Source organism: Lactuca saligna, chromosome 9, assembly GCF_052625555.1.
Source record: "Lactuca saligna cultivar CGN05327 chromosome 9, ASM5262555v1, whole genome shotgun sequence".
Classification (NCBI taxonomy): domain Eukaryota; kingdom Viridiplantae; phylum Streptophyta; class Magnoliopsida; order Asterales; family Asteraceae; genus Lactuca; species Lactuca saligna.
The window spans coordinates 176141501-176213589 of NC_136425.1; positions in this window are offsets into that span (position 1 = coordinate 176141501).

Consider the following 72089-nt stretch of genomic DNA (forward strand, 5'->3'; position numbering starts at 1 on the left):
ACGATACAGTTCAATAAATGGACGATGTAGTGAACTGAACTGGACTAGACAAACTTTTTGGAGTAATCGATTATGAAGATATGAAAAAGCGTTCATGTCATTTCAGGTAAAACAAAAAAAATTGCAATTTTTATGTCATCAAAATCGGTTTAATAAGTCGTCATCAATGACACTATTTTAATCTCAGTTAAATACACATCAAACAAAACAATTACAAATAAGACAATGTAAAAAAGATAAAAAGAAGAAGATATGCAAGTTGTTTCGGATGGTTCCCTTGACAATTGGAGCCGATGAACTTATAATATTCATCAATCCCTCAATTAGGCGAATTTTATCGTTATCAAGAAATTATTCACAATTATAATTAATGTAAATAAGGAATTACACATCAGTACGGACATTGTTACAAATGGTAGCAACATGAGAAGATTCTTGAGTACCAACTTAAAGATTTTGTGTGGGTCATGGAATCTTGTATGCTCATGTTGTTGTTGAATTATATTTTGTAGAAAAAGGAAATGCAGAATCATATGCTTTTGTTCCTCTACTTCATGTTTTAGCATAGATACATTATTCTCATAAAAGGTACCCACTTTTAGTTTGAAAAAAATATAAAACTCGCATCCAATGATCCAAAAATACAAATTTGACGATGACATTTATAGCCTTCAATTACAAACATATGATGATATTTGATACATTATCACCAATGTAGTTGAAGGTAAAAACTAACCGGCATGAACATGTTGTATTACTAATAAATGATATTGTAACCTTATCAAGGAGAAAATCCATCTTTTCACCCAAAATGAAATTTTTTACAAGTTTTACTCAAGAAACATAGGAATAAGTTTTATCACCCTTGCCAAATACATTTTCACGATTTTGATTTATGATATCAAAATTTGCTTATAGACGAAATTTATGCTCACAAGTTGCAATTTTGATATATGATATAATCATTATAACATCCAAACTTTTTTAAAACAAAAATTTATCATAGTTCTGTTATATATTAATGTGGTAATAAATCACAGTAAAAATACACTTTTACAAAACCTTTTTCAAAATTTATCAAAGTTTCAAAAATCTTGAGTATGACAAAACTAATATCAACAATCATCGTACAAGAGAAAAGATTATACCACCGGAAGACTTCATTAAGTCATATATAATCTTTCTCTAGCATTGCACCTCTAAGCTTTAAATTGTATACATGAGTACAAAGCACATTAGAAAACAATATGTAAGTCAAAAGACTCGTGAGCTAAATGGGTTTTGACCTAGCAAAACAGTTCAACTCATGTTTTCAAGAAACATTTAAAACATATTGCCAAACTCAAGAATCTCGTAAACTTTAAAACATAAACTTTACAGGAATTTCGTTTACAAGGGGTTATACCCTAAAAACATAAATCATACAAATATCCAATGTACATGGCGAATCTATACCTCTAGCTAGTATACTACCAACTCCAGTCTAGCTACATGTGAATAAATTACTTCGTTGCGCCAATGGGGAATCTACATCCTCTTTCCAGTAAATTACCAGCAAAACTCTAGCCAGTGAACAAATCACCTCGTTGATGTAACGAGGAATCCACACCCCTTCACACTACTTTGTGACATGAGGTACCATCCCAATTTTATTGCCTGATCCTTTTAAGAGAACTTGTCCATACCTCTTACACAAAACCAATGAACGTATTCATATCACAATACCTAAACAATGAAAACTCACCATAAGTAATCAAATAAAAGATCACCCAACCCATGAGACTCATTTACCAAACAACTAGCAAATCCTTTTTAAAATCATTTAAATATCTAGCATGTTAACACTTCTAAAACATATTATTACCAATGTCCCAATTTTAAATCGAGAGAACTTTAGTAATAAGATAATCACTCATCAAAGCATTTTCATATAAAAGACTTGCTTGCCATCAAATATTTTCTCATAAAACAATTCACTTTTGTTATGCATCCAGAAAATCCATATGTACTCACCTGGTCCATTAGTGAAAACTAACTTTTGTTTTGGCTTCAAGCTGTAAGCTACTTATCAACTTATCACTTTTAAAAAACCTATTCAGAAAAAATACCGAGTTCCTCATAATTTGTCTCAGTTCACTAGGAACTTAATCATCATATCTACCCCGAGTGATCATCCAACCTAATCACTACTAAACTTTGTAACCATTTGTCGCCAAACTAGTTAAACTCCACAATAAAACCGCTAAATGAATTAAACCGATAAGCCATTAGCTAAATCTCATATTTCTAAAAATTCCATAAGCTGAGGTTTATAACCCTTATTTACAAAGTCGAGAATCCTACTATGGAATTCATTCATTAGCCTTACAACAATGTTTACAATATCCCCATATTGTAAACACTAACAACTAAATCGAGTTCTACCAACCCTTTCAAAATTACACTACTTAACAATAAGATGTAATATAACAAATCAAGATAATACCTTAGTTTGTTCGGTAATTGTACCCTCGTATACTAGCATCGATCTTCCCATCAAAAGCTTAGAGAAATATCCTCTCTAACTCTCTTATGAATATCATGTGAAATGGCTCAGCATCTGACCAATAACGCGCGCGCGCGCACACACACACACACACACACACACACACACATATATATATATATATATATATATATATATATATATATATATATATATATATATATGGTTTTGACGCGATAGAATGTTGTGTCACAACCATGTATGCAACGCATCCATACACGACGATTAGAGTCTAACATGTGCATCAGTTTATTTCCACCTATCGTCCCCTCTTACCACATGTCTCAACCGCCGTTAAACATTGTCTATCTTTCAGACACCTCGACACTACTTTGTGAGAATACCCTTTTTTGCAGCTAAAGATTTGCTTACTTAAGATCTTGTTCTTGCCACCTTGCTTGGCTAAGAGGACCCAAACCAAAATCCATCTAATTGTTCACACCCAAAAACACCAAAGAAAAAAATGAAAAAAAAATCCTAGGAGAGGGGTGGCAAGATCGAAAATTCTACAAACCCTAGAAGCGTTAAGAATATTCATCCATGTTAAAGGGAGAAAGGAGAGAATGAAATTTCTAGCTAGAATGGAGAATCTAGTGTTTGTCCCCTAGTTCCGTACTCAAAGATACTTGAAAAACTTGAATAAACCTCATCAAATATCATCTGCCATATCCCTTAGGGTTCTGGAACATTCTAATTAATTAATCCTTTTAATTAATTAACATTCAACCACTCTAATTAATTAATTCCCAACTAATTTTAAAATTGTTTCTAATTAATTTACCAAAACATGAAAATTTCATAAACTAACTTCTCCTAAATTCTTTTTGTCTTTTATTTGCTTAAATGGATCTTGAGAGCAACCTAAAAGGATCCTAATATTATTGGAAATATTATCAATAGTTAATGACATTAGCCACACTTTCTAACAAACTGTTATAGCAATTTTTGAGATTCATAGATGAACCTCGAAGCATACTATCATTATGGGACATTTAGATTCACCTTAATCTAAGTAGTATATAATTGGTATTCATAAGGAAGAGAAATCACCAAAATAGGACTAGTATTGGTCCTTAAATAGTATCACTACATTCTTTACACGAGAATTATTAAGTAGAATGAAAGTTCCAATAACTATCGATCCACAACATCATTATAGATGTACTAAACCAAAAGCCCGTTGTCTTCTTGCTTCCATCGTCTTTCCTTCATCATATCTTTTCACAACATCACGCTCTTCCCATTTCCATTGGTTCTCAATCCAACTCATTTAGTGAAGTAATCAATTCATTAGACATTTAATACAATGTTTACACTTTCTATCTATTCATGTCATATAACTTAAATATATAGACATATAAGTGTGACCATAATCTTATAGACCTTATAGGCCTTTTGTATCAGAAAAAAATAACATATACATAATCCTTCAGTTTCATATCGATCAATCCTGACGGTTCAGCACAAAAATGATACATTATCAAAAGGGAAAGGGGAGAAGCTCAAATCTTGAAAGTGGTGGCTAAGGTTTCTCCCAAGGGATTCTAGAGGTGATGCAGGCTGATAAAATGGCTAAAAAGTCAAAACCTTATACTTAAATAAGTTAAAAAAACCTACAAATCATGGGCTTGGGCCCTGATCACGGTTTCATGGATACGCTTCGCCATGCCATGGCAACTGTCGTGCTGTGGTGATTGTTTTCACTAAAATCCACATCAACTTCAAACAGTCATAACTTCTTCGATTCAACTCCATCTTTGGAGATCTTTATATCTACAGAAGTGTATTGATGGCCCCACTTATATCTTGTAAATTTTGGCTTAACATATGTCTAACTAAAAACCATAATCCATGAAAGAAGTCTAAAACATCATTTTTCCCATTTTACCGTTTGACTCTAAAACACAAACCAAGGGCTTGGATCACATAACCAATATTATCAACATCCAATATGATCTAAAACCTATTCCTTTGAATCCCAAGGCCTTTACTTGATCAATTTATTGTCCACAATCCAGAAATAAGAAACTTCTCGAAACAGGATGTTACAACTGTCCCCCACTTTGGATTTCATCCTCGGAATCTGTCTTTTTTAGGATCTCTAAAAACAATGACAACATACTCTATAACTTTCCTCTAACCACATCGAAATCAAGGCGCCTTATAAGGAAAACTTGGGAGACCACTCGGAATCCATATATGCCAACAAACAACCTAATAACTTGAAAATACTCAACATCAAAAACTATCTTTTTCTCCCTAACTGAAAGACCGAACTTCCAGTGAAAACTAGGAACTCTCAAAACTGAAAATACAAATAACTCTATCAATAAACTCCCAAAACTGGGACTCATCGGTCTAAACTTCAAAAACAATACCCGAAGACTGATGATCATCCATTCTCCATACCTACACCTAGTCCCTGACTAGGAACACCACCAAATCATGCAGAAAGAATACTCAAAAGATACTAATCGTTAATTTCAATCAATCTTAAATCCAGAGGTTGTGCCCAAAAACCATAAATATACACTTGACTTACTGACAAGTCATCACCAACCTACTGCTTCCACGAGCATAATGATGGTTCATTCAAGAATCTTACATTGCATCCAAATCCCTCATCATCTTAGGTGTGTAGCCACTTGACAAATCATTTGAGACATTATCAACGATCCTCATGACCCAAAGTTTTAGATCCAAAACCCATCTCTGGTAACCAACTTCTAATAATAGCCCAAAAGTAAGTAGAGACCCACAAGTGCAACAATTCAGCAAGAGACTTCTGATGCATAACTAATACCCCAACAAAATTTTACTATCCACATGATCCAAACCAGCTGGTCACTGAGTCTCCTGAATCCCAAAATGCACTAACACCCAACCATGCTAATAAGACTAACAATCCACGACCTAAGAGTCTCAATCAAATTACTATTGGGTCCTACCCATATGAGTCATGCAACCACCAGTACATGATACATAATGACACCATCTAACCACTACGACGATAAGCTCATGGTACCACGCCGATCTTGAAGTCATTCCATCATTGGCCCAAAGACTCGTGACCAGCACCATCGGGTTCTAAAGGTACTCAACCATTAACCTACTAACTTGGTGGAACCCAATCAACATCCCCTCTCAAAACAACACAAGCCATACATTTCTATAACAAATAATTCATTTCACAACACAAACTGCTATCAACGCCAAACTAGAAGAAAACTGTAACATCCATAAAATTTTGAAAATTTTAAAACTTTTCCATAAATCCAAAAACCATTATTTATTATATATTGTTTTCAAAATATATTTCACATCCGAGTTTTTCCAAGAAATCATATGAAATACGAGGAGGTGCACGATCAAGTCTTCGCCTTTCCGCGATCATCTAAAGTACCTAAAACATAACCAAAAACGGTAAGACCAGAGTTTAGTGAGTCTTACCTAAAATACCACCACATAAACATAACTAATAACAACATGCACATATGAGCCATGCATGCAACAACCAAGAATAAGGAGGAAAAAAGGAAAATAATTAAGATCTAGCTGCATATATAGATAAAAATTGTATCTTAAATACTCACAACAGTCCCCAAGAGTGCCAAGCTGGAGGCTAAATGCTTTGCTTGCTAGATCCTTGCTTCCTTCACACAATCTTCTCCTTCTTTGCTCCAAAAGTGCCACACTAACTCATAATATGAGAGGAAATGAAGGTTAGGGCTCAAAATAGATTTCACATTAGAGTTTTTCCAAGAAATCATATGAAATACGAGGAGGTGCACGATCAAGTCTTCGCCTTTGCGTGATCATCTAAAGTACCTAAAACATAACGAAAAATGGTAAGCCCAGAGCTTAGTGAGTCTTCCCTAAAATACCACCACATAAACATAACCAATAACAACATGCACATATGAGCCATGAATGCAACAACCAAGAATAAGGAGGAAAAAGGGAAAATAATAAAGATCTAGCTACATATGTAGATAAAAATTGTATCTTAAATACTCACAACAGTCCCCAAGAGTGCCAAGCTAGAGGCTAAATGCTTTGCTTGCTAGATCCTTGCTTCCTTCACACAATCTTTTCCTTCTTTGCTCCAAAAGTGCCACACTAACTCATAATATGAGAGGAAATGAAGGTTAGGGCTCACAAGGTTGATATTAGGGTTTGGAGGCTGGTAAGAGATCATCCTCAAAGACTTAAGGAGATTATATAGGGTGAAAACCCTAAAATTTAGGGTTTCCCATCCAGCTGCCAACTCGTCGATTTCTTCCTTACTAACTCATCGGGTTGGTCCAAAAAGGTCTGCGACCCAAAGATTTCAACACCTCAAGTTGAGGCCATAAACTCGACGAGTTCCAAGGGGATTTTTCCTTTCAAGAAATAAATCATATACCTGGAAGTCAGGATGTTACAAATCTCACCCACTAGAACTAGGCTTCGTCCCGCATCTCGGCCTCCTGCTCCCACGTCCACTCAGATCTCCTCCGATGTTGCCACTGTACCTTTACCAAAGGTACCTCCTTGTTACGTAGAACCTTTACCCTCCTTTTTAGAATAGCCACCAGCCTCTTGACATAGTTCAGGCGCTCATCAACTTGAATACCATCCAATGATACCACGATATTCTCATCCAAAATTCACTTCCGCAACTGCGATATGTGGAAAGTGCTATGAATCTGACTGAGCTCCTCCGGAAGATCCAATCTGTAATCAACCTTGCCAACCATGACAATAACCCATAATGGTATAATATATCGGGGACCCAACTTTCCCCTCTTATTAAATAGGATCACACCTTTTCAAGGTGAGACCTTCAATAACACCATGTCACCAACCTGAAACTCCAACTCAGATCGGCGTCAGTCGGCATAACTCTTCTCCCGGCTCTGAGCAATCTACAACCGGTGCATGATCCATGACCCTGTGACCAACCTCGCCCCAACAGACTAGGGTACGAAACCTCTACACATACAATAACTCAAAAGGAGGAGCACCAATACTGGAGTGGAAACTGTTGTTATAGGAGAACTCTGCAAGAGGTAAGTAGGAGTCCTAACTCCCACCAAAATCAATGATGCAAGCTCGCAACATACCTTCGAGAGTCTGAATGGTCTACTCGCTCTGGCCGTTGGTCTATGGATGATAAGTTGTGATGAAATGCAGCCTCGTGCCCAGTTCCCATGGAACTTCTGCCAGAAACGGGTGGTGAACCTAACATCACGGTCTGAAAAAATAGAGATTGGAAGCCCATGGCGAGCATCTATCTCGTGAGTATACACATCGACCAACTTCTCGACCGAAGAGCTCTCCCGAATTGCCATAAAATGGGCACTCTTGGTCAATCGATCTACGATGACCCAAATTGCATCAAAACCCCTTGCCGTCTTCAGAAACTTGGTGATAAAATCCATCAAAATCTGATCCCATTTCCACATAACCTCCATAGGCTGCAGCTTACCATGCGGCCTTTGATGCTCGGCCTTGACCATCTTTCAGGCCAGCCACATCTCAACATACCAAGCAGTCTCTCTCTTCATGCACGGTCACCAATAACTCAATCTCAGATCTCGATACATCTTGGTGGCCCCCGGATGGATAGAAAAACAAGACTTATGAGCCTCATCCAATACAATCTGTCTGACCCCACCAGATACAGGAACCCATACCCGTCTGCAACGGTTAAACAAACAACAACTATCCAGCACAAATATGGTAATCTCACCCCTGATCCTCTCAATTTTCCAATTCTCCTCTCGAACAACCTCAGTCTGAGCCTACCTAATCAAACCCACCAATGGAGAATCCATAGATATTATTGTGCACATCATCGGAATAAAACATCCATCCGGCTTGCTGCTCAGGGCATCCGCCAACACATTTGCTTTACCCGGATGGTTAAGGATCTCGCAGTCGTAATCCTTAACTACAAACAACCACCTACCCTGCCTCATGTTTAGGTTCGGCTGATCTATAATATGCCTCAAAGTCTTGTGATCCGTGTAGATAGTACAATGGACCCCATGAAGGTAATGCATCCATATCTTGAGAGCGAAAACCACCAGTCCCAACTAAAAATCGTACGTGGGATATCTCGTCTCATGCGGCTTCAACTATCGTGAAGCATATGCTATCACTCGTCCCCTCTGCATCCCAAACTGGTGATGGATGCATCAAAGAAGACCAAAATATTCTCAATCCCCTCCGGGAGGGTCAAGACTGCAGCCTCTCAAAGTCTCTTTCGAACCGTCTCAAATGGTCACTGCTGCTTAGGGCCCCACCGGAAATCCACCCCCTTCCTTGTTAGACGAGTGAAGGGTATTGCAATCCTGGAGAAATCCTGAATAAATCTCCGGAAATACCTTGCCAAACCCATAAAAATCCTGATATCCGAGGGAGATTTCAGAATCTCCCACTGCATCACCACCTCGATTTTGGCCGGATAAACCAAAATCCCATCTTGGTTAACGAGGTGTCCAAGGAACTGAACCTCTCGCAACCAAAACTCACACTTTGAGAACTTAGCATAAAGTCATTCTTGCCTCAAACCCCCCCACCCCCAAAAAAAAAAGCTCGTGAAAATGCTCCTCATGCTACTCCCTGGTCTTTGTATACACTAGGATATCATCAATGAACACAATAACTAAACGATCGACCACCGGCTTGCATACCCGATTCATCAAATCCATGAATATTGTCGGTGCATTGGTGAGACCGAACAACATCACCACGAACTCGTAATGCTCATAACGAGTCCGGAACGCGATCTTTTCCACGTCCTCTTCCCTCACCCTGACCTGATGGTACCCAGACCTCAGATATATCTTGGAAAACCAAGATGCTCCTTGCAACTGATCAAAGAGATCATCAATCCACGGAAGGGGATAATGGTTCTTAACCGTTAACTTGTTCAGATCCCTATAATCAATGTATATCTGGTGAGAACCATCCTTTTTTTTGACGAAAAGAATCAACGCTCCCTACGGAGAACTGCTCGGACATTTGATTTGCTTGCCTAGCAGCTCCTGCAGCTGAGATGACTACTCCTGCATCTCCGGCGATGCTAATCGGTACAACATCTTGGAGATTATGGCAACACCTGGCACAAGGTCGATCCTGAACTCGACCTGCCTATCAAGAGGCACACCGGGTAACTCCTCCAGGAATGCATCAACGAATTCCCTGACAACCGAAGCATCCGTAACTGACACCTGATCCCCAACATGCATATCTACCATATAAGCCAAATAACTTGCACGCCCATACTGAATATATTGCCAAGCCCTGGCTGCCAAACAAAACCCTTAACCCAACCTGGTACCCTCTCCATAAATAACTAGTTCTCCTCCACTAAGGGTTCAAACTAGTTCTCCTCCACTAAGGGTTCAAACTACCACTCACTGGCCCTCACAGTTGATCATGGCACGAAAACGGATCAGCCAATCCATACCCACAATCACACAGACATCCCCCATGGGAATAGGAATCAAATCAATCGAAAAGGGTACCCTGAAAATCTTGAGAACACAACCTTGATAAATTGAAGAAGCAGAAATCACATGTTCGCTGGCAATGGAAACTCACAAAGGATACTCCAACTCCCTAAAGGGCATGGTGAACTCCCTACTAAAAGCTCGAGAAACAAAAGACCGACTCGCACCCGAGTCAAACATCACTAAAGCAGGTAAGGAGCTCACTAAGAACGTACCTAACAGAGGAACAAACATAAGAGCATAAAATAAACATAATCAACGAGATAAGGGATAAAAACATACCAGTCACAACCTATGGTGTTGTTCTGGACTCCTCAACAGTGAGTTGGAAAGTACGACCTCAATCCCTCGGGGGCTCCGCCCTTCCCTGACTCCCATCAGTGATCCTCAATGTAGCTAGCACTCGTGTATGCTATCCATGCATAACACTAGACCCTATAGACATTTGAATATCTGAACCTACCCTAAGCCCTTTATCAAACAAGAACATGAAATAAGACCAAACCAAACATTCTCAGGTTATAATATCTTAGTTATACATAACCATGATGCATACACTAAGTAACTACAGTAATGATGTCAATTTTATAAAAGAAAAGGCCCTAGGCTATCAAGCATCATATAATCAGGCAATTATATCATGCAATTCCTGAAGATCACTATCCTATCACTAGCATGTTGTTATAATAGATCACAATATCAAATAATAGCACAGTATTTTGGGGTCTACTTGTAATGTTCATAAAAATCATGCTAAATTTAAACTTTTAAAAGCATTTAGAAACCAATAGTTATTACAAATTTGTTTTCAAAACAGATTCTATATCATAGTGTCTCGGAAACATAGTCATAAAATGTGAGGAGCAGTACGATCACGCCTTTGCCTTCCCACGATCATCTGAGGTACCTGAAACCAAAACTGAAACTGTAAGCCCAAAGCTTAGCGAGTTCCCCTAAAATACTGATATACAACAAATAGCACATATACAAATAACAACATGTAATGGGTCCACAACTTTACAGACTGGATTACCCTTAGGCCCACAATGTGAGGTTAGCTTGCCATTCGGGCCCATAGCTCACATATGGCTTGCCATCGAGCCCACAACACGAGTCTGGCATGCCATTCCCGGCCCTCAACATGTATCTGGAATGCTCATGAGCCCACAATACGAGTCTAACATGCCCTTCCCGGCCCTCAGCTCGTATCTAAAATGCTCCTGAGTTATCAGTATGAGTCTGGCAAGCCCTTCCTGGCCTTCAACTTATATTTTGAATACTCCAGGGTTTGTTGGCTACCGCACGGAGCAGTATAACCTCAACCCATCCCATGTAACATGTTGACATATAACATAACTAATGCACATACAAATAATCAGATAGTAACACAGGTAGTCCTACAGGTCTACCAACAAGCATAGAAACTAGCATGCATAACTAATTCATACTCAACATAACACTAATTACTAGGATATTAGATCCAATAGGCCGACATTGGTGCCTTAGACCCCTTAGTATAGTGAGGATAACTTACCTCACAACTGTCCAACTGAAGTGATAAGCTCAAACTCTCGAATCACAACCACGAAGTCTACCACCTATATTTTCCATAAGACCATTTCCATAAATTTCCAATTTACCAAAATACCCCCATAAGTCAAACTAGTCAACCCTTGGTTAAAGTCAAGGTCAACGGTCAAGGTCAAAAATTCATGTTGAACCAACTCGTCGAGTGCGGCTCACTGACTCGTTGAGTCCCTCCAGAACTCGAGAAGTCGTGACCCCCCCCAGTTGACTCGTCGAGTTTCCAGACAACTCGTCGAGTCCATACGTGTTCACATTCGATAAAACCCTAATTGACTCGTCGAGTCATCTTTTTAACTCGCCGAGTTCATGCAGAAACCCTCAAGGCTAATCTTCATCGGACTCGTTGAGTTGGTCATGCAACTCGTCGAGTCCCTTTAGTCCTTTCTCTATTAAGATGCTTATAAGTCACCCCAAAGCTCCATATTGCACATATGAGTTCTTAGGGCATATTTCCTACATAAAGTTGCAAACTTTACGTACATGCAAGGTGCTAATGGCCAAAATCAAGCTAAAGAAGAGCTCTAAGCGAGGTAAAGGCATTATCTTGCTAAAGGATGAAGCTTTATGACTATAAGAACCAAGATGAGCCTAGATCTGAAGTTGCAACTTCAGATCATGCCTAATACCCAAAATAAATCCCAAATCATGCTAAAATGGCCCTAATCTCAAGCATGAAGATATCTAGATAGAAGGAAGCTCAAGGTAACAATTTGTTACCTTCAAGTGATGCTAAAATGTAGTAGAGTTCAGATCCACAACTTTTCCTTGCTCTAAGCTCCTTGGTCTTCAAGCTCTTCTCACCAAGATACACCTTCCAAGCTTAATAACACACAAATATAGAGAGAAAACATGATTTAGGGTTTCTGAGCTCAAAAGGGGCCGTAAGGGAGGCTCAGGGAGGCTAATGTCCCTTTAAATAGGGTGCAAAACCCTGAAAATTAGGGTTTCATTCTCCAACTCCAACTCGTCGAGTCGTGTCCACCAACTTGTCGAGTTGGTCACTTAAGACAGGCAGCCAAATTTGTTCCTACTCGACGAGTCAGGGCATCCAACTCATCGAGATGACCTTTTAAAATGGAAGTATAGGACTGTAAAGTTTATACGTGAGAGTCAGGGGTTACAATTCCCCCCACTTGAACTAGACTTCGTCCTCGAAGTCCTTTGTGGTGAACAACTCTGGGTAATGCTCCTGCACCTCCGCCTCCGGCTCCTAAGTCCACTCAGATCCCCTTTGGTGCTCTCATTGTACCTTTACCAAAGGTACATCCTTTTTCTGTAGAAATTTCACTTTCCTATCTAGTATCGCCACTGGCCTCTCTATGTAATTCAGGCGCTCTTCGACTTGTATGTCATCCAAGGACACTATTGCCTCCTCATATAATACACACTTTTGCAACTGTGACACATGGAAAGTGTTGTGGATCTGACTAAGCTTCTATGGTAGATCTAGTCTATATGCCACCTTGCCAACCTTGGCAATGATCCTAAATGGCCCGATGTATTAGGGACCCAATTTCCCCCTTTTCCTAAAGCGGATCACACCCTTCCAGGGCAAGACCTTCAGGAGTACCATGTCACCGACCTGAAACTCTAACTCAGAGCGGTGTTGGTCGGCATAACTCTTTTGCCGACTCTGTGAGATCTGCAACTACTGTCTAATCTTCTGAATCCTCTCGGTAGTCTGTAGGACCACCTCGGTCCGACCCATCACCTTGTGGTCAACTTCCCCCCAACAGACTAGGGTGCGGCATCTGCGTCCCTACAATAGTTCATAAGGCGGAGCACCAATGCTGGAATGAAAGTTTTTGTTGTAGGAGAACTCTACAATAGGTAAGTAGGAGTCCTAGCTCCCACCAAAATCAATAACACAGGCTCTCAACATATCCTCAAGATTTTGTATGGTCCGGTCACTCTAACCATTAGTCTGTGGTAAGTTGTACTGAAGTGCAGTCGAGTGCCCAATTCCTCGTGGAACTTCTACTAGAAACAGGAGGTGAACCGAACATCATGGTCTGAAACAATAGAGACTGATACCCATGGTGGGGAACGATCTTGTGGATATATAAATTGGCCAGCTTCTAGGCCGATAAACTCTCGCATATCGCTAAAAAGTGGGCGTTCTTGGTCAATCGATCCATGATGACCCAAATAGCGTTGAAGCCCCTCGTCGTCCTCGGAATCTCCAGGGGTTGTAGCTGACCATGCGGCCTCTGATGCTCGGCCTTGACCATTTGACAGATCAAGCGCCTCTCATCGTACCATGCGATCTTCCTCTTCATTTCTGGCCACTAATAACTCAACTGCGAATCCCAGTACATCTTGGTGGCCCCCGGGTGGATAGAGAAACTAGACTTATGAGCCTCTTCCAATATAGTCTATCTAACCCCACCAGACGTCATAACCAAGACCCAACCGTAGCGGGTTAATAGCCCCCAGCTATCCTGCACTAACCGGGTGTTCTCACCCCTAATCTTCTCAAGCTTCCAATACTCTTAACGCATACCCTCAACTTGATCTTCTCTGATCAAAATCACGAGTGGAGAATCCACCGATGTCATCATACATATCGCTGGAGTGGAAGATCCAACTAACTTCTAGCTCAGAGCATTTGTAACCACATTCGCTTTACCTGGGTGGTAAAGGATCTCACAGTCATAGTCCTTGACTACATCCAACCACCTGCACTGCCTAATGTTCATGTTCAGCTAATCCATAATGTGTCTCAGGCTCTTGTGATATGTGTATATGGTAGAATGAACCCATAGAGAAAATGTCTCCAAATCTTGAGAGCGAATACCACCGCTCCCAGCAGCCTAAACCCTTGGAGCAACAAAATCCCTTGTACACTTTCTCGTATGTGTTGTACTGACTCCGACCCTGTTGGCCTTTCACCCGATGATAAGAAGCCAGGGGTCTTTTCCTAGGACCCTCTAATATGCGCACTTGTCACGAACCTCTCTTCCCATGGGCTCCAATCGATCTCACATCTGTAAACTCTTGGAAGTCATATCCTTCAGGGTTTGACACCTTGTCACACTCACTAGCTCAATTTCCAATAGTTGAGCTGCAACATCTGGAACATCCTTTGTCCCCAAACCGAGTCGCAAATTTCTCCTCAAAGATTTTTAGATTCTCCAAGACTCTCACCGATTCGAGTATGGATCATGTGCTTTCAGTAGTATGGGCCCATTACTACTTTCCACACCTATCCATACTTTCCTCATCAATCCTCCCGAATCCTCCAAGTCACTTCCTCAAACTGATGCACCTAATTCTCACGAAACCTCACTACTAACCCACTAAAACATATCCTAGGCTTTCGTAGGTTCCCGAAACCACCCAGTCCACAGCTACTGAAGGATTCATATTAATGTCAACTAGTCATTTCATGAATATATCCACATGCAACAGAGATCAGATAATCCTTCGAGTAAGAGACTCAAACCTAGAACAATTGGACTCAGACATGGGATACGCAATAGGTTCAAATATATCACTCTAAGATTATCTAGCCCGTGCCACATGTGACTTAGCATATTCACTTAATATCTTGCTCACATTACTAAGAGTCTCAAAAAACACAAAGCAAACAACATTCAGACAATGGAAAATCTAACCAACATATTCCAATCAAATCATTCTATCCACCTATTAGGAATCTATACTGGCATGAGATTCTAAAGCTCATACAATCAGGCATAACCTAAACAGGCCATCATATCACTGACTGATCAATACTAGCATGCAGATCTACAAGCACATACAATAGGCGTATAAGGCATCCTTCCTAGATTCTTAGCCCTAATCTAGCATGCAGTTCTCATAATCATATCCTATCATAACATAACATGTATGGGTATCTTGGGGAAAACTTACTTGAGCTCGGTTGATTGCACTCATCACACATCTTGTTCTTTTCAAATTCTTTTCTCTTTTCAAAATTCTATTTATAAAATGATTTTTCTTTTGAAAATTTATATACCAAGTCCTCAGTTTGAGTCCAGACACACCAGAGAGTGTGCCCGAATCCCTCAAACCAAGGTTGTGATACCAACTTGTAACATCCCAAAATTCAAGACCAAAATTTCATTTTTAATTAAGTTATTATAAAACCAATAGTATAAAACATCCATAATAACATCCCATATCAAAACCCAGAGTGTCAATAATCAAAACGTGCTATCATAAAACAATATCATAGTATAATCCCAAAGATCTCATGTGCCGAAATGGTAGTGTGATGCGCTGAGATCGAGCCGACTCCTTTTCTTTGAAAACGAAGTACCTGAAACAACAACTAAAAGTCGTAAGCACGAAGCTTAGTGAGTTCCCGCATCATACCACATACCATATATATATACATATATATATATATATATATATATATATATAGACACACACACACACATAATGCCTAACATATATGGGTGCTCGCCTCCCATTCGGTATCTTTCAACCGGTAACTGCATAGGATATATAGGCGCTGGCCTCCCCTTCGGTATCTTTCAATCGGTAACTGTCTAGCATATCTGGGTGCTGACCTCCCCTTAGGTATCTTTCAAATGGTAACTGTCTAGCATATCTGGGTGCTGGAGTCCCCTTCAGTATCTTTCAACCAGTAACTACCTAATATATCTGGTTGCTGGCCTCCCTTCGGTATCTTTCAACCGGTAACTAGGGACTATTTCACCCCTACTACTAACAGATAATAACATAACATATACATATAAATCATATAGTATCTTGCATATTTGGGTGCTGGCCTCCCCTTCGGTATCTTTCAACCGGTATCCGGGGAGTATTTCACCCCTACCACTACCACATAATAACATAGCATACTAACACATAAAGCATAATAGATAGTGGCAAAACAGAAAATCATCTCAAACATAACCACCTACTAGTGGGTCGGTATTGGTGCCTTAGACCCACCATTACTGGAAGGTAACTCACCTCACACTGCTGAAGTCCCATAGACAAAACTCTAGCTACTGGATGACAGGTTTTCGAACTATCATTCATCAAAATTACACCTAATCAGCATTTGAGTCCCAACTAAAGGTTTTTGAGCATTCTAACACTCCTAAGGTGTGCATGCAACACTAAATACCTTAGATATATGTTTTCTCTATTATACATGCAACCTTGAAGTTTTCAAGGTATTACCCTAACTAGCATACTAAACTTTGATACTTGGGCAATAAAACAAGTTAAATGACATAACTTTTCACTACAAGAAAATTGCTTTTTAGAGACGAAAAATGTTGTCTCAAAAAGAATCAATGTTGTCGCTAAAGGTTAATAGCGACGACGGTTGTCATAGATAGCTTCGGCTCTGTAGCTCTGTCACTAAAGGATTCATTTGCGATGACATCGGTGTCATCGTTGAAAGTGATTTGAATTAGAGACGACATGTTGTCTCTAAAGGTAAAATATTATTCGATTGTTTAATTTCTTTTAGAGGCGACACGTTATCTCTAATTGCAATAAATTATTTAAATAAAAATTTGTTTTAGAGACGAAATGTTATCTCTAATAGTAATTAAAAATTTTAAAATATAATACTTTTAGAAACGATCCATGGTCACTAATAATTACAAATATATTAAAACAAATATGTTGTTTCCATAAATGTTCCATAAATATTGACACAAAGAAAATAATACAAAACATATAATTTCATATTTCAATAAAACACTAAATCCGATACATCCAATTTATCCAAAAATCCATTAAAAGTTTAGAACATTAAACTAACTTACTAGATACATCCAATTAAAACCACAAACCTACAAAGTTTCAATAAAAAAACTAATTATCTTCACTCAAATCTTCCTCATCACCACCATCATCGGATTGTTGTGATGATATTTGATTTGTTGTAGCCAGAAAAGCATTGTAGTCAAACTGAGGCTTTGGTGTGGACTCAAATGGTGGGAAATTTGCAAGATTTTTATTTGGAATCACAAGTAAAAGTGAATTAATTAAATATTGATACCTTTTTCTATTTTGTTCTCCGTGATGACGATCTGAAGCTTCTTGTGCACCTTGTATCATCTGTTTCATTGTCTCATAAGAAGATGGTGTTGAAGTGTTTGAGGAACATGTAAAAGCCGATGGGGGTTTTAACTTCCGTCCAAGTCCAATGTTGTGACCACTACGATCACCAAACACCTTACAAAAGATAGTAGATGCACAGAAAAGAAACCAAAAAACATACAACACAAAGACCCATGGTAATTTTAAAACAAATAGAACAACAATCAACTGGTTCTGTTCTTTCCTACTTCTCCGTACACTAGTTTTTCTCTACAAACATTGAAGCATTACAAAAGAAATAGATCAACAGAACAACAATATCACCAGAAACAGCAACAACCAGACAACAAATTTTAAAGAAATAAAAAAAAATTAACCTATAATGTAATTTATTGGTACCATTTAAAATCTTATAGAAATTTTAAAGAACTAAAATAACAATCAATATGTAATGTAATTTGTTGGTACCTTTTAAAAATCTATATAAACAAGACATGACAAAAAAAAGAATTTCACTTTACTTTGAACAAGCATGTAGGAACTTAAGACACATTTGTAGTCAATATTTCAAAAAGTACCAAATGGTTAAAATACTTACATAAGCTAATTGTGCTTGCTCATTTGCCCATCCACGGTTCTCCTTAAAATGATTGTCATGCCAATTTTCTGTTGCACCTTGAATTTGTTTTGTCTCGAGATTCATCTGTCATAAAAAAAAAAGTAATGTTAATATTAACAGTAAATCACCAATAATTTAAAAAAATGTAGCAAAACTAACAAAATTTACCTTTTTGAATCTTGTATTAATGTATGATCGAGTTCCATGGAAACTAGAAAACCATTTTTTTTTTTGCGATTATCTGAAATTTTTGTTGGACCGGTCCTGCCACTTTTGATTCAAGAAAACATCATCTATTAACCGGTTCTAGGTTTCAAGTGTCAATCTTGAAGGTGTATTTCTTTTCGCTCTAGCCACATTATTACGACCGTCCTGTTTTTTAAAATAATCATGCAATTTCCCTTTATTATCTGCATACCGACGTGCACAATAACGGTCTAGGCCCACATTTATTCTTTCCCAATCAATTGTTTTGCGACCGATGTCGAAAAAAAGTCTACAAAACAAAATAAAAATTAGCAAATACATGTATTGAAATAATATGGAGGGACTTCATCCATATATTTACCTCAACTTGTTGGATTATCGGCCCTTTGACCTCGTCAGGAACTTCATACCAACTCAAATAGTATGGAGGGACGAGAGTACGTACCAAGCTTCCAAGTAAAGTATTCATCTTTGTCTCATTATCTCCAAGACCATAATATGTACCCTCAAAAGATTTGTCAAATAGTACTGGTAAAGGCCTGTTACCATTGGCTTTCCAAACCGCCTCTAGATTCTTTCCTTTTGATGGACCCCGTTTGTTTTTCTATTTTGCTGCAACAATATAGATATTAGAAATAACAAGATATTGATAATACAACAAGATAGAATTAAAATAGAAGCTTACAAGTCTCGCAAGATGTAGGTATCCTATTTGAATTCCAACGAGGAGGGTCACCACCACCACCACAATCTCCACCATGTCCTTAAGCCACATCAGCAGACATGACTTCATAAATGTGACCATAAAATTACATAAATTAACCACAACAATGCTCACATTAAGTATTATAATAGTGCCCAACATGTAATTGCAAAAATTCATAGGTCATATCAGTTTAAACAATCACTCTTAAAACAAATTAGAATCATGAAAGCCAAATTACAAGTGTCAATCAGAATCGTCACTAGAATAGTAATGGGGTACATGATCACCCTCAACATCATTTGGATTCTCAGTTTCTTCATCATCGTCTAGATCAACTTCTTCATCTTCATCGGTAGTGGAATACTCATCATCCAAATCTTCATCATTGGTTGGGATATCATCAAGTGGCTCATCAACATTTTATAAAGACGCATTTGGCATTTCGCCTAAGTGAACGGTCAATACAAGATTAGATGAATTGTTGTTGAGTACTACATCTATTTCATTAACATTAGTGATATTTGGATGACCCCATACTTTTCGATGATTAACATCTTCTACAACCTTCCACTGTTGGTTACGATTTTTCTTTTGAGAAGGGCTTCAATGTAGATCGAACACCTATTTTTCTTGTGTAGCAAGAATTAACTGGTCATTTCTGAATGATTCAGAACTAACATTAATGCTGGTGATATTATTTTTAGTAACACATCCCCCCCCCCCCCCCCCCTCAGTGTTGAACCACTTACATCAAAATAAGACAACCGAATAACCATGTAAATAACGTAACTCTACAATATCCTCCAACTGACCATAATATGTAGCTTTCCCTTCTCCTGGAACTGAAACCCCGCTGTTTTGAGTGGTGCGGTGAATGTCACAAGAGTGTGTCACAAATCTCACACCATTGACTATACAAGAGGTGTAATAGTTAGCACTAAAATGAGAACCATTTGCGAAAGCATGTAGTTCCTCGGTACACTCAAGAGACCCAACTTGTCGCAAACCATACATCTAAAATACGATAAATACGATGAGTTCAAGTGATATATACTTTGTTATTAATTAGTCTAATGCGTAAATTTCTTACTTTCTTATAAAACCATCAAGCAAATTCATTTTGTAGATTTCCCTCAGGATTTTATGACTCAAATTAGTTGCATTATAGTAAGTTTTAGAATGATATAATTTTACTTAGGGATAGTTCTACTTAGATATACTTACCAAATATACGCTCGAATTTTAGAGCAGTTGTTGAGTACATACCACTCGACTGCTTTTCGAACCCTTTCATCAAGTAGTAAAATAGTATTCTTACTTATTGGTCGGCATTGTGACTGAAACACAGACAACTGTCTCTTTGGAATACTAGTATCCTCATTTCTGTCAGGGCGATTAAATGCAGTTTTTACATCTTGAAGATTCATCAAACAAAAGGACAAAGCCTCCTCTGCTACATAACCTTCTGCTATTGAACCCTCGGGCTTAGCTTTATTCCTAACAAAAATTTTTAACTTCTTCATGTACCTTTCAAAGGGATACATTCACATAAAATAAACAGGTCCTCCTAAAATAGCCTTTTCAGGCAAATGAAGAACCAAGTGAATCATTATGTCAAAAAAAGTTGGAGGAAATATCATTTCCATTTTGTACAAGATGTTAATTAACCGCTTTTCAGCTTTCATCATATCTTTTACATATAAATTTCGTGCACATATTTGCTTAAAAAATGTGCAAAGTTCACAAATTGTGGTTGCAATATTCTTATCAAGGTATCCTCGAACCCCTATTGGCAGCAAGCATTGCATAAGGATATGAGAGTCATGAGTCTTCAACCCTATAATATTGGTACAATTCTCATTCACCTTATTCTTAAAATTTGATCCAAACCCGTCCGGTAATTTAACCCTTTTTATGAACTGACAAAATCTTTCCCTATTTTCTGGAGTGAATGAGTACTTCGGATGCATTTTTATCGTCTTACCATCAGTTTCTTGAAGCCATTCTTCTTCCCAAATCCCCAAGTCTTTCAAGTCCTTTCTTGCATTTACCGTGTCTTTGGATTTATCATTCATCAACAGTGTGCCCAACAAACTCTCATGAACATTATTCTCTATATGGATACGATCAAATTTATGTTTTAGTGAAAGAGAAGACCAGTACTCAAGCTAAAAAAAAAATACTCTTTTTGGACTAGTTAAACTTTTTTTTGTTTACCGTTTATTTTCACATTGCGTACGCGTGGATGTTTTCCCAGCTTACGAATTTGTATAGAAGCTAGTTGTTGTAATACAATGGCGGGATTGAATCGTCTAGGAGGATCTCTTCTCTCGGACTTTCCATTGAATAAAGGACTCGACCTCCAATAATGCTTAGTAGGTAAGAATCTTCTATGACCTACATAAACTATTTCCCCCTTAACTCTACATGAAGAAGTGTCTTCATTACAAGTAGTACATGATTTATATCCTTGACAACTCCAACCAGATAGACTGCTACAAGCAGGAAAGTCATTTATAGTCCATAAAAGTGCAACATGCATTGTGAAAACGGTGTTTGTTGCAGCGTCTCTCACTTGGACTCCTTTATCCCACAACATTTTTAATTCATCCACTAAAGGACGCAAAAATACATCCATGTCCATCCCATGTAATTTAGGACCTGGTATTTACAATGTCAACATGAAAGAAGTCTCCTTCATACATAACCATGGAGGTTTATTGTATGTTGTTAGAATAACTGGCCACGTGCTGTGAGGATGAGTCAAGTTACCGAACGGATTAAAACCATCATCAACTAGAGCTAATCGAACATTTCTGGGTTCTTTAGAAAACTTAGGATATTTTGCATCAAACTCTTTCCAAGCGAGTCCATGAACTGGGTGACACATCTTACCGGTTTCCGACTGCCCGGTACTATGCCAAGTCATCACTTTTACAGTGTGTCTAGAACAGTACATACATTTAAGCCTGGAGGTCAAAGGAAAGTAATGTAAAACTTTATGACGAACTTTATTTCATGTTGTATTATCATCATTCCATTTACTATCACAACAAATTGGACATTTATCCATTGATGCGTACTCCTTCCAGAATAAACAACAACCATGCCAACAAACATGGATCGCTTCGTATCCTAACCCTATATTTCTCATTTTCTTCTTAGCATCATAGTATGAACCTGGAATTTTATTATCTTTTGGGAATGGAAACTTCAGAAACTCCAAAAGTTGGTTAAAAGAACCATCAGTCCATTTATTCATGGCCTTCATATGTAATAGTTTTGCTAAGAAGTTCAAGGAAGACAACCAGGTACAACCAAGGTACAACTCTATTTCAACCTCCTCAAACAGTTCTACAAATTCTTGGTCTACACCAGCTCTCTGTGCTTCAAAATTTCCTTCATCTCTAGCAACTTCATTTGTATTTTGCTCCCCTACAAGGTCAATGAGAGCATCAGCCATCTCATTTGTCGTTGGGCCTACCTCATCTAACACCATAGTGTCTACTTCACCATGAAAAATCCATTGTTGATATGACTGTTGAAAACCTTTCTTATATATATGAGCGCGTATTCTATCCAATGTGTGAAACAACATATTCAAACAGTTTGTACACGGACATTTCACTAACCCATTACTGTCGGCATGTTCCTTTGCAATCTCAATGAAGTTATTAAGACCAACCCAGAATTCATTAGAGTTGCGGTTTTCCAATGTAATCCAACTTTTATCAATAGCCATATTGTTTTATTATTATAAGTTAGATAATGTATATACCAACCATAAGCATAATACATTTAGAAAATTTTTTGTTGTAAATATTATAATTAGGCAGAAAATATATATTAAAAACTGAACAGTAAAATCTACTACCTGATCAAATATAAATTATATATCGGAATGTTTAAAATCAAAACTTTTGACAAGTATGCCTCAATTACTCAATCAAATTAAGAGTCCAATTTGATTTAATTATCTTTTTAATGTATCATTAACTATGTGATTTAAACCAAAATTTTGATAAGTATGCATCAATCACTCAAAAAATTTAAGTGTTCGATAATTAGATTTAACTACCTTTTTAATGTGACATTAACCTCCTGCTTTCAAGATTTTTATGATAATATTATATGGGTTATTTTCTGACTTTATTAACAAAGACGATGGACTCTTTGCGCACATATTCAAATGAGTTGTCAGTCAAATCGGGTTTGATTATGTTAAATATTGTAATATGCACGTTTTGAATTCGTGTTTTGTAATGAATAAAATTGTAAAATACTATGTGAAATTGAGTGTTGAGTTCTAACAGATGGTTTTTACTAAAAATAAACTAAAACTATATTTAGAATCACCCAGAAAATATTGGAAGTCTTATGAGATTCCAATTAAAAGCCAAATAGTGAAATTTAGCGAAAATATAAAATTTTAAATAAGTAAAATTTTATTATTGAAAGTTGTAAATAATCTCGTTAGAAACTTGTAGGCGAAAACCTTGTCGAAATCCAAGTTATAACGAAGAAGTTATGACCAATCGAAGATCCGCGATAAAACCGACACGACGCCAAATGACGTAAAAAGTGAGTTTTTGATAAACTAATTTTTTGCCTTAGTAATCTAAATGAAAGTCGTATTATTCGTTAAACCGAGAAATTCGATAAAAAGAACGCCAAAATCTGACTTCGTATGAGGAGGTTATCAATTTTCGAAGTTTCAACTTAGCAGTAGACAGCTAAAAACTCAAATTTTAGATCGAGCGATATTTGACCGATACATCCTAAACGAGAATAGAAGGTCTCGTCATTTGTAGTACAACGGTAAAAAGTCTGACGAAAATGGATGTCAGATGAAGAAGTTATGAATTTTTAACGGATTTTCCTGTCCCATACTGTTAAAAATAATAATATTAATAATAAAGTCAAAATTAGCCGACGAAGTCTAAACGAAAGTTGTAGAGCGTAATTTTAGCTATGCGTGCAAATAAAGAGCGTAAAAAATGGATCTCTTATGCGAAAGTTATGGATTTTAGAAGTCCGGGGCTCAAATTCCGAGAAATCTCGCATGAATAGTGCGAGGCGACGTCACCTCGCACGAAGCAGCAGCGTATCCGAGATGTGGCCCAAACCAAAACCGGCGTGTGTCGCATACTGATTCGACCGAAGTATGGTCCAACGAAAGTCCAACGCGCCTCGCCTTCGTGTCCGAAGCTCGCTCCTCCACGTCTCGCCTACCAGCCTCGCATCCGAGCCACGTCCGACCTCGCTGGCTCTCGTATCTGCTGACAGTTGTTCGCTTCTCAACCCTCGAATCAGAAGCCTCAGCCCTATATAAAGGGAGGCTACGAGCCTTCACGGGTAACTTTGAAAATTTGACACTTATTCACCCTAATTCCGTATATTCACTGTTTTTACTTTCCCTGAAGCCCCGGTATCAATTTTAGCACCCGAAACACGTTTCGAAGCTCCCAAGAAGCCCGGAAATTTTATCTTTTCGGTTTTGAAGCCCTATCTTCGCAGAGCCCTGTTTTCAATTAAGCTCCCAGTTTTCAACATAGAAAGTCATATTTAAAGCCGAAGTGTTGTCCAAATTACTATTTTAACCCCCGGTTAGTTTAAGGTGAGTTCAATATATAGGAACAATTGTATGTTATGTGTTATATGTGCTATGTGCTTTTTAGTGTTTTTATTCTGAGTTATTTTCCTGTGTTATTTTATTCGGTATGTTTATAGCAAATGTAATACCTTTGACCATGTGATCAGTGAAACGACTTAGATTCACATTGGTACTAGTACGTAGCCTCTGGCCATGTAGAGCATGTCTCCGTAAGAGAATGACTTCTATTCTATGGCATTGACAAATGGTTAGACATGACTATAAGCCTGAAATCTAACAAGATGTTAATCAGAAATTGCATGTATTCTATGCCATTTGGGTCAAAGTTTTATTGATTTATATCAAGCATTGAAAATTATATCTTTGAATAAAGTCTTTGATTGATATGAACTCTTGTCACATGATTTCACATATGTCTTGTTGTTCCTCTTTTCTTTTGCCATATTGAAGTGTATATATGGCATAACGTTATATTGTATCTATTATTGAACTCACTAAGCGTCACCGCTTACCCTATCAATGTTTAACAATTGCAGGTGATAAGTAACTGGTATGATCACATACTGTTGAAAGATTTAGAATACTTTGTAATAGTACTTTTGTACTTCAGTTTATGTTTGTATAAATTACAATATCCTGGGTAGTTATGTAATATATAACACTTTGTAATAGTCGGTTTGTATCCAGTAGTTTGTAATCTCTTTATCAATGTAAAATATTGCTTTTATGAATATGCAAGTAGCATGTTTTGGAGTAATAATATTGTGAAGAATGAAAGTTTGGGTCTTTCAAAAATATGAAAGTTGGGGTCTTTCAACCATGGTATCAGAGCAGTAGTTTAAGCGAACTAAATTCCACGGATTGGTATTTAGACTTAAATTATTGAAAGTTCAATATATGAACTTAATCATTGCAAGTATAGGGATACAAACCATAGGAAATATATAAGTAAAAGTATTAATAATAAACCCTAATATTCTAAAATACTATCTTACTCCGTATTTCAGATCGATGGTTGAACAAGTAAGTAGTCATACCCCTGAGGTTGATGGAGATCCTCAACCAGAGGAAGTGAATACTCCAGTATCTCCTCGTGAGGAGAGACTCTTAGGTAAACTTACTAGTGTCATTCGAAAGACTCTCGAAGAACACAAAAAGAATGATGATAAAGGAAAAAAGAAAGCGAATGGAGAATCTTCAAGCGGAAAGGTGAAGCGTCCCTCGTTCAAATATTTCAAGAGTAGTGGTACTACGGAGTTTTCTGGTGTCCTTAATCCTATAGTTGTTCTAACTTGGATTCAGAACACCGAGAAAGTATTTCATGTCTCTCATGTGGATGATGAAGACAAGGCTATCTATGCTTCTGCAATGCTCATTGGAGAAGCCTTAGTCTGGTGGGAAGCAACCTATGAAGATCTCAATGGATGTGACTAGGAGAACTTATCCTGGGAGTTGTTCAAGACTCGTGTGCTAGAGAAGTATTGTCCTATAGATACGAGGAGAAGATTGGAGAAGGAATTCCTCGAGCTTAAACAAGGAGGAATGACTGTGAATAAGTATGAAACTCAGTTTAATCAAAGAGTAAGGTTTGCTACGAAGTATATTCCAACTGAAGACGAGAAAATTCAGTTATTCATGGATAACTACCACACGAAATCCATGATTTCGTTGCCAATCGGGATGTTCTGTCATTTGATAAAGCTGTTGAGTATGCTCGAAGACGTGATCATGACTTAGAGATACGTGGTGCCACTCTTACTGTTCCAAAGCATCCACATACTAAAAGAACTACTCCTGTTTCCACTATTACACCAGCTCAATCTGTTCGAACTGATCCTAACAAGCAAGCGCAATCTCAAAGTGCTTTTCATGGTCGCGGCAGGTCACAATCTTTTTCTATTCAATCGCCTTCATGTCGCATTTGTGGAAGGAATCATCCGAGTCAATGCAAAATAGACAAGGAATCCATTGTCTGTTATGGGTGTGGAGAAACGGGTCACATAAATCCAACTTGCCCAAGGAAGGATGTGACTTGCTATGCATGTGGTATTATTGGCCACAAGAAGCGTTTTTGCCCTACTCTTACCAGCCAAGTGACGGGAAGTCAAGCTTCTGTTCAACAACTGGCGAGAAGTCAAATCCCTATACAACAACCAAAGAGTACTACAACTAAAAAGGAGTAGGTGCCAAAAGCTAAGGGTCGTGGATTCCAGATTACCACAGAGGAAGCACGTGAGGACCCGAATGTTGTGATGGGTACATTTCTTGTCAACTCTAGACCTGCTCACATCTTATTTGATTATGGTGCCTCAGATTCTTTCGTATCTTATGAATTTGCGCATTCTTTTCAAAATGCTTGCTATGCACTCGCGCAACCATTTCACGTAGATACTGCGGGAAGTATATCATTACTTGCTGATAAAATCTATAGGGATTGTGTCATAGAAATTAAAGGCTATAATTTTCTTGCTAACCTAATCCCTATCTCTTTGCCCAACTTTGATATTATTCTCGACATGGATTGGTTGTTAAAGAACCATGCAGAACTCTTGTGTTACAAAAAGATGGTACATATTCCTATTGAAAGGGAAGATTCTATTCATGTCTACGGTGAACAAAGGATCTTAAAAATAATCTCTTTCTTCAAAGCTCGTAAATTCATATCGAAAAGGTTGTCCCATCTATCTGGCCTATACAGTTTACATCTCAAGAAAGGAGAATAAAACTGTAAATGATATTCCCATTGTTAACAAATATTTTGATGTTTTCCCAGATGATCTGCCTAGACTTCCTCCGGACAGACAAGTAGAATTCCGAATTGACCTTGTGCCTGGTGCTGCTCCGATTGCAAAGACTCCTTATCGTCTTGCGCCAGCCAAGATGAAAGAAATGATGATCCAACTACATGAATTACTTGAAAAGGCTTTATTCGACTGAGTACCTCTCCCTAGGGTGCTCCAGTATTGTTTGTCAAGAAGAAGGACGGATTGATGCGAATGTCCATTGATTATCGTGAGCTGAATAAGGTGACTATCAAGAACAAGTACCCGCTACCTCGCATCGACGATTTGTTCGATCAACTTCAGGGTATTAGCTATTTCTCAAAGATTGATTTGAGATCTGGCTATCATCAGTTGAAAGTACAAGAGCAAGATGTACCGAAGACTACTTTTCTTACTCGTTATGGGCATTTCGAATTCCTTGTCATGCCATTCGGTTTGACAAATGCTCTTGTTGTATTCATGGATATGATGAATTGAGTATGTCGCCCAATGCTCGATAAGTTTGTCATCGTATTCATTGATGATATTCTAATCTATTCCAAGTTTGAAGCCGATCATTCCGTTCATATTCGTGAAATCTTAGAACTTCTTCGAAAGGAGAAACTTTATGCTAAATTCTCGAAATGTGAATTTTGGCTTTGTCAAGTTCAATTTCTCGGCCATGTTATTTCTAGTGACGGTGCATCCGTAGATCCTATCAAAATCAAAGCCATTCAAAATTGGGAAGTGCCCCGTAATGCTTCTGAAATTCGACGTTTCTTAGGTCTCGTGGGATATTACCAGAGATTCATTAAAGACTTTTCTCGTATAGCCATACCTCTCACGAGTCTTACTCAGAAGGAAGTGAAGTTTGAATAAGGTGAAGCTCAAGAAAAAGCTTTCTCAACTCTAAAAGATCTTTTGACTCATGCTCCAATCTTATCACTCCCAGAAGGTGATGATGATTTCTTCGTGTATAGCGATGCTTCAAGATTGGGACTCGGTTGTGTGTTGATGCAGCATGGTAAAGTAATAGCCTATGCCTCAAGACAACTTAAATATTATGAAAAGAATTATCCCACCCATGATCTCGAACTCGCTGCAGTGGTATTTTCCCTAAAACTTTGGAGATATTACCTTTTTGGTAAGAAATGCCAATCATTGACCGACCACAAGAGTCTCAAGTATATATTCAGTCAGCAAACTCTGAATATGAGACAACAATGAGCCATGGAGCTGATCAAAGACTATGATTGCGAAATCATGTACCATCTTGGAAAGGCTAATGTGGTTGCAGATGCACTTAGCAGGAAGGTTTATCGTAATAGTATGTGTTATACTATTACTCACACTACGGTGAAGTTCACTATTCTTGATGAACTAGAGAAGTGGCAAGTTGAGGCCTTAAAGCCAGAAAATGTGAAGAAGGAAGGAATCGTACATTATGTTGATGTTTTACTTGATGATCCATGAGGATTAAAAGTATTTAAGAATCGGCTATGGATTCCAAAGATTGGTGGATTAAGACAGAAGATTTTAGATGAAGCTCATAAGTCTAAGCTGTCAATACATCCTGGTACAAGTAAAATGTACTATGATGTAAGAGTTGATTATTGGTGGCTTGGATTAAAGAGTGACATGGGAAGATATGTACAGGAATGCTTAGTATGCTTACAAGTCAAAACAGAGCACCAAAAGCCTTATGGAACCCCAGAAAGTCTTAGTGTTCCTGTATGGAAGTGGGAAGAGTTGTCCATGGATTTTATTACCAAATTGCCAAAGACTGCTAGACAGCATGATAGCATTTGGGTAATCATCGACCGCCTGACTAAGAGTGCATCTTTTCTCTCCATGCGTGAAACAACTCCAATGGAGAAATAGGCACAAGTATACTTGGATGAAATTGTTACAAGACATGGTGTGCCACTAAAGATCATTTCTGATCGCGATACTCGCTTCATTTCTCACTTTTGGGCGAGTATGCAACGTGAATTAGGATCTCAAGTTGCTCTCAGCACCGATTATCATTCCCCAGACAACCGGTCAGATAAAGAGAACAATCCAAACAGTAGAAGATATGCTTCGTGCATGTGTCTTGGAGTTTGGTGGTAACTGGGATAAATACTTACCGCTTGTCGAATTTTCGTATAATAACAGTTACCACACTTCAATCAAAATGCCACCATATGAAGCATTATATGTTCGCAAATGCCGTACGCCGTTATGTTGGCGTGATGTAGGACAAAAGATCCTTGGAGGCCCTGAAATGATTCAAGACACCACCGACAAGATTCAAATCGTACAAGAAAGAATGAAAGCAGCCCAAGATCGACAGAAGTCCTATATAGAAAAGAGAAGACGACCTATAGAATTCTAAGTGGGTGATTTCGTGATGCTAAAGGTATCCCCATGGAAAGGCCTTATGCGATTTGGGAAGAAAGGAAAGTTGAGTCCTAGATTTGTTGGTCCTTTCAAAATCATCCAGAGAATTGGAAAGCAAGAATACCGCTTAGAATTGCCTGAGGATTTGGCAGGTATTCATGATGTGTTTCATGTAAGTTATCTGCGCAAATGCTTGAGCATCTACGATGAGACAGTTCCATTATCCGAGGTGACATTGGATAATAAGTTAAGATATGTTGAAGAGCCTGAAGAAATCGTGAATGAAAGAACAACTAAGCTACGCAATAAAGAAGTAGAATTGGTGCTTTTCAAGTGGAAACACCATCGAGGCCCAAACTATACTTGGGAGAATAAGAATGAGATAAAAGCAAAATATCCCCATTTATGTTAATCGATGTAATTTCGGGGATGAAATCCTCAAAAGGAGGAGGTATTTGTAACATACACGTTTTGAATTCGTGTTTTGTAATGAATAAAATTTTGAAATACTATGTGAAATTGAATGTTGAGTTCTAACAGATGGTTTTTACTAAAAATGAAGTAAAAATATGTTTAGAATCACTCAGAAAATATTGGAAGTCTTATGAGATGCCAATTAAAGGCCAAATAGTGAAATTTAGCGAAAATATAAAATTTTCAACAAGTAAAATTTTATTACTGAAAGTTGTAAATCATCTTGTTAGAAACTTGTAGGCGAAAACCTCGTCGAAATCCGAGTTATAACGAACAAGTTATGACCAATCGAAGATACGCGATAAAACCGACACGACGCCGAATGATGTAAAAAGTGAGTTTTTGATAAACTAATTTTTTGCCTTAGTAATCTAAATGAAAGTCGTAGTATTCTTTAAGCCGAGAAATTCGATAAAAAGAACGCCAAAATCTGAATTCGTATGAGGAGGTTATCAATTTTCGAAGTTTCAACTTAGCAGTAGACAGCTAAAAACTCAAATTTTAGATCGAGCGATATTTGACCGATACATCCTAAACGAGAATAGAAGGTCTCGTCATTTGTAGTAAAACGGTAAAAAGTCTGACGAAAATGGATGTCAGAGAAGTTATGAATTTTTAACGGATTTTCCTATCCCAGACTGTTAAAAATAATAATATTAAAAATAAAGTCAAAATTAGCCGACGAAGTCTAAACGAAAGTTGTAGAGCGTAATTTTAGCTACGCGTGCAAATAAAGAGCGTAAAAAATGGAGCTCTTATGCGAAAGTTATGGATTTTAGAAGTCCGGGGCTCAAATTCCGAGAAATCTCGCATGAATAGTGCGAGGCCACGTCACCTCGCACGAAGCAGCAGCGTATCCGAGACGTGGCCCAAACCAAAACCGGCGTGTGTCGCATACTGATTCGACCGAAGTACGGTCCAACGAAAGTTCGGCGTGCCTCGCCTTGGTGTCCGAAGCTCGCTCCTACATGTCTCGCCTACCAGCCTCGCATCTGAGCCACGTCCGACGTCGTTGTTCACTTCTCAACCCTCGGATCAGAAGCCTCGGCCCTATATAAAGGGAGGCTGCGAGCCTTCCCGGGTAACGTTGAAAATTTGACACTTTTTCACCCTAATTCCATATATTCACTATTTTCACTTTCCCCGAAGCCCTAGTATCAATTTTAGCACCCGAAGCTCCCGAGAAGCCCGAAAATTTCGTCTTTTCGGTTTTGAAGCCCTACCTTCGCAGAGCCCGGTTTTCAATTAAGCTCCCGGTTTTCAACATAGAAAGTCATATTTAAAGCCGAAGTGTTGTCCAAATTACTATTTTAACCCCCGGTTATTTTAAGGTGAGTTCAATATATAGGAACAATTGTATGTTATGTGTTATATGTGTTATGTGCTTTTTAGTGTTATTATTCTGAGTTATTTTCCCGTGTTATTTTATTCGCTATGTTTATAACAAGTGTAATACCTTTGACCATGTGATCAGTGAAAGGACTTAGATTCAGATTGGTAGTGGTACGTAGCCTCTGTCCATGTAGAGCATGTCTCCGTAAGAGAATGACTTCTATTCTATGGCATTGGCAAATGGTTAGACAGGACTATAAGCCTGAAATCTAACAACATGTTAATCAGAAATTGCATGTCTTCTATGACATTTAGGTCAAAGTTTTATTGATGTATATCAAGCATTGAAAAGTATATCTTTGAATAAAGTCTTTGATTGATATGAACGCTTGTCACATGATTTCACATATGTCTTGTTGTTCCTCTTTGCTTTTGCTATATTGAAGTATATATATATATGGCATAACGTTATATTGTATCTATTATTGAACTCACTAAGCGTCACCTCTTACCCAATCAATGTTTAACAATTGCAGGTGATAAGTAACTAGTATGATCACATACTGTTGAAAGATTTAGAATAGTTTGTAATAGTACTTTTGTACTTTAGTTTATGTTTGTATAAATTACAATATCCTGGGTAGTTATGTAATATATAACAGTTTGTAATAGTTGGTTTGTATCCAGTAGTTTGTAATCCTTTTATCAATGTAAAATATTGCTTTTATGAATATCCAAGTAGCATGTTTTGGAGTAATAATATTGTGAAGAATGAAAGTTTGGGTCTTTCAAAAATACAAAAGTTGGGGTCTTTCAAATATAAAAGAAAAAAGTTCACGCATAAATGCATAAGTACTATTGAAAAAGAAAATGAATTAACTTCCAATTCTATTTCTCTTTTGTTGCTATAGTTCTTCACTTTTGAGCAATAAGACAATCAACCACAATCTTTTGTCAGTTCTTACTAATTTCTAGTGTTTTTTTTTCAAATTTTAGTCATAGTTCAAATTTTGCTTCAAAACCCAAAACCAATGGCCAACAATGATTCAAAGGCTCATAGCCAATTCCCCAAGCTTAAGATTATGTTTATAAACTCTTACAACAACCCTAATTTCAGAATCAACCATTGTGTGTGAATAGCACATAAAATTAGGGGATGACGGGAACAAATTTGGTACATATGAACTAGAAGTAGAAAACATTGTTTCAAAAATCCAGATGTAGAATACATATAAAAAAGAGGGAAGAGAGAGCTTACCGAAAGTGAAAGAGATGCCAAAGGGGGGAAGACGTCGGAGGTGAGAGGACGTCGGAAAAAGGGTCGCAGATGCACATGAGGCACAAACAAAGGGTATAAGGGTTTTTTTAGAATGAATGATAGAACACGAACATATGAGTCTAAAACCCAACATATCCCATTTAGATAACTAAAAAAAATATAATATAAATTATATATTTAGCAATGAAAATTTGTTTCTAAATAAAAAATATAATTTTGGTACAACTATATTAAAATATTTGAAATCACGTCTAAATTTTAGCTACAACATGTCGTCTCAAAAAGTGTATAAAAACACGGTTAACTACGAAAATTTCCCGCTTATCTTTTAGATACAAATTGTCATCGCAAAATATGGAAAAAATTTTGAAATTTTCAAAATTTTATTAGTGACAACATGTCCTCTCTAGAAGTGAGTTTTTAGAGACAAGAAATGTCGTCTCTAAAATGTTCGTCGCTAAAAGTCTGTTTTCTTGTAGTTTTTGTTGTAGTTGGAAGCCTTGGACCTTTAAGAACCTAGTGCCCCAAGTGTTGCACCTCAAATGAAATCACACAACACCACCAACAATAAAGGAACTTGAGAGGAGCTCACTTGCACTCATAAAATTGGATAGCCCTCATGCATATGCCTTAAGCCCCATTTTAGAAACCATGGAGTTTCTTATATAGTGTGGTGGAATTAGGGTTACACCATGTAAGCCTTAATTGCCATGCCTTTTCCACATTCCTCATGCTCCATGGGTTTTAACCTCCATGGAGTATCCATGGGTCACCACATGGGTTAAGCCCAACATGAAGATTGGATCAAAAGCCCACTTTATAAGAATGAATGATTTACCAAATCAACCCCTTATATTAAATTAGTCTCTTTTGATCACAAAATTAATTCCAAATTAATTCTTGATCAATACTAATTAAATAATATGATTTCATATTAATATATTAGAACTTATAATATATTAATAAACCATAAATAGCCTCTTCTCAATTATCCATCCAAATTAATTCTTGATCAATCCCTTATATTTAATTAGTATCTTTTGGGCCCAAACCTTTACATGGTCTTGTTCTAAGGCACACTATTTAGTCGAGTCCATACATTTGGCATTTCTAATGGCCCAATATCTCATAATCATAAGGGCCCAATTATGGCCCATCGATTGCCCAATATTCCAAGTTTGGCCCAAACCCTCACATAGGCCTTACCCTAAAGCCCATCCAATTATTCTAGTCCATTTGATTGTTCTTGGATGGCCAATTATTGGCCCAATCATCAAATCCCAATAGAAAGGCCCAACTTAAGGCCCAAGTAAGATTAGGGCTTCACATAAAATGACGATTAGGGTTAAGTGTTTCTTATTTAACTCATTCAGGTTTTAATCCATTAAGTCCATACATATATTGGGTCAATCATGCAGTGTGGTCGGGCTTAATAAATAATCCCAATCCGGTCATCCAAAATGAAAGTCCCGACAACCCATAATCCATGTATCCAAAATTAGGGTTTTCTAAACCCTAATTAGGGTTTCCAGCCCATTCACAACCTAATAGGCCTAAAACTAAGTCTTTAGATCAATTAGGATTTCATTAGACCCACTAGGGTTTCATAAGTTGGGCACCACCCACTACCAACTCGAGTAGTGGTGGTCAACGACGGAAGCCACCACCTCACGGTGGTGGTTAAAGGTTCTAGTCCATTTTTTCCAAGTATCCCAAAAGCAACTAAGCACAAGCAAAAGCACACCACCACCCAACACGGTGGCTAGTGGTGGCAAGAGGCAGTAGCCACCACCTAACGGTGGTGGTTATGAGTTTTGTTTTCATTATTCCATCATGATTACAATATACAACACAAATCCCAATACCACACACACTCATTAACATAAACCCACACACACAGCCACCCTAGTGGTGGTCGATGGTGGTACATGGTGGCAGCCACCACCTCACGGTGGTGGTGGTGGCCTTTCTCGGTTTTCCAGTCAAACAAAACCACACACAATATACGTAGCAATAGTAGAACCACAAACACTCGTCCTTTTCTCGAAAAAAAAAACCCAATACACCCACCTATGGTGAATGGCGGCGACAGTGGTGCAACAGCAGCGCATGGATCGGCATCAATGGTGGCAGGAGTTGTAATGTCTTAAGTGGAACGGCGCGTCGGAAAAATAGCCGCTCATCTTCATCAGCAGTGAAACAACACCGATGGATGGTTTCACCAGAAGCAGTGGTTCGTCGGTCATCTTGGTTCTTCCCCAACTACAAGCAACGTCCAACGACAAAAGTGATAGTGGCGGCGGTAATACTCGACTGGTGGTTCCTGGGCTTCCTAACTCATACGTCATGGACCCATGGTTGTTGCATTCGCCGACAAAAATGGTTCGTCAATGGCTTGGTCGGTCGGAGAAGCAAGAGGGTAGGGTGGTGGCCGATGGGGGAGACATAAGGGTGGAGGTGGCGGCTGATATTACTCCTAGGGTTAGGGTTTCGGGAGGGATATATACCCGACGCCTTTCCAAACTTTTTTTCATAATGTCACCTTTGGTCCCTCCCTTCCCTTTTTCTTTCAAACTCAATCCACAACTTACCGTTTTAACCCCTCCTTCTGAAAACCCTTATAAATTAAGTCCTAAATTTTACCAAGCAGCCCCTCCCTCTACAAATCCTTTTCAAATGAGGTCCAGAATTTACTCTTCAGCCCCTGCTTCCACAAATCCTTTCATATTAGGTCCAAATGATACCAAACACCCCATGTCTTCTAAAAATTTTTACAAAACAAATCTCAAAACTTACATTTTTAACCCCCAACTTGTAAAATTGTGACAGTTAACTCCTCGAGACCAACCCTTGATATAAAATTATTGATTTTAAGGCAACTATTTGTTCATTAATTAGCGTATTTATTTATTTAATAAACAGGGTGTTACAGACGAGTTTCCCCCTATTTAATACATTCGGATGATTCTTCGATTCCAGGGACTCTAAGGCTTAGATCTAAACTCCATATATGCCTTAAAGGATAAAGTTTCCAACTTTATCCTTTGGGACTATCCTAAAGGCTCAAAAATTGTTATCCAAGGCTTAAAAACTCAAAGTCTTAACCATTAAGCCCAAAACCCTAGAGATTTAGCTCATCCGTTTCCATCAGAGTTTCTAACCTCAAAAACGTCCCAAAGATTGATGCTTTATAGACAAGCATGTCTAATGCATGTATTGAAGCAAAATGGGCTAAAAAGGGGGGAAATATGCTCTAAAATCCATGCATGGCATCAAATCTTGACAAAAAAAGTCAGATATATCCCACTATGAGGCCACATTACCCTGGAGATTCATAAAGTTGCAAACTTTATGAAGTCCATGCATGCAACAACTAAAAATAAGGGGGGGAGGAAACTAATCATGATCTAGCTACATATATAGATAAAAATCGGATCTTGAATACTCACAACAATCCCCAAGAGTGCCAAGGTGGAGGTTAAATGATTTGCTTGCTAGATCCTTGTTTCCTTCACACAATCTTCTCCTTTGCTCCAAAAGTGACACACTAACTCACAATATGAAAGGAAATGAATGTTAGGGCTCACAAGCTCAGTATTAGGGTTTGGATGTTGATAAGAGATCATCCTCAAAGACTTAAGGTGATTATATAGGGTTCGAACCCTAAAATTTAGGCTTTCACATCTAGTTGCCAACTTGTCAAGTTCTTCCTTACCAACTCGTCGGGTTGGTCCAGAAAGTTCCAAGACCCAAAAGCTTTCAACACATCGAGTTGAGGCCATCAACTTAACGAGTTCCAAGGGGGTTTGCATTTCAAGAAATAAATCACGTACTTGGAACTTGGGATGTTACGAAAACATAGTCGCAGATGACCATTCAATGAGATAGGCGGTTGCACTCTGGTTCTAATTCAAAGGATACAAATCAATTAAGAACCATGTCAATAACTCGAGCCAAGTATTCTCATGCTATCATACGTAATCCACATACACTTCTCATGACAATATCAAATGAACTTACCATAACACACACACCTAAGGGAACCCATAACCAACCCTTGATCTACTATATTCCTTCTTCCTCACAACCTTACCCAAAGGGTAAAGTACTGGTAGATCCAATCAAAATTACGAACCTCGGCCATTAGCAGAAACATCTACATGAACGACTGAAAGAAGATCCCATATCTTTACTAAAACTGAATAGATTCCACCAATACGCAAGTAGCTCGATAATTGGATTAGTTGTTAATGCATTCTCAATCGTTGGTCATTTCGTTCGCCGTCAATAGCTGAGGTTCATCAAAAGTTTTGAACATCATTAGTTGAAGTCCATTGGTTATGTCAACCTATCTTCAAAATCTGCACATTATACATTTTGGCTTCTGGTTACTTTTACCCTCGAATTTTTTGGTTGTGTATTATGTTTCTTAGCATGATCGAGTTTGGAAAAATTCCTTGGCTCCTGGAAGTTCAGATGTTAGGCCACTGTTGTTCAATTTTCCAGGTGGGAATTTAGATCAACATAGATTCCAAATTTTAACATGTCGCGTCAGCAGGGTTGGTATATGGATTGATCAACAACTGCCCAGCCTAGACTATAGATAGCAATATATATAATGAGATGACAAATCCCTCAAAAATCAATACTCAACTTGAGAGACCCAAATGCCTCTTGATCTATTCATTGGCATTCCTAAAAGGAACCATTAGCTACAACAAACTCCTTGTCCAATAGATTCATTTCATAAAGACAACTCATGCATTCCTGAGCGCGTAAACCTAATGGCAACTTGCTTTGCACCCCCATCTTGACAAAATATTGAACCAAAATCTCATATACCCAAACCGTAGATCCTTACGACCCAATTTTCTAAAACCATAAACTCGAACAAATCCATGATCCTCCTAGCAGAATACCCAGTTCTCCCTTACATAGGGTTCGAACTCCCACTAACTACAATGTAAACAGACCAAATCTCAAATCGGCTCAACAAATACATAGCATCCTAGACCCTTGGAATGTATAACACAACATAGGATGATCTTCTAGATAAAGACCAAGCAAACTCAAAGTGATTATGAATCTCAGATAGAGACCTCAGAAACTTCCTAATTATAATTGCCTCTAACATCAAGAATTCAATGCAGATGCATAAGCAATAATTATAGCAGTCCATTCATAGCACCAATTCTTTATCTAAAAACAAATGGTGTACCACCCACATCGCCTATAAATCCCGGACCACCAATTCATCTCAAGAATCATTCATAACTAGGAGAGGCATCATTCTCATATTCGAGATACATTAAGGACAACAAAAAATTTCGTTCCCGATTCACTTACCCTGCTAACCTAAAACCATCAACTACCACCTGACCTGACTATATTCAAAGAAAGTAGTCCCTTGATCTCATCTCACGGTAATCATACCACAAGAATCCTCTTTTGCATTCCAACACTGCTATACTTGCCGCCAAAAACCACAACTATCTAGCCCCATGTTGGGTCTACCTCCCAATTCTAAAAATCACATGTCTGCTCTCTCTTTCCTCCGAACATGGAAAGCTGGGAGAACATAACCCCTTTCGTAGAGAGTGACATCCTGATCCATCTGCTAATCACTCAGCCTCCAGCTGCAATCCTCGAGCCGATCATCACAATCACTTCCTTGTTTATTCATGCAACTCACCTAGCACTGCCTCGAGCAAGGGCCTTGAAACCTCAAAATCAAATAACTCACCTAAATCTACTCCATTCAAACCCAAACTAACTTGGCCAATAAGGTACAAGCAATCACCAGACCCATCTTCAAACTGAACAACCATAACCGATAAATCAAATAAGACGGAAACACATTGCAATGAATCATGGTGCCAAACCATACAATCTACCCTCAATCAGCTCCTTAGAATCTCCAAAATTTTCCTCGATTCGAGTACGGATCCTGTATTTTTAGTAGTGTGGGCCCAATACTACCTTCAACACCTATCCATACTTTCCTCAAGAACCAATATGGATCCTCTAAGTAACTACTCATGACCACTATCGTCTGATCCAACCACAAATACCCACCCTCAAATGAGTACACATTGCTAATCTTCCTAGATTCTCCTTCTAGGATCTCTCTTCCAAAAATGATCACACGAGCACCTTCTAACGTTCTTCCTAGGGTTCCCTTCACATCATTCTCCACCATTAGCGACATAGGCAACTCCCTCTAATACCTTCTAACTAGCTCACAAATATAATGATGGGTTTTGAGCATAACAAACAAATTTCTATGTGTGCATGCAACCCTAATCCTTGGATCTATTTTTTCTCCAATTGAATATACAACTATTGAACATCAAATGGAAAAAGCCTAATTGCACTAGTACATTTTCAAAATCTATAAAATAAGATTAAGCAAACATACCTTGATTGTTATATAGCAATAACAATGAAAATCCAAGTCTTCTTGAACCTTAAGCGTCACAAGTGTCACGCCTCTAATGGTTCACACCCAAACAAGCAAGAGGATGAGAGAAGAGAGGAGGCTTAAGAATTTTTGGCTATTCCTCTAGGGTTTTAGATAGCTGAAAGTGTGAAGGGATAAGGTCCTTTATATTGGTGAGGTATCTTAGAGCCAAAGCTAGGGTTTTAGGAGGAAACCCTAATCTCTTAGCTTAAGGACCAAGCAACCCAAGATTCCCTATCCAAGAGCCCTTGGATGAAAATTCTAGGCCCTTCCTAGAAGTTTTCATCCAACCCTTTCTAGGGAGGTTCTAGAGCCTCTTTCCTTAACTATCAATAAATTGCCAATAGCTCATGCACTTTTAATTAATTCAGTTAATCCCAAAATTAATCCCAATTAATTTCTGATTAACTATTAATTAAATAATGTGATTTTTAATTAATATATTATTTTCTTTATACATTAAGAAATCAATTATCTCAATTTATTATTTAAATAATAAATTCAACCTCTCTCCAAAAGTACTCATGTCTAGTTGCTAGTTTTGAGGGCAGCCCAAAAGGAATGTGCTACTATCAACTCAAGTATATACCAATTATAGTTATGGTCGAGACACTTAATCCAAAAGTTTCCCACTTGGATAATTCTAATAACTATAGTTCCCAGTATAACTTCCAAACAGATTAGCGAATCGTAGCTCTCAAAGCCATTGTCGAATTCTGATCCCGTCAGTTACGTGTCCTAAGATAGGTGATTAAATATTCCTCAGTTCTACAAGATATCGTACGGACATGTGACATGGATTATAATCAATCTAATTGTCCAAGATTTTGTTTCCTGATTTATGACGAATGAAATCAAACTACCAATTGAACACATCAATTCATTCCAAACATGGGTAAGCGCTTTAGATGTTGACATCAAATCATCGAGGGGCCCACAGATATCGCTTTTCCTGTTAGGGTAAAAGGAATGGATAAACTTTGACTTATATGCTTGCACTGTCTACTCATCAAATCATGCACAAAATACATTTTATAACATCAAGTTATTGATGCATTTACGTATTATCAATGCACAACCGACTCGTAAACAACTCATATATCTCCGTTTCAAGAATATAAGATATTATCGTCTCGAAATTACTCGTGATTAAATCAATAAAGTAATTCTCTAAGCGTGGGTTTATCCAATACTTAAAATCCCCATTTTCCAAGTATTCATGAATATTACAGCAAACAATTGCTATGTCTAATGTCCATAGACAATCTACAATTCAGTTCATGATAGTCTTAATTCGCTACTTACTTTCAAAAGTACGATCGACTGTGGAGTTTTGAATAATCCAATTATTCGGGAAGTAAAAAATGTGAAGTGAAACACAATAATAATGTAACTAACTATGGTCTCAAAACTATTGAATATAAATAAAACTCTTATTATTTAATCACCATATTAGTTAGAATTTCCTCATTCTATAATGTTTTGAGTAATCAACTAAAAATTTGAATTAAACATCAATCATGCCATGCTATAAACATACATACTATGTCTCTTTATGGTCCTTCCTTAATGAATAGAATGATTGGACACTATTCTAATGATGCTCATTTCATAATTTTAAATTCTTGTTACTACTAAATGTGTTAGAATTCCAACCTTATATTCATTATCGTTCTATGATGTCGAACCATCAAAGTCACAGAGACTTAGCCAACGATATTACATAACGTACTATTGGAAATTTGTTACTTAAAACAATTCTATGGTAACAAATTCTCAAATTCAAGATACACTCCTTGAACATCTTCCTTGTATTAAAGTTTCTAACTCACATGTAGATTTTATCATCAACTTCCATTATGGAAACATTTCCAAATTCCCATATAACCATCAATTTTTTATCAAAAATCCTAATCTAAAACATGTTACTATGGTCCTTCCAACCAATACTATACTTCTAACTATCCACAAGCAACCAATCCTTTGGTATAACCTCAGATTGTTCTTAACAGTTGTTTAACTTTACTCACACAAAGTTCTAGTCCATTTTCTCTCTCAATGCCCAATGCATTTGGAAAAATTAGAACAACTAAATATTATAGCATATGTAATCAATCCTATATCCAAAGCATATGGGACTTTTCATAATGTCTTACATAGAGACCTGATATCTATTCAGTCTCTATTGCTATAATATTTCCATATATTAAGCTTCCTTTGTTGAACCATTTCAACATGATATTCATATATGTCCATGACTAATTTCTATTAAAACCTTCAATCTAAACTTTTAGATATGAAATGAAGTATGAATGCCCTCTCCCCTAAATCCTTTTATAATGAAACAATTCCCAAATTTGCAATTTGCAAATTTGAAATCTTTGTATCCTACAATTAGTATTGCCAACTTGCAACACTTAGTATAACAATTATGCTCCCATTAGCATAACAATGATGCTCCCACTAACTTTGACAAGTATCTGGACTTCTAGAAATCAATACTTTTTGACTTCCTTACTAAAGTGCAGATTTAGATTACGTGATTCTTTGCTAAGTCTTCAACTTGACTTCTCAAGCGTGCATATCTTCAGTAGACAACATATGTGTGTCTCGAAGGTTCAAACAGTTCCTTGCCGTTTCTCTTAATTTGAACTACAAAAAGGGATGTCGTAATCATATTACGAATTTGAGGATACAATTATCATAACCACTAATCATAATGATATTTATTAGATCCTTAAAAATCTACTAGCGAAAGTGTTTCCTTACAATCATTTTCATGAATTAGAGCGAAACCTTAAGACACACAGCCAATACGTTCCTAATCGACGAGTCAGGGCATCTAAATTGCCGATTCGGCCTTTCAAAATGGAAATATAAGATTGTAAAGTTTATACCTCAAATTTGGGGTGTTACATTTCTCCACCACTTGAACTAGACATCATACTTGAAGTCCGCTGCGGTGAACAACTCCGGGTAATGCTCCCGCATCTCTGCCTTCGACTCCTAAGTCCACTCAGATCCCCTCTGGTGCTCCCATTGTACATTTACCAAAGGTACCTCCTTGTTTTGTAGAACCTTCACTTTCCTCTCCAGTACGGCCACTGGACTCTCTATGTAATTCAGGTGCTCGTCGACCTGTATGTCATCCAAGAACACTACTGCCTCCTCATCTAATATGCACTTTCACAACTGTGACACACGGAAAGTGCTGTGGACCTGACTAAGCTCCTCTGGTAGCTCTACTCTATATGTCACCTTGTAAACCCTGGAAATGATCCTGAATGGCCTGATGTATCGGGGACCCAATTTCCCCCTTTTCCTGAAGCGAATCACACACTTCCAGGGAGAGACCTTCAGGAGTACCATGTCACCGACCTGAAACTTCAACTCAGAGCGGCGTCGGTCAGCGTAACTCTTCTGCCGACTCTTTACGGTCTGCAACCGCAGTATGATCTGATAAATCCTCGTGGTAATCTGTAGGACCACCTCGGTCCGACCCCTCACCCTGTGGCCGACCTATCCCCCCAACAAACTGGGGTGCGTCATATCCATCCAGACAATAGTTCATAAGGCGGAGCACCAATGTTGGAATAAAATTTGTTGTTATAGGAGAACTCTACAAGAGGTAGGTAGGAGTACCAGCTCCCACCGACATCAATAAAGCCGTCTCTCAACATATCCTCGAGAGTCTATGTGGTCTAATCACTGTGGCCATCATTTTGTGGATGGTAAGCTATACCGAAGTGCAGTCGAGTGCCTAGTTCCTTGTGGAACTTCTGCCAGAAATGGTAAGTGAACCGAACATCACGGTCTGAAACAATAAGGATCGGTACCCCATGGAAGACAAAGATCTTGTGGATATATATGTCGACCAGCTTCTCGGTCGATGAACTCTCCCGTATCGCTAAAAAGTGGGTGCTCATGGTCAATCGATCCATGATGACCCAAATAGGGTCGAAGCCCCTCGACGTCCTTAAAAGCTTGGTGATGAAATCCATGGTGATCTGTTCCCACTTCCACTTCGGAATCTACAGGGGCTGTAGCTGACTATACGGCCTCTGATGCTCGGCCTTGACCATGTGGCAGGTCAAGCACCTCTAAACGTACCATGCAATCTCCCTCTTCATGTATGGTCACCAATAACTCAACCACAAATCCTGGTACATATTTGTGGTCCTAGTGTGAATAGAGAAATGAGACTAATGAGCCTCCTCCAATATAGTCTGTCTAACCCCACCAAACATTGGAAACCAAACAAGACTGTAGTGGATCAATAGCCCCAGTTTTCCTACACAAATCGGGTGTTCTGTCCCATAATCTTCTCAAGCTTCCAATTCCCCTGCCGCATATCCTCAGCTTGAGCTTTTCTGATCAAACTCACGAGTGGATAATCCACTGGTATCCTCATACATATCACTGAAGTGAAAGATCCAGCTGACTTGCGGCTCAGAGCATCTGCAACCACGTTTGCTTTACATGGGTGGTAAAGGATGTCACGGTCGTTGTCGTTGACTACATACGGCTACCTATACTGCCTCATGTTCAGGTTTCGCTGATCCATGATGTGTCTCATGCTCTTTTGATTCGTTTATATGGTACAACCGACCCCATAGAGATAATGTCTCCAAATCTTGAGAGTGAATACAATCGATCCCAACTCCAAATCATGAGTAGGGTATCTCGTCTCATGCGGCTTCAGTTGTCGCAATGTGTAGGCTATCACCCGTCCTCTCTGCATGAGCACTGATCCCAGTCCCGTGATGGATGCATCACAAAATACTATAAAATTCTCAGCTCCCTCCGGGAGAGTCAAGACTGGAGCCTCGCATAGTCGTTGTCGGAGGGTCTCAAATGCCCTCTACCCGTTGTCCCTCACAGTCGATCATGGCACCGAAACGACTAAGGCAGTCCATACCCACAATCACACACACATCCCCCATGGGAATCAGAATCAAGTCGATTGGGAAAGACACCCCGAAGATCTCCAGCTCACATCCCCAATAGACCAAAGAAGCATAAACCCCATGATCATTGGCAATAGAGACTCACAACAGACACTCTAGCTCTCCTACTGGCACATTGAACTCTTTACTAAATGTTTGAGATACAAATGACTGACTCACCCCAAAGCCAAATAAAACCAATGTTGGCAAGGAGTTCACTAAAAATGTACCTAATCACAGGTACAAACACATAAGCATAAAACATATATAAACTGTAAGATAAGGAATAGAAACATACCAGCAACCACATCTGATGTTTCCCTCGCCTCCTCTGCTATGAGTTGGAAGGAGCGTCCCTGAGCCCTCGGGAGCTCCGCTCTACCCCATCTCCCAACTGTAATCCTCAGTGTATTTGGCACAGAAGCCTGCACTAACTTGGCGGTGAGTAACGGACAGCTGGCATTCAATTGGCCAACCTGATCACAATGGTAACATAGCCTCATACTCAGAACCGAGGCGGGCTGGCGAAAATCCTTCACATAATTCCCCTCCTTGCCACACTTGTGGCACCCGCTACCTACTCGACAAACCCAAGAATGACCCTTGCCGCACTTTCCACAAGTGCGACCCTACTTATCCCCGGTACTAGAATCAGCGGTCTTAGACCGCTTCAGCGCCGGCTGTGACATGAGCATGTATAGAAGCACCCCTCCACAGTAGAAATCGACCTCATGTATTTGATAGGGTCCTAAGTCCCATCAAACTAGGGGGCTTCATGCTATCGATGTCCATATACTGAAGAGCCCAACTGGGTCCTCCCCCTTCCACCGTTACAGATGATGTGGCTGCTACGAAAACCATCTCTACAAGGTCTGTGTAGTGCTCATTGAAATAGTCAACCATGGAGGTCTTGATAGACCTAAACATCTCCGGTAGCTGTGCCCGGAACAAAGTAGCAACCTCATCGTGCAAGATCTCTCGAATCCTGGCATCTAGCTTATCCGTCCTCATCTGACCAACAACCTCAGGCGTATCGGTCCCTCCTAACCGCCATCTCCTAATCTGAATCATGATCTGAATCCAGCCACAAAGTGCCTCGTAACCACCATTCTTAAAACATACTAGGAAGATATCAGATAATCTGCATAAATAATAGAGAACCAACTCCCAACTAAACCCTAGGGGTTGTGACTTCCTTGCTACGCGTATGGGTCCTATGCTTTTAGTAGTATGGGCCCATAATACCTTCCACACCTACCAATATTTATCTCAAGTGCCATCACAACACCCTAAGAATATAAATATGAATGGTGGTTGCTCAATCCTCACTCCTAGAGGAAGGCTAACTATCTCCTAACTGACCTATCGGCCTCACACAACCCACCCATGAAACTTCCACCAACCCTGCAGCACTCGTGTATGCTAGCCATACATAACGCTACACCCTATATACTTTCGAATACCTGACACTACCCTAATCCCTTCATCAAACAAGAATAAGAAATAAGGTCGAACCAAACATTCCCAGGCTATAAGATCTTAATTATGTATGGTCGTGATGCATACACTAAGCAACTACAGTAATGATGTCAATTTCATATAAGGAAAACCCTAGGATATCAGGCATCATATAATCATGCAATTCTATCATACAATTCCTAAAGATCCCTAGCCTAGTACTAGCATGATGTTCTATAATATCATAATATCAAATATCTGTATGGTATTTTGGGGTCTACTTACTGGCTCCGGCTGATCATACCCTCTACATCCTCCTTTGATATTTTGAAAACCATTTGAAAATTGTTTTGAAAAACTTTTCCTTCATTTGAGAATGGTTTCAAATGAGTGTTCCTCCAATTCACTCAAACCAAGGCTCTGATACCAACTTGTAACGTTCATAAAAATCATGCCAAATTTAAACTTTTAAAAACATTTAGAACCAACACATATTATAAATTTGTTTTCAAAACAGTTCTATATCAAAGTATCCTGGGCACATAGTGATAAAATGTAAGGAGTTGTATGATCAATCCTTTTTCTTCCCGTGATCATCTGAGGTACCTGAAACCAAAACTGAAATTGTAAGCCCAAAGCTTAGTGAGTTCCCCCAAAATACCGATACACATCAAATAGCACATATACAAATAACAGCATTTAATGGGTCCACATCTTTACAGGATGGATTACCCTTGGGCCCACAATGTGAATCCGGCTTGCCTTCCTAGCCTATGGCTCACATCTAGCTTGCCATCGAGCCCATAGTACGAGTCTGGATTGCCCTTCCTGGCCCTCAGCTCGCATCTGGAATGCTCATGAGCCCACAATACTAGTCTGGCATGCCCTGCTCGGCCCTCAGCTCGTATCTGGAATGCTCCTGAGTCCTCGATATGAGTATGGCATGCCCTACCCGGCCCTCAACTCTTATCTGGAACACTCCAAGGTTTGTTGGCTACCGTACAGAGCAGTACAACCTCAACACATCCCACATAACATGTCAACATATAACATAACTAATACATATACATATAATCAGATAGTAACATAGGCAGTCCTATAGATCTGGAACTAGCATGCATAACTAATTCATAGTCAACATAACACCAACTTCTAGGATATCAGATCTAATGGGTCGGCATTGATACCTTCGACCCCTTAGTATAGTGAGGATAACTCACCTCACAACTGTCCAAATGAAGTGATAAGCTCAAACTCAAGAATCACAGCAACAAACTCCACCACCTATATTTACCATAAGACCATTTCCATAAATTTCCAATTTACCAAAATACCCCCAGAAGTCAAACTAATCAACCCGTGCTCAAAGTCAAGGTCAACAATCAATGTTGACCCAACTCGTCAAGTGCAGCTTACTGACTGGTCGAGTCCTTCCAGAACTCGAGAATTCGTGAACCCCCCCCCCCCTAAATTGACTCGTCAAGTCCATGCGTAACTCTTCTATCGCCTCTGTGCGGTCTGTAACCGTTGTCTGGTCTTCTAAATCCTCTCGGTAGTCTGTAGAACCACCTCTGTCTGACCCATCACCCTGTGGACGACCTCCCCCCAACAGACTGGGGTGCAGCATCTCCGTCCATACAACAGCTCATAAGGCGCAGCGCTAATGCTGGAATGAAAGTTGTTGTTGTATGAGAACTCTGCAAGAGGTAGGTAGGAGTCCCAGCTCCCACCGAAATCAATAACACACGTTCTCAACATATCCTCGAGAGTATGTATGGTTCACTCACTCTAGTCATCAGTCTGCGGATGGTAAGCTATATTGAATTGTAGTTGAGTGCCCAGTTCCCTGTGGAACGTCTTCCAGAAACGGGAGGTGAACTGAACATCACGGTCTGAAACAATAGTGACCGGTACCCCATCGCAGACAATGATCTCGTGGATATTTATTTCGGCCAGCTTCTTGGCCGATGAACTCTCTCGTATTGCTAAAAAGTGGGCACTCTTGGTCAATCAATCTACAATGACCCAAATAGCATCGAAGCCCCTCGCCATCCTTGAAAACTTGATGATGAAACCCATTGTGATTTGTTCCCACTTCCACATGGGAATCTCCAGCGGCTGTAGCTGATCATACAGCCTCTGATGCTCGGCCTTGACCATTTGGCTGGTCAAGTACCTCTCAACGTACCATGCAATCTCCCTCTTCATGCGTGGCCACCAATAACTCAACTGCAAATCCCGGTACATCTTGTTGGCCCTCGGGTGAATAAAGAAAGGAGACTTATGAGCTTCTTCCCAAAAATTCTATCTAACCCCACCAGATATTGGAACCCAGACCTGACTGTAGCACATCAATAGCCCCCAGCTATCCTGCACAAACTGGGTGTTCTCACCCATAATCTTCTCAAGCTTCCAATTCTCCTGACGCATACCTTCAACTTGAGCTTCTCTGATCCAACTCACGAGTGAAGAGTCCACCAATATCCTCATGCATATCACTGGAGTGAAAGATCCAGCTGACTTGCAGCTCAAAGCATCCGCAACCATGTTCTCTTTACCTGGGTGGTAAAGGATCTCACAGTCGTAGTCCTTGACTACATCCAACTACATTTGCAGCCTCATGTTCAGGTTTGGTTGATCCATGATGTGTCTCAAACTCTTTTGATTTGTGTATATGGTACAACGGATCCCATAGAGATAATGTCTCCAAATCATGAGAGCAAATACCACCGCTCCTAACTCCAAATCATCAGTATGATATCTTGTCTCGTGCGGCTTCATTTGTCGTGATGCGTAGTCTATCACCCATCCACCCTGCATGAGAACCGCTCCTAGTCCCGTGATGGATGTATCACAGAATACTACAAAATCCTCAACTCCCTCTAGGAGAGTCATGACTGGAGCCTCGTATAGTCACTATCGAAGGGTATCAAACGCCCTCTGCTGCTCAGGAGCCCACCAAAAATCCACCGCTTTCCTCGTCAGATGAGTGAGGGGTACTGCAATCTTGGAGAAATCATGTATGAATATCCGGTAGTACCCTGCCAATCCTATAAATCTCCTGATATCCAAAGGCGATCTCGAAACCTCCCACTGCATAACCGCCTCGATTTTGGCCGGATCGACCAAAATCCCCTCCTAGTTAACGAGGTGTCCAAGGAATTGAACCTCTCGTAACCAAAACTCACACTTCGATGAACTTGGCATAAATTTGTTCACACCTCAAAACCCCCAATAACTCCCAAAGGTGCTCCTAATGCTGCTCTCGAGTCTTGGAGTATACCAAGATATCATCTACGAATACGATAACTGAGCGATAGAGCATCGGTCTGCAGACCCGATTCATCAGGTCCATAAATACTGAATTCGTGTTGGTGAGCCCAAACGGCATTACCACGAACTCGTAATGTCCATAACGAGTCTGAAACATGGTCTTCTCCACATCCTCCTCCCCTAACCCTGACCTGATGATACCCAGACCTCAAGTCTATCTTGGAGAACCAAGATTCCCCCTACAACTGATCAAAAAGATCATCTATCCTCGGGGGTGGATAACGGTCCTTCACCGTCAACTTGTTCAACTCCTGGTAATCAATGCAGATATGGTGTGAAGCATTTCAACATGATATTCATATATTTCCTTGACTAATTTCTATTAAAACCTTCAATCTAAACTTTTATATATAAAATGAAGTATGAATTCCCTCTCCCCTAAATTCTTTTATAGTGAAACAATTCCCAAATTTGCAATTTGCAAGTTTGAAATCTTTGTATCCTATCATTAGTATTTCCAACTTGCAATACTTAGCATAACAATTATACTCCCATTAGCATAAAAATTATGCTGCCACTAGCTTTGACATGTATCTGGACTTCTAGAAATCAATACTTTTTTACTTCTTTACTAAAGTGCATATTTCTATTACGTGATTGTTTGATAAGTCTTCAACCAGACTTGTCAAGCTTATACATCTTCATTAGACAACATATGTGTATGTTTAAACCATTTCATAACTTATAGCCATATGTCCTGAAGGTTCAATGATTTCCCAACCATTTCTCACAAGATCTCGTAATCATATTACGAATTTGAGAATGCAATTATCACAACCACTAATCATAATGATATTTATCAGATCTTTAAATCTACTAGCGAAAGTGTTTCCTTATAATCATTTTCGTGAATTAGAGTGAAACCATTTGCCAACTAGATTTTATGGTGCGTGTGCTCCCATCCATGTGAATCTATCATTTCCAACCTACAATCATAAGACAATGTTTATGGCAAATTCAAATTCAAATTTAGCTTTCATGGACTGAACTTTACTCTTTCTTAATTCCTTGCCTTCTGGTAGTACAAGGGCCTACTAGTGTTTCCATTTTATTTAAGAAGCTCACTTCCATTAACCAATGTACTATCACTGACCAACGTGCACTGCCTTTTGCATCCAAATGAGAACCATAGAACTCATAAGCATTTCCAACTCAAGTGGAAGGTGCACAGAAAAAATAACGTGTAAACTTAACACGATAGATTATCAACCTCAGTTTGTGTGCGAGTGATAACTAAAACATTTATTCTTGATTGAATCCTAATACTCTTCAAGATCATTAAGACTCCCACTGACTTCTTAACATATAAGTTTTTCTCTCAAGGAACAATCCTTGATGATCAAAAACACATACTCAAAAGTTAGTATTGATTCTCGACAAGAAAACACTTCATGGAATTGGTCTTAGTTCATCCTTTGTTTTAAACAAAAACATCAAAACTTCCAATTCCAATGTGCTGGAGTAAGAAAACAATATTAGTCTACATTTCATGAGGTGTTATAAATCTAATTAGTACAAAACTAGCTTCAAGATACGATTTGTACTTATTAGAGTATGCCTCTAAAATTTAATCGGATACGAAGTATGATTCGTCTATTGATTGAACTATTTCAACAATATCTGATACCTCTTCTTAGTCAAACAATTGCACTAAAATGTTCTTCGAGGATAAATTTGTGACATGGTTCCACAATCATTAAGATGATCATAAAACATGATACTAAAGTACTCTCCTTTCCCTTTAGATTGGAAAAACGTTTACCTTTCTGCCTAACAGATTCTTCTTATTCATTCTGCCACTCTTTGAAACTTTTCAAAGTATTAGAGTTATGCTTAATCTTATAAACACACCCATATTTACTAAAAGGATCAGTAAATCATGAAGAATAAAGTTACCATCCTTTGTTGCAGATCTGAATAGACCACATCAATGTGTACTAGATCCTTTAGTCCTTCACTTGACTCACATAAACATGTGATCAATGAAATATTCATAATCTTCCAATGATCAATATTCTCGTACATCACACTATTCAAATTGCATGACTCCAAGTTTCTATCCAATTGAAACTTTTGTGATCAGAATTCCTTTTCACTTGGTCAATTATGACATTACCACAAACAATATAATTAAAAGTCAAATCCACATTTAACATTGCTAATAATAGAAATGTAACCACCAATTTTCATAAAATTCATTGCAAGGAAAACTAGATAAATCAAAAAATCACTTTTATTACTAAACAAAAAATTTGGAACTTGTCCTTACAATGCAAAATGAAAAATATGTATCTAAACATCTCCTAAGCAATCTATTAAGTTATCATAACTCCCAAGTAGTAGCATCCAAAATCTGGTCACCGAACCATGTGACCAAAGTCCACCTATCACAATCAGATTCAGCTCTCTCTTCTTAAGCTTTCTTCTTTCTCTTAGATACTGCAAAACATCAAAATGTGATCATCACATCATGTCTTAAGAATCTATGAATAGGAAGTTATAATCGAGTTAGATAACGGATGTACCTGAAGTGGAGTCATATGACTTCACTTTACCATCTCTAAGATCTTTCAGGTAGTCAGGACAACTTCGTAACTAACGTTCCTCCAGTTGGCAATAGAAAAATATGGACCTTTTACGATTAGCACATGATATTTTCTCAGAGCTAGCCTTTCACTTTACCATATGGTTAAATGGTTTGACCTTGGCCGATCCCTTTCCATTGGGAAGAGTGTAACACTCAAAATTTTCAACCAAATTTTTCATTTTTAAAACGCATGAAACTCAATGTCACTTTTCTTAAAAACCACAAATGTATCAAAGGTCAAAACACAAATCAACAAAATAATTGATAGTATCCCAGAATCCTAAGTTATCATCTTGAACAGGTGTGTACAATCAATCTGGCGCCTTCCCGCGATCCTGAGAAGTACCTGAAACACATGTCACACAATACTGTAAGCACGAAGCTTAGTGAGGTCCCCAAAATACCACATACAAAAATAATATGCCTCTCATGGCTATAGCTCTGCATGGACCCTCCGGTCATACATCTCGGTGAGGAACCTCCGGTCTCACGGCTCGGTGTAGACCCTCCGGTCATGTGTCTCAGTGAAGACCCTTCGGTCTCACAGCTCAGGTTGGACCCTCCAGTCCTATATCTCATTGAAGACCCTCCAGTCTCACAACTCGACTTGGACCCTCCGGTCCTAACTTAGTAAATCACATAATAATATAGCATATAACATAAAGACAAAATGCATAGTATCACATAACTCAACATAAGCACATAGGACTCGCCGATCGATAACTCAAACAAGACCCTCCGGACACATAGTATTACTGGTCAGGTAAGTATAGTGAGAAGACTCACCTTTTAAGTAAGTAAGTAAGTAGATCTAGTACCCCACGAATAGTCTAGACTCCGCCTACATAAAATAATTATCTGTAACGCCCGTAGATCCGGGCTAGTCAATTTAGAAATAATAGGGGTCGAAAACGACTTTTCGACAAAATATTATTTAGAATAAATATTCATAAACAAGTTGTATAATATTTCTCAAGGGTTCCGTACATATAAAGAACGTCGAAATCCGAGTTATAACGAAGAAGTTATGGCTCGTCGAAGTTTTACGGCAAAACTAGCACGGCACCGGGAGACGTAAATAGTGAATTTACAATGGAGGACTTTTAGCCTTAGTGATCTAAACCAAAGTTGTAGAGTATGTTAAACCGAGAAAATCCATAAAAAGAACGCCCAAATCTGACTTCATATGAGGAAGTTATGATTTTTCAAAGTTTCGGCTTAGCAGTGTACAACCCGAAACTCGAATTTTAGTTCGAGCAGTTTTTGGCTCAACCATAAAAATAGAGACAAAAACAGAGCCTGTATGAAGGAGTTACGAATTCTTCGTGTTCATTAATTGTCTAATCTCCTCCTACTGTTAAATTTAAGATCGGTCGAGAATTAGCCGACGAAGTCTAAATGAAAGTTGTAGATCTTGATTTTAACTATTCATGGATATAAAGAACGTCGAAAACGGAGATCGTATGCGAGAGTTATGATTTTCTAAGTCGGGAGGTTGATACGCGTATTAGGTGACGTGGCACCACCAGAAGGCTGCCACATGCACCAACTCGGCGAGTTTTTGGTCAAAACTCAGCGAGTCCATCAGAAATTTCACTATAAATAGAGGTGTCGGGTCTTTCCATTTCTTCACACCTCTCAAACCTTCTTTCTCTCTCTACACTCTCTCTCTCTCTCTAAGCTCCTCAAGCCCCCCTAAAGTCTAGGTAAACCCCCTAGCATCCGAAGGAAGCCCCGAGGCTCCCGGAGTCCCGAGAAAAGAGCTTTTTGACTCGGAAACGCTACTCCAGCGAAGCCCGATTTTGAGAAAAACCTGCTGTAAGTGAGCTACACCTAACCTATCTTTAGTTTAGCTTACGTTTTAATATAGTAATGTTATTAGGACCTTATAATAAGTACTTGGGATATTGTTATGGGTTATATAAGTATCGTTTAACGCTTATATAATACTAATAATAACTAGACTATTATTTAGTCTCGGTGAATATTAGACTAAACCCTAGTGGTAATGATACTAGGTTTTGCTGAAGGAATATTGTGTTAAGAGTAACGAAGTGTTGTCCAAGCGCCGAGTCACCACCTACTCAGGTGAGTGCATGGTCCCTTTCATCTGACACATAGATATGAAGTATTTTATATAAACTATGTGCTATGTGTGCATATTATCTGTATACTTTCTATCTATGTTAGATGAACGATTTTATACAAGTTTTAAATGATTTAAATTGTATACGTATTTTATATCTACAAATATGTTAGGTATAACATGGGTAGATGAATGATGAGAGATAAAAGATGATCTGAGTGATCATTGGCAGCTATGGACTTAGTGCCTATTGAATAAACGCCGGTAGCTATGGACTTAGTACCTGATAGATAAACGTTGGTAGCTATGGACTTAGTACCTAACCACTGGTACTATGGATTTAGTACCTGGTGAATGAACTTTAGCAGCTATGGAATTAGTACTTTACGAACGAGCATTGGCAGCTATGGACTTAGTGCAGTCCTATAACCCTGGAAGCAAAGGACCTCGAAATAAACAAATGCAAGATATATGACTCTTAGGATAGATCCTTAAGAGTAAAGAAGATAATGGGGATGGGTAATTGGGTTGATTGTTTGATTGTTTAAACATTATAATTATATTATTGTGGGTTGAAAACCCTATGTACTCACCAGGTTTCCCAACCTGACCCACTCAGCTTATTTATATCACATGTGTTTATATGAAGTCACATTACACTGAGAGATTAAGGAGATATAAATCACTAGTAATGATGAATGTAAGTTCTGTTTATGCTTATGTTTCTATATTGACGATGACATCCAAAATGTTTTAAAACGAATAAAAATACTTTTCTTCGAAAATGCTTTGATAACGTATTTATCATGTTTTACTGGGAACAAATTCCGCAACTTTTTATTAAAAGAGATACTCTGATTTTTGTAAAGCATAAACAAAAATCGGTCTTTTCTGGCCGTGAAAATGGGGATGTCACATTATCTCTAATAAGCAATTTGGAATAACCACTCCGAGATGCTAAGCTAACTCCTCCACTAAATCTCAAAAAGGGTGAAAAGACCATTTTACCTTTCCATGATCTCCAAGGTCCACAGTTGACCAAACCCTAAAAGTCAACTTAAGTCAATGCTTAAGTCAACAGTTCATGTTGACTAAACTCGTCGAGTGTATCTACGCTACTCGTCAAGTTCCTTCATTTTCTCTAAAGTATCGGGAAAATCCAAATCAACTCGTCGAGTTGTCTCATCAACACGCCGAGTTGTAGTGCATCCAGTCTATCGGGCAATGCCTAGCTGACTCGTCGAGTTGGCTCATGCACTTGTTGAGTCCCTCTAGACCAATTCTCATTCAGATGATTCTAAGCAAAAATAATGTCCCAAACTCCATATCTAGCCTCTCAAGGTTGAAATACCACGTAAAGCTGCAAGATTTATGTCCATGCATGGCATCTAGGGCTTGAAATGCCAAAACAATCTCTATAGGGGGTTTAATGCATAAAATCCTGCCACTAGCTTGATAAAGCTTGGATCTGTGGCTCAAAGGAGCTCATATTGTCCGGATCTGAAGTCTCAACTCCATGGCAAGTTCAAATAACTCTAGAACTCAAAGAAGGATGGAAAAAAGCCCTAAACTCCCTAGAAAAGGGATCTATCCAAATAATGAGAAAGATGGTAGCTTTTTCCCTTCAAACAGAAGCTAGGAATGAATGGACACCGGATTCAAGAGCTCCCTTTCCTCAATCTTCCTCCAAAAATGCACTAAAAATGCAATCTTAGCCTCTCTTTCTCTCACACAAGGATATTGGTGATTAAGGTATCTCTTGGAGTGTTAAGATGATAAGGGAGGCGGAAATGAAGGCTTAAGGTCCTTTAAATAGGACACAACCCCTGAAAATTAGGGTTTTCTCACTCAGCACCTACTCATCGAGTTGGGGTCCTCCAACTCTTCGAGTAGAATCAAAAATTCACACAGCCATTATCTCCTCTAATCAATGAGTTAGGGCATCCAACTCATCGAGTTTCTCTGATATTATAACTGTAAATTAATTAAATATTCTACATGGGAGTTGGGAGGCTACAATTCTTCCCCACTAGAATCAGACTTCGTTCTCGAAGTCATCCTCTGGAAACAACTCTTGGTACTGCTCTTGCATCTCGGACTCTGGCTCCTAAGTCCACTTGGATCCCTTCTAATGTTGCCACTGGACATGAACCAAGGGCATCTCTTTATTCCTCAAGACCTTCACCTTCTTATCCAAGATTGCTATCGACTTCTCAGTGTAATTTGGGCATTCGTCAACTTGAACGTCCTCTAATGGGACCACTTCCGTCTCATCGGCTACACACTTCCTTAGCTGCAACACATGGAAGGTGTAATGAATCTGGCTCAACTATACAGGCAGTCCCAACTGATAAGCTACCTTACCCACTCGAGCAATAACCCTAAAAGGACCAATATATCTAGGGCCCAATTTGCCTCACTTCCTAAATCGGATCACCCCTTTCCATGGAGATACCTTCAGGAGGACAAAATCTCCAACCTGAAACTCTAACACTGAACGTCACTGGTCTGTCTAACTCTTCTGGTGACTCTAGGCCATCAGTAACCTCTGTCTGACATGTTGGATCTGCTATGTCATCTTGAGCACTATCTTAGTGCCCCCATCACTCGTTGCCCTACCTCTCCCAAACAGATGGGAGTCCGACACCTCCTCACATATAAGAGCTCGAAGGGAGGCATACCGATACTGGAATGAAGGTTGTTGTTGTATGAAAGCTTAGCTAAGGGTAAGTAAGTGTCCCAACTTCCACTGAAGTCCATAACACATGCACATAGCATGTCTTTGAGCGTCTGAATCATCCACTCTATTTTCTCATCTTTCTATGGGTGATATGTGGTACTAAAGTGTAACCGGTTACCCAACTCCTCATGAAATTTCATCCAGAACCTGGAAGTAAGACACACATCTCGATCTAACACTATCGATGTCGGCACCCCATTCCGTTCCACCACCTCTCAAACATAGATCTCGGCCAGTTTCTCCGTAGAAGAGCTCTCATTGATAGCCAGAAAGTGAGCACTCTTCTTCAACCGATCTATAATCACCCATATCGCATCGACACCTCACGTGGTCCTCAGTAATTTTTTTGATAAAATCCATGGAAATCCGTTCCTACTTCCACTAGCGAATCTCTGAAGGCTGCAACAAACCATGTGGACATTGGTGCTCCACCTTGACCAGACGACAGTTCAAGCATCTCTCGACTACCCATGCTATCACATGTCTCCTCTGCATCAACATGGTACCCAACCCTGATATCGATGCATCAAAGTAAACTATGAAGTCCTCCACTCCCTTGGGAACGGATAACACTGGAGCTTCGCACAGTCTCTGGCGAAGAGTCTCGAATGAGGCCTGCTGCTCGAGCCCCTAAGAAAAAGTAACACCCTTCCTGTCCAATCTGGTAAGAGGAATGGCAATCTTGGAGAAATCTCTTATAAATCTTTGGTAGTATCCTGCCAGGCCAAGAAAACTTCTAGTCTCTTATGGTCATCTCGACACCTCCCATCGCATAACTGCCTCAATCTTGGCCAGGTCGACCAAAATCTCATTCTGGTTAATGAGGTGTCCTAAGAACTGGACCTCTCATAACCATAAATCACACTTAGAGAATTTGGCATAAAGCCTCTCCATCCTCAATACTCCAAGAATCTACCGAAGATGCTCCTCGTGTTTCTCTCTAGATCTCGAGTATACCAAAACAACGTCGATGAACACGATCACTGACCTTTCCAACATGGGCATGCACACCCGGTTCATGAGATCCATGAACGATGCCAGTGCGTTGGTGAGTCCGAAAGGCATCACCACAAACTCGTAGTTCCCACAACGAGTCCTAAAGGCCGTCTTCTGGATATCCTCCTCGCAGACTATCATCTGATGATACCCAGATCGCAAATCAATATTGGAAAACCAAGATGCCCCCTACAACTGATCGAATAAATCATCGATCCTTGGTAGTGGATAACGGTTCTTGACCGTCGGCTTATTCAACTCCTGGTATTCGATGCACATCCGGTGTGAACTATCCTTTTTCTTGACAAAAAGGATTGGTGCTCCCCACGGTGAGCTACTCAGTCTAATAAAACTCTTCCCCATCAGCTCCTGGAGCTGCGAGGATAACTCCTATATCTCGGGTGATGCAAGGCGATAAGGTACCTTGGAAATAGGCATCGTACCCGGTATCGAATCGATACGAAACTCCACCTGCCTCTCGGGAGGCACACCCGACAATTCCTCGGGAACACATCTGGTAATTCACACACTACCAGAACATCGGAGATAGAACTCGACCTCTCATTGGCAACTCTCATATCCATCACATATGCTAAAAAGCCCATACATCCATGATGAAAACTCTGCTTCGCCCTGGCGGCAGAGCAGAGAGCTGATCCAGATCTGATACCCTCGCCATACACAATAAGTACTCCCCCACTAGGGTCTCATATGGTCACAATTTGATGCTCACAGTCAATCACATCTCCAAACCGGTTTAACCAATCCATTCCCACTATGACACAGGCATCACCCATTGCTATCGAAACCAGATCTATTGGGAATTCAACACCGAAAATCTCCAATACACATCCCCGAAATACATCAGTGGCAAAAATTGCATGTTAGTCGGCTATAGAAACCCTCAGTTGTCAAATCAACGCATCGCGTCTGACACTAATGTGATGACTAAAGGATAATGACACAAAAGATCGACTCACACCCGAGTCAAATAACACCAAAGCAGGCACAGAATTCACAAGAAAAGTACCTATACATAGTATAATATAAGCATAAATAAATCTCAGAAATACATAAATAAGGAGATACGTACCAGCAACAATATCAGGCGCTGCGCGGACCTCCTCCAAAGTCAACTGGAATGCTCTCCGATGAGCTCTCAAAGGCTCCGTCTTCCCCGGTCGGCCATCAGTAACACGTAAAGCAGCAGGAGCAGCAGCCTGGGATGATCCCTAAATGAGTTGGGGACACTCAACCTTCCGATGGCCCGTCTGGTTGCAGTGAAAGCAAACCGAAAACCCCTTGGGGCAATCCCTCGACATATTCCCTTCCTTGCCACATTTCTAGCAAGCCCCATCTTGGCAAGACCCCTCATGGATCTTGCCACACTAGCTACAAGCTCGACCCTTCTAGCCTCCAGCTCTCGAATCAGCAGGCATATCCCGCTTTGTTGCCGGCTACAACTGGACTGGTCTCCTATCTCTCCTTTTCTACTCTCCCTCCTCCCTGGTCTAAATCTCCAGCTCAATCTCTCTCCTCCTGGCATTGGTCTGCAACTCAGCCAATGTCCGATAAGACGAGTTCGCCACAAACTCCCGAATAACTCTCCTCAAGATGCTCAAATACCGAATCACAAGTGCCTGCTCAGTGGACACGTCCTCAGGGCAGAACAGCACCCTTTCATGAAACATCCTTGTAATCTCTGTCACCGATTCTGTCTTTTGCTTGAGAGGCATAAACTCTTGTGCCAAACATTCCTTCTCCACCTAGGGAGCATACTCATCTCTGAATAACTTGGTGGACCTCTCCCAAGTCACTACAGCATGATCTGCAGGGGTAAAATATGTTGTTACAAACTTCCACTAGTCCTTCTCTCCCAAGAGAAGTTGGTTCAGTGTGAACTGCACTCTCAGATGCTCTGGACATGAATACGTATAGAAACACCCTTCAATGTTGGAGATCCATCTCATGGAAGCAATCACATCCTACGTCCCATCAAACTCTGGTCGCTTCGTGTTGCTAAACTCACAGAACAACAATGAGTCACCTCCTTGTGGCCTGGCTATACCTATGGCCGTGGTGGCTGCAGTAGCAGCAGCCTCCATAACAACAGCGTATCGTGTTGGGTTTTATGTACTATAACACTCCTTCATAGACAACCCTAATGCTTTGGATCTAAGTTTTCTCTAGTTATACATGCAACAAAAATTATCCAAAGCATGAAACCTATAACTAGCATACAGCATAGATATTTTGTAACATCCTGACTCTCAAGTATTAACTTTAAAGATTTATTTTCTTCATATTGAAAGGTCTACTCGACGAGTTGGATGCCCTGACTCATCGAGTAGGAACGTTTGGGGCCACGTGTTTAAATCACCAACTTGCCGACTCAGAGACATGACTCGACGAGTTGGATCTGGAGGACCTTAGCCTCCCCCCACAGCCCCTTATGAGTCCAGAAACCCAAAATCAGTGTTTTTCTCTCATTTTGTATGATATTAAGCCTTGTGGTGGATTGTGGAAGGAAGATCTTGAAGTACTCAAGCTTGGAACAAGAGGAAGGCTGTAGATTCGAGTTCTTCTTCATCGTAGCATTGTTTTTGAGGTAACAAGTTGTTACCTTGACCTTCTTCTATCTAGATCTATGCATGTATGAGATTAGGGCCACTTTGGCAATGTTAATACGTTATTTTGGGTGTTAGGTGTGATTTGAAGTTTCAACTTCAGATCTAGGCTTATCTTGATCTGTAAGATCATAAAGTTTCAGCCTTTACTGAGTTAATACATTCTTCATCCCTTATAACCTTCCTTTAGCTTGATTTGGGCCATTATCACCTTGCATGTACGTAAAGTTTGCAACTTTACGTAAGAAGTATTCCTTAAGAGCTTAGATCCGTAATACTGAGCTTTGGAGTGGCTTAAAAAGCATCTGAATATAGAAAGGACTGAAGGAACTCGACGAGTTACATGGACAACTCAGTGAGTCTAATGAATATTGTCGTGTAAGGATTTCTGCATGAACTCAACGAGTCAGTAGGATGACTCGGCGAGTCAGCTAGGGTTTTCCAGACATTTGGACATGCATGAACTCGGCGAGTTTCAGGGAAACTCAATGAGTCAAATAGGGATTTCACGACTACTCGAGTTTAGGAAGGACTCAATGAGTCGGTGAACTACGCTCAGTGATTCGGGTCAACATGGACTGTTGAACTTGACCATTGACTTGGACTTTGACCAAGGGTTGACTAGTTGACTTCTGGGGTATTTTGGTAAAATGGAAATTTATGGAAATGGTCTTATAATAAATATAGGTGGTGTAGTTTGTGGCCATGGTTCGAGATTTTAAGTTTATCACTTCGATTCGACAGTTGAGAGGTGAGTTGTCCTCACTATACTAACAGGGTCAAAGGCACCAATGCAGGCCCTTTCGGATTTGCATCTAGGTTATTTACATGATATGTTTTTGATTTACATCCTGGTAATTAGGATGGTGATATGCTTAGTGACCTATTTAGGTCGGTATCCTGGTATATAGGATGATGCTATATTAATGATCGTTAGGCCTGTATCCTGGTTATAGGATATTGCTATGATTAGTGATCTATTAGATCGGTTTGACTGTTATATGATATGAGCTAGTGTATGATATTTATGTGCACAAGTTTGTTTGATTGGGGGTTGGGTTAAGGTGGTCTTGCTTTGTGCTAAAGGCCAACATACCAAGGGCGGTCCGGATAAACTGAAGGCCCTTCAAAGGGATTCAGTCAGGCCGAAGGCCCGACAAGCGGTCTGCATAGGCTGAAGGCCCGGAGAGACTGTCCATACGTGCTGAAGGCTGAAGTCTCATTATGTATGTTGTTTGCTTATACGTTATATGATATGGTTATATTTGTATGTCGTTGGTAATTTGGGGAAACTTACTAAGCTTCGGGCTTACAGTTGTTGATTATGTTTCAAGTACCTTTGATGATCGCAGAAAGGCGAAGGTGTGATCGTACAGCTCCTCATATTTCATGATTTTATGATTTGATTCTGGGATACTCTGAAGTTATACCTTTTTGAAAACAAGTTTTTTAATAATCATTGGTTTTGAAATGTTTAAAAAGTTTAAATTTGGCATGATTTTTACGGATGTTACATATTTGAAACATAAAACCTGGTTAGAGGAATACCTCTTCGTTGTAGCTTGTAGAATTTTGACCTTTCAAGAGCTTAGCACCCCAAGTGTGATGCCTCAAAAAAAGTCACACACACCATGAACAAGTGGAGAATAATGAGAGTGAGGCTATGAACACTAAAATTGGCTAGCATATTCTTGGAATGCCCAAGTACCAATTTTAGGGTTTTAGGGGTTATACTTATAGTGTAGAATTCCAAGAGTTTCAACTTGTAAACCCTAATCCACTTCCTTGGGCCTTTAATCCAATAATCCATATGATAATCCCTTTGTACTAAATCGTCATGGACTCCACAAAGATTTAGTCCACCATAATCAACATGGATTATTAGCCCAAACTATAAGTATCACTGATTTACTTAGTCATTACCCGTTCATTTAATTAGTCTCTTTTGATCAATAAATTAATTCTTAATCGATACTAATTAAATAATATGATTTCACAGTTAATATATTATATTTTATAATATATAATAAATCACAAATAACCTCTTTCTCAAATATTCATCCTATCAGATTGTTCTGGTGAAGGAAACTCGAACTGGATCATGCTATTATCGGGTCAAGTGCATACCAATTATATTTATGGGCTTAGACACTTAATCCAATAATCTCCCACTTGGATAAGTCTAATAACTATTATTGCAAGTACGACTCCAAAACCCGACTAGAAATTGTACCTCTTAAAAGCTACTGTCAACTTTGAACTAGGTAGTGACGCGTCCATTAGATAAGGAATCATATATTCCTCCATTCTAGATATCGTATGACCTGAAACATAGATTATAATCATTCTCTCTGTTCATGTGTTGTTTCCCAATTTCTGATTTATGACGACTGACTAATTGAACAAATCAAATCAGTCCAGGCTTGGCCAGGCGCCTAGGGTTTTCGTCACTAAATCATTGAGGGGCCCGTAGATATTGCTTTTATCCCTCTTAGGGTAAAACGAACGGATAAACTTCGAATTATATGGTTGCTCTATTTACTCATCAAATCACACACAACGATATGTTTTATAACACCAAGTTACTGGTGCATTTACATATCATCAATGTGCAACCGACTTGTAAAGTACAACTGTATGTCTCCGTTTCAAGAATATAAGATATTATCGTCTCACAATCACTCATGATAAAATCCACAAAGTGATTAAATGAGCATGGGTTTAATCCAATACAATAATCTTATTACAGGAGTACTCATGAAAGTTGCAGCATACTTTGCTATGTCTAAACACTTTAGACAATCTACAGATGGATGCATGATAGTCTTACCTCAATACCTACTTCTAAAATATGATCGACTGTGGATGGTTTGAATAATCTTATTATTCTGGAAGTCAAAACATGCAAAGTGAAACACCAGAACAATCTAATCCAATATGGTCTCAAAACTTTTGAGTATAAATAAAACGCTTATGATTTAATCACCATATTAATTATACATTAATTATTGTATAATATTTCGATTAATCAACTTAATACTTGAATTAAAACAATAGTTATCCCATGCTCCAAGCATGCATACTATATTTACCTATGGTCCTTACTTTATGAAATAGATCAATTGAAAATATTTCAATGATGCTCATTTCACAATTCCAAATCCTTAGTGTAACAATACCTAATTCTTGCCACTATAAGAGTGTGTTAGATTCTAAACTATCATGCAATGATTCATTTTGTAATGTCATGGTACAAAAGTCACAGAGACTTTGCCAATGATATTACAAAGTATTCCTTTAGAGATTGTCACAAGAACAATTCCATGAAAGTGAAGTCTCAAATTTAATTACATTCCTTTGAACATCCTTCTTCCACAAAAAAAATTTCTAACCTTCACAAAGATTCTTAATATCCAACTTCCATTATGGAAATATTTCCATATTTTCTATAAGGCAACTCATTATTAATAGAATCCTGTCTATTCATAATATTGTCAACACAATCCATCCATTACTATACTGCCAACTACAAGCTATCAATCCTTAGCGAACCTTAGATAATCATTGACAGTTGTTTAATAACTTGAGTCATATCTAGTTCTAGTCCTCTTAATGCCCTAGGCATTTAGAAATTTAGAACACATGAATATTATAGCACATGCAATCGATCCTATACCCGAAGCATATGGAGTACAATTCATAATGTCTTACATAAAGACATGATATTTGACCAGTCTTTTGCTATAATAATTCCATATATAGAATTTCCAATGTAGAAATACTTCAAAATGGTATTCATATATGCTCATGAAAAAGCTTAATTAATACTTCAATCAAAACTTTTGGATTCAAAATAAAGTACAAGTATCATCTCCCTTACTATAGCGAAACAACTTTTCAAACTTTGCAACTTTGCAAAATAGAACTTTATTTCCTATAAATAGCATTGTTGACTCGCAATACTTAGTATAATAATTACTCTCCCACTAGCATAATAATTACATACTTATTAGCATAACACTTATGCTCCCACTAGCTTTGACATGTGCTCAGAAATCAGCTAGACTTCTACAAATCAATACTTATTGAATTTCTATGACAACCTGAAATTTTTTGCTTTGAAAGCTCAGTCAGTTAACTCAACTTAGTGACAAACTCACTCCTGCTATCATCTAGCACAATTTGGAGCCTGTTTGAGTGTTCTGAGCCCAATAGACTAAGGGAATGAGTGCTAGGAAGTACCAGCTAGAACCACTGAGCAATGATCAAGCCTAAATCACCAACACCATGAGTTCACGGCCACCACATTGGAGTTTACGGCTGTAAACTCCATGTGGGCTGTAAACTCACCCTATATATTTAAGTATTAGCCATTTTTCTCATTCTTTCTTTCCTTGGCCAATTTTTCTCCATTCTCTCTCAAGTATCATCCAACATTTCATCTTAGATCTTCAAAAGTTTTAAGTATTCTTCCTTCATTTGTTGATACATCTCATTATCTAGTGTCAATACATGATTCCATCCATGAAATCATTCCATTTGCTAGATCTTCAAGTTTCACCAAGAACGCCAAGAATACACACTAGTGTTCTTGGCCAAGATCAACCATTTCAAGCCTCTATATTGTAAGTTCTCTTCCTTACACTTGATATCTAGTTAGGACTCATTCTTAGAGCCTTCAAAACATCACCAAACTCATCATCTAGTGAGTTTATGCCCCAATAGTAAACACCCTTTGCCGTAAACTCCATGAATGGTCAAAATGTAGACCTTAAACACATCTATGCTCTGGTTTAAACTTAGAACACTTGAACCCTTCATACACCTTACCTTTAAGACCCTAAAAGTGACCAATTAGAGAGTTTATGGTGAAGAGTAAACTCCCTTGGGCCGTAAACTCCTCAACACTCTCTAATGAGTGGGTCTTTCTCATCCTTGTGTAGAGCAAAAGTCCATCAAGCTTCCCTGGCCTTCAAACCAACACTTATGCATGTTTGACTATGCGTTTACGGCCATAAACTCCCTTTAGCCATAAACCCATGGTAGTAAACTCATGTTAGAGTCATCCACACTCCTTAGTCCAATCACATGTGATTCCAACACTTGGTCAAACTGTTTCCTAGTCCCGTGAGGTGTTTCCTTGCCTTTGGTTACCTCTAAACCCTATATTTATGTCAATATATGTCATTTAGAACTTGTTAAGTCTCGAGACATCATTCGTGGACCTCCTCAACTGTACACGCATACCCGTTTGAATTACCCACATCAGATGAGTTCATACCCCGTAATGAATCTTTTAAACTGTTTTAAATGCTTTAAGGGGGGAATACAAGTTGAATACAATTTATATTTGTGTAAATGTCTGTTAAAAATCTTTTAAAGTATTAATTATGTCTTTTATAAGTAATCAAAACATTTCAAAATCTCTTTTAAAGTTATGTTACTTTTTAGTTTAGCAAAACTCCATTTTAAAGTACAAGCATTACTTAGTAGTAAAACGAGACTTTTCAACAACAGTTCAAGTTAAACACTAGTAAACTATAATGGGTATAGTTTAGAGAGTCAGATCATACTAGATACAATACACGATAACATAAGAGAACACACAATATAGAGAAACAGGGAGGAAGATACAATACACGATAACAAAAAGAGCATACTATAACAGAACAAACATAATAAGGTGTTATAGCATGGGACAACTACAGGATCTAATTATACCAATGAATCATTAACGTATTGTTCTAAACAAAAGGTGATAGTTATATTTGGTATACATGATCACATAACTTTAATGTTGATATTACGGCCTAGCAATTCATTGCGGAAGCCACTCTTGATTCCCCGAATCTCTTGTAGGGAGAACGTATAGTATGGGAATTACTTATCACATTATGACCTTAATAAAACAAATATGTTTTAAGGTAATTAGTACGATCAGTTTGTCATTTATAAGACAACCGAGTACTTATATTTTCTCATTACTTTCATAAAGTGACAGTGCCACTTGAAAGTTAATGCAAACTATTTTCGAGTCAAGATAGTTATAAACTAGGGAAAACTTACATTTTTACAAGCAACAAACAAGAACAGTCGGGTTTAGTACATTCAGTAGAAAGGGACCATAATGCTAACCTTATGATATCTTAATGTATACATCAAAGATATATATATATATATATATATATGTATATATATATATATATATATATATATATATATATATATATATTATTAATATCTGATAGGTAATACGATGTGTTCTTTCTACTTCATTTCCCGTTCGTTGTTTGGTTGTGGGCTTAGAGTGGATTCACCCAGCCTATTATCCATTCAATATTAGTTATATATATGTTTCGTATACATTAAGTCATCATAAGGGGTACCAGGTATGGGTCAGGTCATAGGACACTAATTCATTGCACAGTTTTCTAGTACAAAACATACTTTTCAAATCAGAACTTTGGTTATACGAAACTAGAAACTTACCAGTAAACGGTTTAATCCATTTTATTAAACCATCATTTTAAAGGATCTTAGGTAGTTAACTCTATAATACCTTAGTTTATACATCGAAGGTTATATATAATTAATATCCCATAGGTAGTTGGATGTGTGCCTTCCACTTCATTCCCTATTCCTTGTTTGGTTGTGGGTTTAGGGCAGATTCACACAATTAACTATCTGTTAGATATTAGATTATATATAGCTAGTATAAACTAAGTGATTATAGAAGGAACCACTGTGGTTACTATTTTATTATAATAAATAAGGGTTTTCTTAAAGAATCTTTTCATAAATTATAAAGGAACTATTACAGTTAACTCTGTGAGTACCAAGGGAATACACTAGGGTTATATACAATAAGGATCTAACAACCAATGAGATGTGTGTCATCCGCCTCATTCCCTGTTCCTTGTTTGGTTGTGGGCTTAGGGAAGATACACACAATTGATTGCTTCTTTACTCTGAGTTTTATACAGCTTGTATCCATTTAGTACTCATAGAAAGGATTGTAGAGTCATTGTTACTTATCTTTCATCAAAGTAGGAAATATAGGATTTTCTGGAGGAACAGGTGAACTTATCTAAACATAACTTACACTTTACATAACTTATAACTCACTACATTTTTCAACTACATTTCACAACAACTTTCTACAACTTACTTACATCACTAAAATCTTATGAACTCACCAGCTTAATTGCTGATAAACTCTTTCAAATAACTTGTATTCTCAGGAAACTAGTAGACAAGTACTCGCACTGGGAATTCAGAAGATGGAGCAATATAGTTCCAAGTCTTGTTTTGTTATTTGCTTATGTGTTCTATGTTTTGTGAACACACACATTGTAAACACTTTATTTCTAATGAAATGATTGTTTATTACTTTGCTTACTATGATGCATGTCTTGTGATACTAAACATGATGTCCTCCACCCCCGAACATTTCCGCCGTTCCGGTTTTGGGGTGTGACAATTTCTTTCCAAAGTTCAAATTTCCGATATGAGATTCTTTAATAAGCCTTTATCTAAACTCATACACCTTTTATTATAAAGCTCATATAAGTGTCTAAACTATTTCATAACTTAAAACAACAATTCCCGAATGTTCAAGTTATTTTCCATTTCTCACAATTCGAACTATGAAGAGGGATGTCGTAATCATAATCGAATTTGAGAACACAATTAACACAACTACTATCTTCTTAAAATCTACTTAGTGAAAGCGTTTCCTCAATATCATTTTCATGAAGTGGAGAGAAACCTTTGTTACTTAGATTTTATGGTGTATGTGTTCCTATCCATGTGAAAATGTCATTTCCAACCATTATCATAAGACAAGGTCTATGACAAAATCAAACTTATATGGACTGAACTTACTCAATCTTAATTTATTGCCACTTGGCAGCACAAGGGCCTACCATGTCTTCCAAGTTGTCGAGCAGATCACCCTTACTGATCAATGAACTTTCACTTATGAAGGTGCTTTGCCTTATGCAAACAATTGAGAACTCGTAGAACTCACATGCATGGTCAACTTTAACTGGAATAGGGATAGAAACAAGAATATATCAACACGATAGGTTACAAACCTCAATTCGTGTGCTAGTGACAAACAATAGGTTTATTCTTGATTAGTTCTTGAAGATTTTCAAGGTCTTTAAGACTCCCACTAACCTCTTTACATATAAGATTCTCTGTCAAGAAACATGCCTTGACAAACAAATATCCAAGAGTGCGAATTCTTATCAAGAATAACACTTCAGATAATTGGTCTTGGTTAGTCTTTGTTTTATCCAAAACATCACAACTACCAATTTCAAATGTTCATGAGCAAGAACCATTTCTTACTCCACATTTTATGATGTGTTCTAAACCTACTTAATATATATCACTCAAGGCATAATCTTGGAGTATGACTCTAAGACTAGATTTTGGAACGAAGTATGACTCACCTTAAATGATTTAACCATTTCAACAATTCATGATTCCTCTTCTTAGCCATACAAGTGCACTAAGGTGTCCTTAGAGGATCAATTGTGATATGGTTTTCGTAATCATTAAGATGATCATAAAACACGATACTAAAGTACTTTCCTTTCCTTTCAGTTTGGAGAAATATTTATCTTTCTGCCTAATTGATTCTTCTTATTCGTTATACTATACATTTAAACTTTTTCAATGATTCAGAATTACACTTAATGTTATAAGCATAATGACATTCACTAACTCTTATGACGAATAGTCTTATTGTTGTTTGTGGCGGACCAGATCAATGCACAACAATATGTACTAGATACCCTTGTCCTTCACTTGACTCACATCTATATGTGAACAAGGAATTAGTCTTAATTTCCCAAAGATGAAAGTTCTCATTCATCATACAATACAAATTGTATGATTCCAAGTTTCTATCCAATTGAAACATTGGCGATTAGAATCTTTACTTAATTGGTAAATTTAGACACTACCACAAATGAAAGAATCAAATCCATATTGCTAAAAATAGAAACATACAAACATCAATGTTCACATATGTCATTACAAGAAGATATAAAATAAGATGAAATCAAATTTTTCTTTATTTATAAAATGAGGAAAACTTGTCCTTACAATGCAAGTACGCATGAAAACTATGTTACTACATATTTCTAAGCAATCTATCATAACTCCTAAGTAGCAGCTCAAAACTCCGATCATTGAACCATGCAATCGAAATCCATCTCTTTTCGATTAGACTCAACATGTTTTCCTTTAAGCTTCCTTTCTCTTCTTCGATCCTACAAAACATCAAAATGAAATCTTATCACATCATGTATTAAAAATCTAGAAGTAAGAACTTAATAGAGTTAGATAGTGGACTTACCTGAAGCAGAGTCAAACATTTCGAATTTACCATCCTTGTGGTCCTTCAGGTAGATACGGTAGCTTCGCATCCAATACCCCTTCTCTTGGCAGTAGAAGCAAATAGACTCTTTTGGAATGGCACACGGGACAATGTCAAACTTAGCCTATCTCTTTTCCACTCGGTCAAACAGTTTGACCATGTTCGATCCTTTTCCATTGGGAAGAGAAGACTTTTTTGTACTTCCAATGTTTCCATTGTCAATGTCCATGGAAGTTTGGGAAGTAGATCTTCCAATCAAATTTGCATTACCAGTGCGCCAAATCATTGTTGATTCAGCAGCAATTAGCATATAGGTAAGATCAATAAGGGTCACGTCGTGATTTATCATATAGTAGTCTTTAACAAACTGACCATACGACTTGGGAAGTGATTAAAGAACCAAGTTAACAACCAACTTCATCGACACAATGACTCTTAACATTCCCAGCCTGTCAATGTGTGACTTCATCTCCAAGACATGTGCACACACAGACCTTCCATCTTGGTGTTTGCTTGCCAATAGGGTTTGAGTGACCTTGAAATTTTCAAGACGATGAACATGTGGGTCAGGGAGAATTATTGGAGGAGGTGGAGGAAGTGAAGTATGATTTATGGGAACATCATATTCATGAGGAAATCTTTTTCCATAAGATTCGGGAAGACCATAGTTGTTAGAACTAGACATCTACAAGGGAGAAATTCAAGTTAGTTTATTTAAGTCCTTAAAATAACACCCAAATGAAATATTAAGGCTAGGACCTGACAAAAGAATTTACAATTCGAAAGAGGGATGACGTAATCCAATTGCAAACTTTTTGTTGGTAGGTAAATGACAATTTACCAACTCCACCACGAAAAAGAAATTTTTAAACGAATTAAGTTTTAAATGAAACTCCTAGATATTTTGAGATTCATTGAACTTTTCAATGACATGTTTAATCTCGATGATGCTCTTCAAGTTTTTTACTGGGATACCAAGGATCACAAACAAGGTATGAAAAATCATGCAAATTAGCTTAGTACTCTCGAAGTCATTTATCACCTAATCAATATGTCGGTTAACTATACACACTCCATTAATCTATGACAAACTACGAGCTACCTTTTCCACCCTTACTAGTCCAAGTTAGTGTGTCGGTTAACCACACACGCTCCACTAACGACTTGGCAAGTTGCAAAGTGCAATTTCATGGATTAGCACCAAATTCACATTTTTCCTAAGTAACTAAGATTGGGAATTTATAAGGGTTTAGTTACTTTATAATTCATTATACTTTTAATGAGGGTTTAGTGTCCTATCCTACCCGTTCGGCTAACGACCCTCCACTAGACAAGAGTGCAGTGGGTAAGAATGGATACCCATTCAATCGCCATTTTATAGGTAATCTCCTTAAACACTCCTTATAGACCAGCTTCGTGAATAAGGCCTACTAACAGTAAGACTAACCTTTTACATATACATATATAATATATTAATCTTTTTTAATTTTATATAGTATAAGGGTGTATTTTACACATTTAAAATACTTTGTGGTTTAATCTATTAATAAATTATACTCTTAATTTAATTAATCTTATACCATGTGATTATGGATTTAATAATACTCTCTTAATTAAACATTTAATTAACTTAATAGAATCCATAAGAGTGTAATTGAACTATTCAAAAAAACATCAAGGTTCTAAATATAAAAAATTTAAAATTAAAAACTACTTAATTAATTTTTAAGTTATAAACCCAAGAGTTGCACCTTTTGAAACCTTTCAATTACTAGAGTTAATGTTTCATAAAAGACTTTTTAAGTTCCAAAACTTGAGTGCAAGTTTTGTAACTCTTGAAAACTTTTGGATTCCAAACTTGATGACAAGTGTTGTAACTTCTTCAAAAAAAACTTTTGAGTTCCAAAACATGATGGCAAGTTTTGTAACCTCTCAAAAACATTTAGATCAAATTTAAACCAATAAAATAATCATATTATTTATCTTTTACCAATTTGATCTAATGCAAATCTCTTATTGCAAGACAATTCAAATCAAATTACACAAATAATTAGCTTATTATATTATCTAGTAATTATTTTATAATTTGACAATTTATCTTTTAATTGGATGAGATAATCATTAGCATATCAAAAAACATATTTAATGATATAAAACGGTTGGTGGTGATGATCCTAATCCAATTAATGCCAAAAAACCTGAAAATCTACAATCCGATGATCCAACTCGTCGAGTCAAGCAATGGACTCGTCGAGTCCTATTATGGACTCATCGAGTTCATCATGCAGAGACAGTTTTCAATATGCTTCAACTTTTAACAATTAGCCATGCATCAATATAACAAAAAACAACTCGTGGCTCTAATACCACTATTGGGTTTTATGTACTATAACACTCCTATGGTGCACATACAACCC